The 67527-nt window shown below is 44.4% G+C and overlaps 1 protein-coding gene and 1 non-coding gene across 2 annotated transcripts; both read left to right on the top strand.

The window, feature by feature from the left end:
* Positions 1 to 12620: 12620 nt before the first annotated feature.
* On the top strand, positions 12621 to 26670 carry LOC140210859 (myelin and lymphocyte protein-like). Its single transcript, XM_072280122.1, has 3 exons — positions 12621 to 12815; positions 16904 to 17077; positions 26593 to 26670. The coding sequence occupies exons 1-3, from the start codon at positions 12621 to 12623 to the stop codon at positions 26668 to 26670; spliced, it is 447 nt and encodes a 148-aa protein (XP_072136223.1).
* A 16812-nt stretch (positions 26671 to 43482) lies between these two features.
* On the top strand, positions 43483 to 43585 carry LOC140194327 (U6 spliceosomal RNA). The gene has a single exon (XR_011885176.1). It is a non-coding gene; the product is annotated as a U6 spliceosomal RNA (small nuclear RNA).
* The last annotated feature ends 23942 nt before the right edge of the window (positions 43586 to 67527 follow it).

Raw genomic sequence — 67527 nt, 5'->3', positions numbered from 1 at the left:
GGGTTAAGATACTCGACCAGCATGCAAACGCTGAAGCAATTAAAATGCTGAAAAATGAAAAAAAGTCTTGCATCAGTAATGGCTGGGCATTGTTAGATTAACCAGAAAGCACCATGACATTCAGTAGGCCAGGCAACATCAGTGGACAGAGAAACAGAGTAACTATCTCGGGTCATCGGAATGGGCTGCAATCCTATTTGGTTCACTGGTATCCTTCATAGAAACAGGCTCACTATCTTTATCTGTTTTTTTTAGCGTGTCGCACCAGACAGCCGGCCATTCTTGTCTGGCGCGTGGTGTCAGGATTGGTCTCCTTTCGGATTAACCGGGTCACGATATGAATGTTCCTGACTCAACCCTTGTTTTTTCACAAGGCCGAGTGGCCAGCTCGACGCTCAACCCGGCACAGATGGAAAGCGTGCTCGGGGGGGTGGCCCGACCTGGATTCGAACTCGGGAGCCTTCGCTCCGGAGTCCGGCGCTGATGCCATTGAGCCACCAGTTTTACCTGGCACAACTATAACTGCAGCCTATGGACACATACCACTGAAATATTCTAGCTGCCTTGAAGTGTTGAAGGCAACTAGGAACAGGCGACTAATGCTGACCTTACCATCGATGCCTATATCCTATGAAAACACGTTTTAAAGAAGCATGATATAATTCATTTCTAGTGCTTGGATATAGTGTTATATTGAACTGAACTGAACTACATTGAACATTCTTAGACTATTTCGATGACTTTGTCGTTCGGTGTTTTATATTCTGTGTTTTTCGCTCGTCTTTTGCCATTTGAATGATTTGTTCCTTCTTTTTTGCTTGCTGGTTTTTTGATGTTTTCTTTGAAAGGGTTCCGTTGTGTTCCTTTGTTTTGTTGCTGTCTGTGGGAAGAGGAATCTCAACGTTGTATTCTGCATACGTACTTTGATAATAAATGTACTTGGAATCTTTGAACATGAATGTTGTTGCTGGAGGAATTTTGGTCAGGACAGATTGCACTCTCTTAAAAGTTCGATTTGTCAGATTTTCCACCCTTTGATCTTAACTGGATGGTGAGGCAGGGTTTGCCCTGGAGTATATAGAGACTTGTCTTCCTTATTACCCTACCTACACAGAGGAATCTGTCATCCAGGGGTAAAGGGGGAGGAACCTCAAATGAATGGTATCTGAGGCCCAACACAAGCCTGAAGGACAGCTCCTCATCTTTAACGCAGAATAATTCAAATAATAAGCATATTTTCCAGTTTCTGATAATGCACTATTTTTCTCTGTCCTTGGCTTTCGCCATTGCCAAGGTGAGACCAAACACAAACTAGAACATCGCCTTATAGTCCGCATTGATAGCCTACACCCAGTTTCTGGTAGCCCATGTCTCCTTTGTTCCCTTCTTACTCCCAGTGGTCCACCTGGATTCACCCTCCCCTCACCCAAGCCCCCTGATCTAGGTTCAGTATCCTCTTCCATCTAGTTCCGTCTGCCCTTCACCCATACACCTATCCACCTGCTGTCCTTCAATCTGGGACCAGTCTTTTATCCCTTCCCAATCTAGCACCATCTGCCTCTCATCCCTCACCTCACCCGTTCTCATCACCTCCTTCCTGTATGCTCTCAGTTCCGATGTAGGGTCTTGACAGATTCTGCCTGACCCACTGAGTTAATACAGTGGTTTGTTTCTCTTTGCTCCCAATTTCAGACTCTCTTGTGTCTCCAGCTGGCAAATCTCTGATTATCTCATATCACCCCATCTCCCAACCACTATCATAAGTCTCACAATCCCAGACTCTCGCGTTCCTCCCTCAAAATTCAGGCTCCTTGTCACCTTCCCAAAGTTTCTGCTACCCACCGTCCCTATGTACATCCCTCATATACCCCAAAATTACTTGGATGGGGATACATGCTGGGAATTTTCCTCACAGAAACATTGATGAGACAGTTATTTTGACCTCCAGAAGAAAACCCTGAATTGGATGCCTGGACCATGCCATGAGGTGTCCAGGTGACCTAACACTCACAAATAAAACTCTTCTCATTTACAATGGTGCTGGTGAATCTCAGTGACTTCTGGTGGGTGGCTAACGAAACAAGGAAAATAACTAAATACTTTGTTAATCACTATTTATGGCAAACGATAATCAAAAGCAATAGCCTGTAACCTCTCTTTGGATTTAGAGGCAGAACTGAGGCGAGGTGAGGCTGAGAGCGAGGAAGATCCGAGGTTCAATCAATGTAAGCACCAGGCTGAATTGGAAAGGTCAGGTGCAAATCGAATCGAGGCGATGGGGTCCATGCTTCACAGCGTATCGAAACGACTGAACCTGATGTTTGGACGGCGCTGATTTAAGTCACAAGCCGGATCAGAAAGTCGGTTACAATCCGATTCGAGGCACGGGGGTTCGCGCCCCGGAGTACATCGAAGAGACCGAACCCGATGTTTGGACAATGACTTAAGCGCCGGGCCAAATTGGAAAGGTCGGGCCCAGGCCAAATTGAAGCGGCAGGTCCAGGCCTAAGACTGTAGCAAAACGACAGAATCTGATGTTCGGACGATGTTTTAGACGCCAGGCCAGATTGAAAAGGTCAGGGTGTCGGGGCTTGAGGTGAGGGATGGGCTCTGTGCTGAACTAAGTTTCTGGGAATGGACTCTCTTTGTGGACTTCAGTTCTGAAAGCTATTTGCTCGTGTTTATTGTTTGCATGATTTGCTTTGATCTCTCTGCATGCTGGGTGTTTGATGGTCTTCTATTAATGGATTCTTTTGGGTTTCTTTGTTTTGTGACTGCCTGTAAAGAGACAAATCTCAAGGTTGTATAATGTATACATACTTTGATAATAAATGAACTTTGAATTTTTGAATTTTGAAATCCAAGGTAGGGATTGAAATAGGTAGCTAGCCTTTATTACTGAGAAAATCAAAACAGTTTGGGAGAAGGAAGGGCAGAAGTCAGATGCTAGAGAGTACCCCTGTGGCTATCCTCCTTAACAATAAGTACTCCTGTTTGAGTACCGTTGGGGGAGATGGCCTACCTGGGGGAAGCAACAGTGGTCATGCCTCTGGCACAGAGTCTGGCCCTGTGGCTCAGAAGGGCAGGGAAAGGAAGAAGATGGCAGCAGTGATAGGGGACTCTATAGATAGGGAGTCAGATGGATGATTCTGTGTTCGCAGGAAAGAAACATGGATGGTAGTTTGCCTCCCAGGTGCTAGAGTCTGGGATGTTTCTGATTGCATCCATGATATCCTGAAGTGGGAGGGTGAACAGTCAGAGGTCGTGGTACATATTGGTACCAACAACATAGGTAGGAAAAGGGAGGAGGTCCTGAAAGCAGACTACAGGGAGTTAGGAAGGAAGTTGAGAAACAGGACCTCAAAGGTAGTATTCTCGGGATTACTGCCTGTGCCATGCGACAGTGAGTATAGGAAAAGAGTGAAGTGGTGGATAAGTGCCTGGCTGAGGGATTGGAGCAGGGGGCAGGGATTCAGATTTCTGGATCATTGGGACCTCTTTGGGGCAAGTGTGACCTGTACAAAAAAGACTGGTTGCACTTGAATCCAAGGGGGAACCAATATCCTGGCGGGGAGGTTTGCTAAGGCTATTGGGGAGAGTTTAAACTAGAATTGTTGGTGGCTGGGAACCGACCTGAAGAGACGGAGGAAGGGGCTGTTGGCTACAAATAGAGAAAGCTTGGAGACAGTGTGAGATAAAGATAGGCAGTTGATAGAGAACGGATACGCTCAGACTGATGGTTTGAGATGTGTCTATTTTAGCACAAGAAGCATCATGAAAAAAGCAGATGAGCTTAGAGCATGGAATAGTACTTGGAGCTATGACATTGTGGCTATTACAGAGACTTGGATGGCTCAGGGGCAGGAATGGTTACTTCGAGTGCCAGGCTTTAGATGGTTCAGAAAGGACAGGGAGGGAGGCAAAAGAGGTGGGGGCGTGGCACTGCTGATCAGAGATAGTGTCCCGGCTGCAGAAAAGGAGGAAGTCATGGAGGGGTTGTCTATGGAGTCTCTATGGGTGGAAGTTAGGAACAGGAAGGGGCCAATAACTCTATTGGATGTTCTTTATAGACCACCCAATAGTAACAGGGACATCGAGGAGCAGATAGGCAGACAGATTCTAGAAAGATGTAATAATAACAGGGTTGTCATGGTGGGAAACTTTAATTTCCCAAATATTGATTGGCATCTCCCTAGAGCAAGGGGTTTAGATGGGGTGAAGTTTGTTAAGTGTGTTCAGGAAGGATTCCTGACACAATATTTAGATAAGCCTACAAGAGGAGAGGTATTGGGAAATGAATCTGGTCAAGTGTCAGGTCTCTCTGTGGGAGAGCATTTTGGAGATAGTGATCACAATTCTATCTCCTTTACCATAGCATTGGACAAGTTAGGGAAATGTTTTATTGGAGTAGGGGGAAATATAAAGCTATCAGGCAGGAACTTGGAGGCATAAATTGTGAAGGGATGTTCTCAGGGAAATGTACAGCAGAAATGTGGCAAATGTTCAGGCGTACACTCCAATGAGATGGGGAGAGGATGGTAGGGTACAGGAACCATGGTGTACAAAGGCTGTTGAAAATCTACTCAAGAAAAAAAGAAAAGCTTATGAAAGTTTCAATAACTAGGTAATGATAGAGATCTAGAAAATTATAAGGCTAGTAGGAAGGACCTTAAAAATGAAATTAGGAGAGTCAGAAGGGGCCATGAGAAGGCCTTGGCAAGCAGGATTAAATAAAACCCCAAGGCATTCTACAAATATGTGAAGAGCAAGAGGATAAGACATGAGAGAATAGGACCAATCAAGTGTGACAGTGGAAAAGTGTGTATGGAACCGGAGGAGAAAGCAGAGTTACTTAATGAATATTTTGCTTCAGTATTCACTATGGAAAAAGATCTTGGTGATTGTAGGGATGATTTACAGTGGATTGAAAGGTTCAGTATATAGACATTAAGAAAAAGGATGTGCTGAAGCTTTTGGAAAGCATCAAGTTGGATAAGTCTCCGGGACTGGATGAGATGTACCCCAGACTACTGTGGCAAGCGAAGGAGGAGATTGCTGAGCCTCTTACAAGGATCTTTGCATCATCGATGGGGATGGCAGAGGTTCGAAAGGATTGTAGGGTTGCAGATGTAGTTCCCTTATTCAAGAATGATAGTAGAGATAGCCCAGGAAATTATAGACCAGTGAGTCTTGCTTCAGTGGTTGATAAGCTGATGGAAAAGATCCTGAGGTGCAGGATTTATGAACGTTTAGAGAGGCATAATATGATTAGGAATAGTCAACATGGCTTAATTTTTTTAGGATGTGACTAAACATGTTGATGAAGGTAGAGCAGTAGATGTAGTGTATATGGATTTCAGCAAGGCATTTGATAAGATACCCTGTGTAAGGAGGCATGGGATGCAAAGGGACCCAGCTTTGTGGATCAAGAATTGCTTTGCCCACAGAAGGCAAAGAATGGTTGTAGATGGGTCATATTCTGTATGGAGTTCAGTGACCAGTGGTGTGCCTCAGGGATCTGTTCTGGGACCCCTTCTCTTCGTGATGGAGGGATGAGTTAGTAAATTTGCTGATGGCACAAAAGTTGGGGGTATTGTAGATAGTGTGAAGGGCTGTTAGAGGTTACAATGGGACATTGATCGGATGCAAAACTGGGCTGAGAAGTGGCAGATGGAGTTCAACCCAGGTAAGTGTGAGGTGGTTCATTTTGGTCGGTCAAATTTGATGGCAGAATATATATTACACCTTTCTCAGAAAGGTGTAATAGCAATTGTATATAATATAATTATGAATTTATGTCCTGATGCCTCTAATAAAATTAAAGCTGACTGGGAAAGAGGACTTGAGATTAATATACCGACTGAAAAATGGAAAAAAATTCTTCAGCTGGTGAATTCATCCTCTGTATGTGCTAAGCATAGGTTGATACAGTTTAAAGTAGTTCACAGGGCTCATATGTCCAAAGATAAACTATTTCGTTATTACTCTTATATTAATCCAATATGTGACAGATGCCAGTCTGAGGTTGCTTCTTTAACTCACATGTTTTGGTCATGTCCCTTGTTGGAGAAATATTGGAAAGATATTTTTGATATTATTTCAACGGTCCTAAATCTAGACTTACAACCTCATCCAATTCCTGCTATCTTTGGATTACCAATGATAGACTCAAATAATTTAACCTCTTCATCACGAAGGATGATTGCATTTCTTACTTTAATAGCTAAAAGGTCCATCTTGTTGAATTGGAAAGGGATCAACCCTCCTACAGTATTTCATTGGTTTTCACAAACTATGGTGTGTCTGAATTTGGAGAAAATTAGAAGTGCAGTTTATGACCCTTCTATTAAGTTTGAAAAAATTTGGAGGCCATTTATTCAGCATTTTCATTTGATGTAATTTGATCATTTCCAAACTGGTTTTATTTCTCTGTACTGTTGTTGGAGGGGAGTGGAGGCGTCGACGCTGAGGTTTTCTTCCTTTCCATTTTTAAGTTGCTAGTTTTGCCCAAGTCTTTTAGTTTAGTATAGTTTTTTTTTTCTTTTGGGATGGGTTTTTTCTTCTTTTTTTTGTCTTTTTCCTTTTTTTTGCTTTATATTATCCGTGATCAGTTCTACATGTATGGGAGTTTTGGTAATTTCCACTATTTGGTTTTGCAATTACTCTTTTTTTAAATGTAATAATACATCTCATATTATCTGTATTATTGCTATGTTTTGTTTCTATATTTTGAAATTAATAAAAAGATTGAAAAAGAAAGAAATTTGATGGCAGAATATAGTATTAATGGTAAGACTCTTGGCAGTGTGGAGGACCAGAGGGATCTTAGAGTCTGAGTCCATAGGACACTCAAAGCTGCTGCATAGGTTGACTTTGTGGTTAAGAAAGCATACGGTGTATTGGCTTTCATCAACCATGGGATTGAGTTTAAGAGCTGAGAGGTAATGTTACAACTATATAGGACCCTGGTCAGACCCCACTTGGAGTACTGTGCTCAGTTCTGGCCGCCTCACTACAGGAAAGATGTGGAAACCATAGAAAGGGTGCAGAGGAGATTTACAAGGATGTTGCCTGGATTGAGGAGCATGCCTTATGAGAACAGGTTGAGTGAACTCGGCCTTTTCTCCTTGGAGCAATGGAGGATGAGAGGTGACCTGATAGAGGTGTACAAGATGATGAGAGGCATTGATCATGTCGACAGTCAGAGACCTTTTCCCAGGGCTGAGATGGCTAACATGAGAGGGCACAGTTTTATGCTTGGAAGCAGGTACAGAGGAGATGTCAGGGGTAAGTTTTTTACACAGAGAGTAGTGAGTGCATGGAATGGGCTGCCGGTGATGGTGGTGGAGGTGAATGCGATAGGGCCTTTTAAGAGACTCCTGGACAGGTACATGGAGCTTAGAAAAATAGAGAACTATGGGCTACCCTACGTAATTTCTAAGGTAAGGACATGTTTGGCACAGCATTGTGGGCCGAAGGGCCTGAATTATGCTGTAGGCTTTCTAAATTACTATGCTTCTAAAATCATAATAAAATTAAGTAGAATTAACATAGCTTTAATTTGTGTTAGTACTCTTTGAGGATGTAATGAGCAGGGTGGAATTACAAATACTCAGAACCATGAGTGTATTTTGAGTTTATACACGTTGTAGACAATTGCCCCATAACTATTCTCTGCAAGTGAACACTGCAAGTGATGTTAAGACTCATAGCACAAACAATCGAAATCACTTCTAAAGTTTATAACAACTAAGTAAATGCTCTAAATTAAAAAATTAAGAGAAGGCTCTACAAATAATACAAGCATGAGAATAATACAGACATTGCCAAGATCTATAATTTACAAAATACAGTGTAATCTTGTACCCTCTGTTCTCCAAGGCTGTCATGCCTACTTAACTCTGAACTGTAACTCTTGAATTTAACAAGATTATTTCCACAGGTGGAAGATTTTACGGTTGTGCTTCCACGATGAATTCCATTAAGCCCTAGAAGCAGAGATAACAACTCCAAAGCAACACACACACACACAATGCGGGAGGAACTCAGCAGGTCTGACAGCAAATGAATAAACAGTCGATACTTCAGGTCAAGACCCTCCTTCAGGACTCTTAGCAACTCTGTATCTGTCTGATATCGATTGCTCTGTACAATCTTCCCATTCCCTGGAGAATTCCCCACATTCCCCTCTGTTGAGCGAAGTGGCTAAGCTGAAATTCTACTTTCCATCAAGTGTTGATGTGCCACCAGAGCCATAGTAAGTGACCTATCTACAGAGATACCATAAGCAACATGATGTGCATTATATCAATATTTCATTATTATTTGTATTCTAATTACTCAACATTTATCATCTTCTACTCTGAGCAGGGGTTATCAGTGATGATTCAGAATATGAATAAATATTGCAATACTACTTCTAACATTGCACCTTCAGCAGAATCATCACATATGTGATTGTTTTGAGCTCTAAATAATCATAATAATCTACATAAACTTACAACAGGTGATACGTGTGAATGTATTTCATTTCAGATGCAATTCATTTTTGTCTGAAGCATACAAATACTATTACCAAATTTTAAAAAAACACTATGGAAATAACTTTGTCCTTAATCAATCGTTCTTTCAGCTTTCTTGAATAAAATTAAAAACCTACACCAGCATCAAAATCAGAATTAGGCTTAATATCAGTGGCATATGTCATGAAATTTTTTGTTTCTGTGGCAGAAGTATAATGCAATACATAATAATAGAGAAAAAATGTAAAATGCAGTAAGTAAATATATATTAAATAGTTAAATTAGGTACAGAGTGCAAAAATAAAAGGAAGTAGTGAGGTAGTGTTCTTGGGTTCAGTGTCCATTCAGAGATCTGGTGGCAGAGGGGAAGAAGCTGTTCCTGAGTCATTCAGTGTGTGTTTTCAGGCTTCTGTACCTCCTTCCTGATGGTGGCAATGAGAGGAGGGCATGTCCTGGGTGATGGGAGTCCTTAATGGTGGATGACGCCTTTTTGAGGCATCACTCCTTGAAGATGTCCTGGATACGACGGAGGCTAGTGCCCATAAAGGAGTGGACTCAGTTTACAACTCTCTGTAGCTTGTTTCAATCTTGTGCAGGCACCCCGCCACCCCCCGACCCCCAGCCTTCCTTAACAGATGGTGATTCAGCCAGTTCGAATGCTCTCCACGGTACATCTGTAGAAATTTGTAATTGTCTTTGGTGACAAACCAAACTCTAATGAAATACAGCCGCTGTCGTGCCTTCTTTGTAGCTGTGTTGATGTGTTGGGCTCAGGATAGATCCTCAGAGATATTGACACCCAGGAACTTGAAATTGTTCACTCTTTCCACTTCTGATCCCTCTATGAGGACTGGTGTGTGTTCCCTCATTTTACCCTTTCTGAAGTCCACAATCAGTTCTTTGGTCTTACTGATGTTGAGTGCTAGGTTGTTACTGCAATGCCTCTCAACCAGCTGGTATAGCTCTCTCCTGTATGCCCTCTCATCACCAACTGAAATTCAGCCAACTAGAGTTGTGTCATCACAAACTGGCCACACAGTCATGGGCATAGAGAGAGTAGAGCAGTGGGCTAAGCACACATCGGTCAGCAAAGTGAAGGTGTTACTTCCCATCTGCTCAGATTGTGGTCTTCCTGTTAGGAAGTCAAGGATCCAGTTGCAGTTGGAGGTACGGAAGCCCAGGTTCTAGAGCTTTTCGATCAGAACCTGTAGGAATGATGGTGTTAAATGCTGAGCTGCAGTCAGTAAGCAACATCCTGACATAGATGTTTGTACTGTCTAGGTGATCTCAGGCTGCATGAAGAGACAATGTGATTGCACTTGCCATTGACCTATTGTGGTGGTAGAAAAATTGCAGAGGGTCCAAGTCCTTGCTGAGACAAGAGTTAATTCTAGCCATGACCAACCTCTCAAAGCACTTCAACACCATAGACGTGAATGCTAAGAGGTGTTGAGCTCATCTGGGAATGAAGCATCACTGCTATTCATGATGTAGGAAGTAATGGCCTGCAAACCCTGCCAGAGATGATGTCTATCTGATACCACTTCCAGGCTCACTCAGAGTTATTCCTTTGTTCTTGAGATAGCCCTCCTTAAGTTGTACCTGGTTTCCTTATACAAGTGTCCCCCGCTTTTCGAATGTTGGCTTTATGACACCTCGCTGTTACGAAAGACCTACATTGGTTACCTGTTTTCACTAACAGAAGGTGTCTTCCTGTTATGAAAAAAGGCAGTGCATGCCCTGAGCAGCCAAGCTCCTCCCCCGGAACTGCATTCTAGCCGGCATTGCTTAAACACGTGCCTGTGAGCATCTGTGTTTTATTGCTGAGCCCAATGGCAGGAAATTGTTGGCTAAAAGGTAAAGAAAAAACAAGTGAGAAAACACTCATCTCAAGAACAATTAACCCAGTTACATTCCTCCCCTTCTCTATTCTCACAAGTGAAATTGTGCTATTGCAAACAGAAAGAAGTTGGAGTGCAAAGAGTTAACTGATGCATCTTCAAATGCCTCCTAGTTGTGAGGCTGACGTCACACAAGTTGCACTATAAATTCAGTGATGAATCTAACCGTGCTGGCAATAGGCAGTAAGATTCATGTCAACTTTCTGTGCACTGTGTTTAACACCATGTCAGCTTCAGACACATCTAGCCCCATCCCATCTGGGTGCAAGGTACTTTCATCATTCCCAGATGCCCTGATGGTTGGTGAAATCATAAGTAGCGTTATTATATGATTACTGTATTTGTGTATTTGCCTTTGGATGTTTTAATGCTGCTGCCTTCGTATCGGTGCGGGTATTCAGTGTATAGGTAATGAACACCTGGTATACATGAAGCAGAGGTCCTCCCTCCAATCAAAGAGACAGTTATCGGGTCCCATTTACCTGTGTTTGGTTCCTATCCCTTTAAACATTGCCAATCTATGTACCTGTTTAAATCTGTTTCAAGCATCTTCGTCTTCACTGGCAGCTCATTTCATATATGACCATTCTTTTGTGAAAAAGTTTGCCCTCGGGACAGTTCTGAATCTTTTCCCTCTCAACTTCAATCTAAACCCTTTAGTTTTAGGCTTTCCTACCCTGGGAAAGAAAGACTCTGCACATTCACCTCAACGATGCTCTCATAATTTTATCCAGATCTGTCAGTCACTCCTCTGCCTCTTACCCTCGAGGGAAAAGCTCCCAACCTACCCATCGTCTCCTTATAACGCCAACACTCCAATCCTGCAGATTCTTTAACGAAATAACAGGCAGGATAGACAAAAGAGAGTCATTGTATGTTGGGTACTTGGAAGTTTAGAAGGCATTTTACAAGGTGCCACACATGAGGCTGCTCAACAAGATATATTACAGGAGAGATACTCGCATGGATGAAAGATTGGCTGACTGGCAGGTGGCCAAGAGTGGGAACAAAGATGGACTTTTCTTGTTGGCTGCCTGTGACTAGTGGTCTTTTGCACGAGTCGGAATTGGGACCACTTCTTTTCTCGTTATCTGTCAATGATTTGGAAGATGGAATTGATGGCTTTGTGGCCAAGCTTTTGGAAGATACTAAGATAAGTGGAGGGGCAGTAGTGTTGAGGAAGTGGGGAGTCTGCAGACGGACTTAAAATGATTAGGAAAATGGGCAAAGAAGTGGCAGATGGAGTACAGTGTAGGGAAGTGTATGGTCATGCACTTTGGTAGAAGAAATAAAGGTGTAGACTACTTTCTAAGCAAGGAGCAAATTCAGAAAGCGGAAGTGCAAAGGGACATGGGAGTCCTCGTGCATGATTCCCTAAAGGTTGAGTTGGTGTAAGGAAGGCAAATGCAATGTTCACATTCGTTTTGAGAGGATTAGAATATAAAAGCAAGGCTGTAATGCTGCGGCTTTAATAAGGTATTGGTCAGACCGCATCTGGAGTATTGTGAACAGTCTAGTGCCCCTCATCTGAGAAAGGATGTGGTGGCTTTGGGGAGGGTCCAGAGAACATTCACGAGAATTATCTTGTGAATGAAAGGGTTAACATATGAGGCATGTTTGATGACTCTGGGCCTGTACTCGCTGGAGCTTGGAAGAATGAAGGGGGATGGGGATCTCATTGAAACCTATCAAATATTGAAAGGCCCAGATAGAGTTGCCGTGAAGAGGATGTTTCCTATCGTGGACTTCAGAGGGCACAGCCTCAGGATATGAGGATATCCCTGAAGAACAGTGATGAGGAGGATTTTCTTTAGCCAGAAGGTGGTGAATCAGTAGAAGTCATTGCCACAGACGACTGTGGCGGTCAAGTCATTGGGTATATTTAAATGGGAGGTTGTTAAGTTCTTTATTAGTGAGGGCATCACAAGTCATGGGTAGAAGACAGGAGAATGAGGTTGAGAGGAAAAATGGATCAGCCATGATGAAACGGCGGAGCAGACTCAATGGACCAAATGATCTAATTCTGCTCCTATGCCTTATGGTTCTGGATAATGTGATGTCCAACACCTGTACTCAGTGCCCTGAGTGATGATGGCATGTGTGCTAAAGGCCCTCTGCACCACTATATCTACCTCTGCCTCATTATTTTCAGTGAACTTACCTCTGCAAAGCTCTCTAGGGCCCTACCATTTACTGTATGTGTCCGTTCAACTGGGCAAAATGCAATACTGTGATCTTGCCTGAATTACATTCCAGAGGAGGAGCAAAGAGGCATCCAGAGAAAGGGACAGCTAAACGTGAGGAGAGTGGAGGAGGCCAAGAGAAAGTAAACATCAAAAAGGAGGAGGCAGGGAAACAGAGGCTGCTGGAAGGGGGAGGTGGAGGGAGCCAGGTAGAAAGAGAAGTTTGAGGTGGGTATTTTTTGGAGGAGAGGAAGAGAGAAACAGTAAGGAAGGGGGAAATGGTGGAGCAGTGGAAAAGGAATCTGAGTTATTTGTGTGATGAGGAACGGGTGGGGCAACGTGACTGAATGAATTGCACATATTTCATGATAACTAGAAGCCAAGGTCACCGCACAGTTAGAGAAGTGACATTAAGATTGCGCTGGTGAATCATGGTCATGTGTAGTGGGCAGCTTGCAAAACTTCTGAATATACTTCCGAACTTCTCTCACTGCAATCTGCAGCTTATAATTGCCCTTTAAGTAATATAATTTTGAACTATCTTAATGAACTAGGGATTTCACAATCATCTGAAGGACTCTTTGAACTTAATTCTCAAGCATGCAGGGACGCCACCTGTAAGTGCAAAAATGTACATTGTCACGGCCAAGAGAAAGGGAGAGCTCCAACACAGGCTAAAGTGCTAGGGTATGAAAATTTCTTTACCCAGCAACTTGTCAACAAATAAACAGTCTCTGGAAAAAAAGACTGAACATCTAAGGGCAAGATTGTTGTATCAGAGGGAAATAGGCCATTTGGCCCATCAGGACTCCTCTGTCATTTCATCATGTCTGATCCAAATTTCCTCTCGGCCCCAGTCTCCTGCCTTCTCCCCGTATCCTATCATGCCCTGACCAATCAAGAATTTATCAACCTCTGCCTTAAAACATATGTATATTCATCAGCAGGATGGCTGAGGGTGGGCTGGGAGTGGTCAGATAGACGGAATATTTATGATAACATGGAGATCAATATTGTTCAGTTAGCAATTGCTACCGGTGCTGCCCAGTTCAAAGTTAAAAGATCAAAGTAAGTTTATTATCAAAGTACATATATGTCATCATGTACAGTACAGCCCTGAGATTCGTTTTCTTGTGGGCAGACAGAGTAAATCCAAGAAACACAATAGAATCAATGAAAGACTGCACCCAACAGGACAGACAAATAACCAGTGTGTAAGGGGCAACTAGCTGTGCAAATACAAAGGGAAAAAAATAATAGTAGTAAATAAATAAGCAATAAATATCAAGAGCATGAGATGAAGAGTCCTTGAAAATGAGTCCATAGCTTGTGAAAACATCTCAGTGATGGGGCAAGTGAGGTTATCCTCACTCCTTCAAGAGCTGATGGTTGAGGGGAAATAACAGGTTCTGAACTTGGTGGTGTGAGTCCTGAGGCTCCTGTACCTTCTTCCTGATTGCAGCAGTGAGAAGAGAGCATGGTCTGGGTGGTGGTTGTCCTTGGTGATGGGTTCTGCCTTCCTGTGACAGTGCTACTTGTAGATGTTTTTAATGGTGGAGAAAGCTTTACCCTTGATAGACAAGGCTGTATCCACTACTTTATGTAGGTTATTCCTTCCGAGGACATTTGTGTTTCCATACGAGGCTGTGAAGTAACCAGTCAAAATGCCTCCCATTACACATCTATACAAGTTTGTCAAAGTTGTAGAATCATGGACTGGCTCACTGTCCTCCAGTTTCCTCCTCCTGAGGTAAAAAATCATCTCCTTGGTCTTACCGACATTGAGTTATGGCAATATTCAGCCAGATTTTCAGTCTCCCATCCTATAAGCTTATTCTTCACCACATTTGACTTGTCCAACGACAGCAAACTTAAAAATGGCATTGGAGTGGGATTAGCCTCACAGTCATAGGTGTAAAGTGAGTAGACCAGGGGGGTAAGCGCATAGCCTTGTGGTGCACCTGTGCTGATGGAGATTGTGGAGGAGATGTTGTTGCTAATCCGAACTGAATGGGGTCTGCAAGTGTGGAAATCAAGGATCCAATTGCAAAAGGATAAGTTTTGATGGGATGATAGTATTGAAAGACTCTGGGTAGTGACCACCAAATGCAATACAATAGGAAGAAGTGAACTGCGCTTCACCTAGAAGGACTCTGTAGGCAATTGGTACTGGGAAGAGATGAAATAAAAGGGCAGGATTTGCATGTGTTTAGTGATAAGGTGTGCAGCTGTTGGAACTGAAGAACAATGTGTTTGATTGTAAAATTTGATTGAATATACTGGGACAGATAGTGAGGATAAGCGAAAATGCAATCCTTATTCTGACTGGAAGGAGAAGAGGAAGGAGACCTGTTCAACTCGTCTGCCATTTCCTTGTTCCCCATAATAAATTCACCCATTTCTGTCTTCAAGGACCCAATTTTGGTCTTAACTATTTTTTTCCTCTTCACATACCTAAAGAAGCTTTTACTATCCTCCTTTATATTCTTGGCTAGTTTATCTTCGTACCTCATTTTTTCTCCGCGTATTGCCTTTTTAGTTACCTTCTGCTGCTCTTTAAAAGTTTCCCAGTCCTCCGGCTTCCCACTCGTCTTTGCTATGTTATACTTCTTCTCTTTTATTTCTATACTGTCCATTACTTCCCTAGTCAGCCATGGCCTCCCCTTACTCCCCTTAGGATCTTTCTTCCTCTTTGGAATGAACTGATCCTGCACCTTCCGCATTATTCCCAGAAACACTTGCCATTGCTGTTCCACTGTCATCCCTGCTAGGGTATTGTTCCATTGAACTTTGGCCAGCTCCTCCCTCATAGCATCATAGTTCCCTTTGTTCAACTGTAATACTGACACTTCCGAGTTTCCCTTCTCCCTCTCAAATTGTAGATTAAAACTTATCATATTATGGTCACTACCTCCTAATGGCTCCTTTATCTCGAGGTCCCTGATCAAATCCGGTTCATTGCAGAAGACTAAATCTAGAATTGCGTTCTCTCTGGTAGGCTCCAGTACAAGCTGTTCTAAGAATCCATCTCAGAGGGTCTCCACAAACTCCCTTTCTTGGGGTCCAGTACCAGCCTGATTCCTCCAGTCTACCTGCATGTTGAAGTCCCCCATAACAACTGTAGCATTATCTTTGCGACATGCCAATTTTAACTCTTGATTCAACTTACACCCTACATCCAGACTACTGTTTGGGGACCTGTAGATAACTCCCATTAGGGTCTTTCTACCCTTAGAATTTCTCATTTCTATCCTTACTGACTCTACGTCTCCTGATTCTATGTCCCCCCTTGCAAGGGACTGAATATCATTCCTCACCAACAGAGCCACCCCACCCCCTCTGCCCATCAGTCTGTCCTTTCGATAGGACATATACCCTTGAATATTCATTTCCCAGGTCCTGTCCACTTGAAGCCATGTCTCCGTTATTCCCATAACAATAATCTGCTGGAGGAGGAATTCATTGGCCTGAGCAGCATCTATCTCAGGGAAGGATTGTTGTTCTGGGACTTGATACGGAGTTTTGGTCTGAAATGTCAACAATTCCTTGCCCCCCGCAGATGCTGCTTGACCTACTGAGTTCCTCCACCACATTTCTTGCTGCACTGGAATATCATTTGTTCATTATGTTCTGTGTCATGATGTAGCCATCATGGTCTTTCCATGACCATGATTGTCCTTAGCAATTTTTTCTACAGCAGTGGCTTGCCATGGCTTTCTTCTGGGCAGTGTCTTCACAAGACAGGTGACTCCAGCCATTATCGTTACTCTTCAGAGATTGTCTGTCCGGCGTCAGTGGTCACATGACCAGGACTTGAGTTATGCACCGGCTACTGATACGACCATCCACCACCTGTTCCCGTGGCTTCACATGCTCCCGATTTGGTAGATGCATCTTTACCAAAGGATATATAAGACACTCCTTCTCTCCGCTAGCTTGCAGGTCACACCTTGTGTAGGGGATAGGCAAGTGATACACCTTGCACAAGGGTGAACTGCAGGCGAGTGGAGAGAAGGAGTGCCCTCGACCTCCTTTGGTAGAGGTGTATCTCCACCCTGCCACTCCAACTGGAATACCATTTCTGCTAATAAGCTTTGAACCTGCTCCTCCACCTGCAGGCACCTGCTTTGGAAAATGTGAGCTCTGATCTACTCCAGCCCTTGAGGGGATGAATTGCCTTCTGTGACCCCACTGTTAATACTGAGTCTCGGTCCTTGATAATAACTGAGGTCACGTGTGTGCTACTCTGGACAGAAGTTCCATGTCTAAATGTTTTGATTTGTTTTTAACTTCATAGGTTTTTGGTAGTCTGGTTTGGATCCTTGTGGCTTCTACTGATCTTTCACAACCAGCTGCAGAACTTCAAAGCTGGTTAATGTTTGTCTCGGTCACCTGCCACGTTGTGACCACATTGTTGCTGATAATTTACATGTGTGGAGTTCAGAACCATTCATCAGTGTGGATTACGTTGGTATGTTTTATGCATTCTGTATCACACAGAAAAAACCTTGCTCAAATGTTATTTCCATAATCGGGATAGATAAATAAAAAACAATGTTAAACTTGCTGGATGTAGTTTTATACGACTGCAAAGGACCTGTGTTACTGCAAAATGGTTGATCTTAACTCCCAAGCTGTTTCCCTAAGAGAACAGAAACCTAGTCAAAAAGCCCTGGTAACTTGGGAGTGTTACCAGTGGTTGGAACTGATCGGAGGCTTGGGTTTCCTCTGTTGAGATCGCAAGATGTTACTTTTTATACCATTTAGCTGTGGACCATCTTGGCTAATGAGGGGAAGAACAGAGAAAACAAATGTCTTGGTTGACAGCAGGGGATAAGTTTCAAAGTGGGATAACGGAGTGAATAAGGACAGTAAAAGAATTAGTGAACAGCAGAAAGTACCAAAGACCCACAATTGCTGATTAACTTAATGGTTACTTCCAGCATTTTCTCTTTCATTTCAGGTTCCCAGAAACTGTTATTCGCCTTTCTCCTCAATCCAGGGTTAAATATTGATCCCATATTATGGAACTTTTTCAATGGGCAGAACAAATACTAACCGAGGCTTTGAGGAAGTTAAATTTAAATGATTAGACTGATTTATTTCTCATTCTGTGCCATTTTTTATTTTCCAGGATGCTTTCTACCACTGTGCAGCAACTGCGCTTTACTTCAGTATTGCTGTTATGGAGGCTAGAGACACAAAGCACTTTTTCATATCTTTTCCCGGTGCTCCCCTTCAAGTTCAAACAAGAAACAAACTCAACATTTCTGCCTCAGTAAGTAACCTTATACTTATTGAAATAATCTTACATGTGGAGCACCTACTCTGTGTGGACAATCAGTATAATTTTTAACAAATAGACATAAATATCTGGAATTTGGAGTTCACATGTGAATCAAATGATCACTGGATGAGGCAGCTCTGTCCAGCCAGGAGATCTGCAAAAAAAAAAAATTAAATTTAATTAGGAAATTTAGTTAGAATCCAAAGCAAAAAATATCTCAGGAGATTTTCAACCGCGTGTATTACCTAAATATTAGTAGCCTTCTGCACCATTGCCGTATGGACTGCGGGTAGAGAGTCAGTGCCTTGCTGTTGACTCTCTACGTTAGCAATGCTACAGTTGTCTAACTCTGCCAGCAAAGCGATTGAAGGGGGCTGGGGGTGGGGCAGGACCATGTGCGCATTTGGAATATTGTGTTCAGTTTTGATTGTCCTGCTGTGAGAAAGGTGTCACTAAGTCGGAAAGAGTGGAGAAGAGATTTACAAGAATGTTGCCAGGACTCAAGGGACTGAGTTACAAGAGGCTGAGCAGGCTGGGACTTAATTCATTGAGTGTAAGAAAATAAGGGGTGATCTTATACAGGTGTATAAAATTATCAAGGGCACAGATAGGGTGAATGCACAGTCTTTTCCTCAGGGTTAGGGAATTACGAACCGAAAGGCACAGGGTGAGGGTGAGAATAAGAATCTGAAGGGCAACTTCTTCACCCAGCAGGTGATCCCAATATGGAATGAGCTGCATGAAAAAAATATTGACATGGGATACACTAAGAATATTTAAAAGATACTTGTAGATGGAAGGAAATGTTTGGATGGATATGAAAAGCAGCATCCATCATCCGGGATCCCCCACCAATCAGGTCATGCTCACTTCTCACTGCTACCATCATGAAGTAAGTACTGGAGCCTCAGGACCCACCACAAGGTTCAGGAACAGTTAGTGCCCCTCAATCACCGGACTCTTGAACCAAAGAGGATAACTTCACTAAACTTCACTTGCCCCATCATTGAAATATTCCTACGACCTATGGACTCACTTTCAAGGACTCCTCATCTCATGATCTCGATACTTGATGCTTATTTATTTTTATTATTATTATTTATTGTTTCTTTTGTATTTGCACAGTTGTCTTTTGCATACGGGGATTTTTGTCTGCCCTTTGGTGACATATGTGTATGTACTTTGATAATAAATTAACTTTGAACTTTGAAATGTGGACCAATGGGATTAGTTGAGACTTGGGTGGAAACATGTTCAGTACAAACAATGTGATCAAAGGCATGTTTCCATACTGGATGATTCTATGACTGGTTGTGCACGGAAACCCTCACTGACTCTCAGGACAAGCCTATTCAACTCCCATTCTGCAAATGGCCTTCTGAAAAGATGAGCTCTGAGCTGGTCTGCAACATAAAAGTAATCTTCCAACTGAGAGTTGGAATCAATGAAGGGAGCGGCAGATAATTATCTAACTTGCAGTGGCTATTGATAATTGGGACTTGTGGCCAGCCATCATACCTCAACGTGAAAGTGGAACCTCTTTAATTTACATCTTGTTCCTGAATCCTGCACTCGGTGCTGATGGGTTTCTACGAGTGGATAACAGAAGATTCCCCCAACAGCTCTATTGCTGCTGGCAGTGGAGGAAATGTGGGCTACATAATAAATGACTGACAGCTGAATCACAAGAGCCACGTTAAAATGGAACAAGCTTGGAATTAGCCAGTCTAGTTTCCCATTGAAGTGGAATTTCTATCAGAAATGGACACCATCAGGTTAAATTTGCAGCACGTGGTTTACTTCTTCTCTATTTGTCCAATTTCTTTTAAATAAATACTGGGTGAAGATGACCAAATATTAACAAGCAATTCACAATTATTTGAAAACTTAAAGTGAAATGATTATATGGTTGTGGTTCCCACCAGACCTGATTGAATCCCTGTCATTTCTCCACCATGTTGAGAGTATCTGCAAAATGACTATTTCATTTCAGTAGCTTTGCCTGACTTGTTGTTTGCCTCAGTTTGTCTGATGCCATTATCAGCAGCAGAGTATTCCAGTGTAATCCTCACAAGACCTCCTCTTCCACGCACCGTAAATTCAATTATATCTAAATCTTGGCTGTGCTTATCCTGTCTCCCACCATCTCATTTGCCATTAACCCTGTGCTTGCTGACATATACTCTAGTTCTTAGTCCAACAGCACTTAAATTAACAATGTAGATTTTCAGAATCCTCTGTGAAATATAGCATCCAACCTGATGGTATGAATATTGGTTTCTCTTTCCTGTAAAAAAAAATTCCCTCCCTCCTCTCCTCTTCAATTCCCCTCTCTGGCCTCTTACTTCCTCTCACCTGCCTCTATCCTTCCCCTGGGTCCCCTCCTCCTTCTCTTTTGCCTTTGGTCCACTCTCCTCTCCTACCAGACTCCTTCCTCTCCAGCCCTTTACCCTTCCTACCCTCCTGGCTTCACCTATCACTTTCTATCTATCCTCCTTTTCCTCCCCACACCTTTTTATTCTGGTGTCTTCCCCATTTTCCAGTCCTAAAGAAGCGTCTCTGCCTGAAATGTTGACTGTTCATTCATTCCCAGAGAATATGCTGACCTGCTGAGTTCCTCCAGCATTTTGTGTATTCTCAATTGCAGATTTGATTTTAAGGAATGTTGCAAATTGCTCTGATGATTAAAATCAATGTTTTATTCACAAACACAAATATAGCGGTTTATAAAATTATGACAGACATAGATGGAGTAAATAGTCAAAATCTTCTTCCCAGCTGGAAATGTGAAATACTGGAGGACTTAACCTTCAGGTGAGAGGGGGAAGGTTTAAAAGAAATGTACATGTAAGGTTTTTATACATTTTGGTAGGTGCCAAGGGTGCTAATGAAAGCGGACACAATAGTGGTGTTTAAGAAGCATTTGGGCAGGCACCTGAATATACAGAGAATGGAGGAATATGTATCATATGCAGACATTATGGGCTAAAAGGCCTTTTCCTGTGTTGTACTGTATGAGGCTCTGTTGATCAGGGTTGATCATGGATGTTGCATCTTTGCTGTCTAGGTGTGCAAGCCTGGCAGTACGATATGGAGAGCAAGCTGATACCCATGTAGCAAGCTCCCCCTCTCCATGCACCTGACGAACCCAAAGAAACAGCGGAGATCGATACAGTTTGACACCAGCAGTGTTTCAGCAGTTGCCAGTCAGCATTGAACTCAATATAGGACTGGCTTGGGCACTCAAGCTCCATATTTTTCCCTCAGATTTTACTCCTCAAGCCTTCACCATGAGTGGGTGCAGCCACAAGGCAGTGGAGGTTTGAGATAAGAGTTTTCCTTCTTCTTGATGAGATGCCAGTCATAGATGAGAGCCCCAACTGCCCAGGGCAGCAAGTTTTAATGCTCCAGTAACCAGCCTTTGCCCCTTCTCCTGTCAGTCGAAAAAGTTTTGCTGGGGTCAGTAACAAAGCCACACGTGAAGGTCAAGAGCTGGACTTGGCCATCAGAGGCTATCTGAGGTGCACATCATTGAGAGCATTTAATAGGCAGTGGGAGCTTATCCCAATTACCACCTCCCAGCTATAACAACCTAAAGGAACTGTTATGTTCTGTGCTTCATCAAAATGATTGGACTTATTATGCCTTCTTTGCTCAGACGATTCCCATCAACCTCCCACCTACCACTTCTGAAACTTGTTTCAATACTACAACCCTTCAATCTCTAAAACTTAGAGATACAACATAGTGACTGGCCTAATGAGCCCATGCTGACCAGTTGCACCCATGTGATCAGTAAACCTACTAACTTTGGAATGTGGGAGGAAACCAGAGCATCTGGAGGAAACTTACATGATCATAGGGAGAATGTACCTTCAGTTGGTGGTGGAAATTGAACCGGGCTCACTGGTGCTGTAATAGTGTGGTGCTAGCCACTATGCTACCGTGCCTCCCTCCCCCAGTCTCTGCATTCTTCTGTTGTGACTCTTGAGGTCCTTCTCATTTAGTTGCTCCATCGCGAATAGATTTGTTTTAACTGCTTAGACAGTTAAACAGCAATCTCCTCTTTGACCACCTCCCGCTTTTTAGCTCACCCTGCTTTTTCAGGACGCTATGATTAACCCATGAAGACGTTTTTTTGTTTGTATATTTCTTGATGCAAGTCTGTTCTAAATTTCATCTGGTAAGGCTCCTATAAAATACCTTGCACTGTATTACCACATTTAACATTGTTGTTGTTTCCCTCTGCGTTCTTATGGCACATCGGGCAGAAACTTGGCCGTCTCTTTAGCATTTGTCCGTTTTTTTACGAGGCCGAGGTGCTAGCTCGACGCTCAACCCAGCAACGAATGGAAGTGTGCAAGGTGCTGGCCGGGTACAAACCTGGCACCACTCACCTCGAGGTCCAGTGCGGATGCCACCGCACAACAGGCCAGCACATTTAAAGTGCCTTTTAATGATGATGTTTCTTCAATACACTGTTTACTTTGAATAGTTTAGCACCTGCAGTAAATAACAGGGAAACATGGGAACCCAGTGGATCAGTTCCACCTAATTAGTTAGAGCACAGTAGAACTTTTGGAGGGGCAGATCCGATAGAGGAGTGCTACAGAGCAGATAAAGGAATGTTGCATGAATGTTTTCAATGATTGCCTACTGATACTAGCATGTAGAAATGATAAATCATTGGGAAATGATATCTTTTAAGGGACTGAAATACTTTTTGGACTTTTCACATCAGGATCATGTACTTTGTTGTTTATATTCCTGCTCCCTCTTCTGAAAGTATCTGTTCCAGGCTACAAATCAACAGGTAACTACTGTTTCATATGCCTATTGATCATATATAGAATAGAACTTTATTGTCATTGGTCAAGGCAACAAGATTATAATGTTGCTCCAGTCCATGCAAAGCAGATATTTACAATGCATGTGGTATGGCTTAATTTAAAAAAAAATGCTTATTTACATGCAGCAAATTACTGTGATATTTCGGAACACTTAAAGGCTATTAGCAGGCTGGGGTGTCGCATTATTCAGCTGAACAACAGCCCTCAGGAAGAAGCTGTTTTCAGTCTTACTGTCTTGTCTAAACTCAAAGGTTTCAAAGGTACATTTAATGTCAGAGAAATGTATACAATATACATCCTGAAATTCTTTTTCTTTGCAAACATCCATGAAAACAGAGGAGTGCTCCAAAGAACGAATGACAGTTAAATGTTAGAACCCCTGTTAATCATGGATTAATCATGGGACAATTTACAATGATCAATTAACCTACTAACTAGTACGTCTTTGGATTATGGGAGAAACCTGGGACACCCGGGGAAAACCCATGCATTCCATGGGGAGAACGTATAATCTCTTTACAGAATGGCGCTGGGATAGAACCCCAAACACTGGAACAGTCCGAGCTGTAATAACATCTTGCTAATGGCTCTGCTGCCACGGCGCAGGAATATTTAAGAGATACTTGGATGGGCAGTGAAAGGAGGGAGCTCGACCATGTGCAGGCAGATGGGATTAGGTTAACTTGGCATCTTGGTTTGCACAGTCATTATGGGATGGAGAACCTGATTCTGTGCCTTGTTGTAGAGAACTCTTTACTCAATAACTGATAGAGAAATTCTGTTCCTGCCTTCCTTGTCCGGTTTTGTATTAACAGATCTGGTTAGGATGGTGTTGGTGGTATTCATGCTGATTGCATCATAGATGAGCCCACTCTGCCCTCTGACCTCTGTGCCCACATTGAAAGGTTACTGGATAGCAATGAGTGAAAGTTGGAATTTTGGTTTGGATATTCTCTCCTTCCTTCAGCTGAAATGGTGCTTTCAGTAAAGGGCTGAAGCTTGCACTATGAGGCTTGGCTCCCACCTGGCCACAACTGCCAATCTCTTCTGGGTTCTGCTGTGTTAGCAGATATTTCATGAAATTTTCTGAGACCATAATTTGGTCTGCATACACTTTTGGAGTGACACTGGATAAATTGTTTCATTAACATATTATATTCTGACGAAACGCTTGTGTGTCTGAACTGAAATATGCCTTTTGATTATATGTTTTATACCCTGTGTTTTCACATCTTTTTTTCTGTTGTCATTTTCATGATTTATTGTGCACTGGGGAAGATTAGATTAGATTAGGGGCTAGATTCAACTTTATTGTCATTGTGCCGAGTCCAGATAAAAAGCCAATGGAATGCAGTTAGCATCTGACCAGAAATGCAAAGAACAGTGTTATTTACAAAATAACTGCGAATAAAATGTAAGTGCTACAGCATACAAATATATAAGTACTGAGACAGTACAATACGGATGCAATACTGCTTAGCGCTGTGATGTGAGGTTCAGCAGGGTCACAGCCTCAGGGAAGAAGCTCTTCCTGAGCCTGCTGGTGTGGGAACAGAGGCTCCTGTAGCGCCTACTGGATGGGAGGAGAGTAAAGAGTCCATGGTTAGGGTGAGATGCATCCTTGATGATGCTTTTCGCCCTGCCCAGGCAACATTTATGGTAGATGTTCTCAATGGTGGGCAATTGGGTGAAAAATAATCCGCTGGGCAGTTTTCACCACCCGCTGGAGTGCTTTGCAGTCCGATACGGGACAATTGTCATACCACACTGAGATGCAGTTGGTGAGTATGCTCTCAGTGGTACAGCAGTAAAAGTCCGTCAGTATCCTGGGACAGAGGTGAGCTTTCTTGATGCTCTGCAGGAAATAAGGGCACTGTTGCACCTTTTTGACCAGGATGGAGGAGTTCAGGGACCAGGTGAGATCCTTGGAAATGTGGACACCAAGGAATTTGAAGCTTGATACACGCTTCACTACAGCTCCGTTGATGTGGATAGGGATGTGAATGTGGCTTCTAGCATGCCTGAAGTCCACAATGATCTCCTTGGTCTTCTGGGTGTTAAAGGCCAGGTTGTTGTCAGCACACCACGCGGCCAGATGCTGGACTTTGCCCCTGTAGGCCGTCTCGTCATCCCCTCTGATCAGGCCAACCACCGTGGTGTCGTCTGCGAACTTGATTATGGAGTTAGAACCACGTACAGGGACGCAGTCATAGGTGTAAAGGGAGTACAGAAGAGGGCTCAGCACACAGCCTTAAGGCACGCCGGTGTTCAGGGTGAGAGTGGAGGAGGAGAGGTTGTCTAATTTAACTGATTGGGGTCTGTTAGTCAGAAAGTCCAAAGTCCAATTGCAGAGGGCTGAGCTGATACCAAGCTGACAAAGTTTGGCGATCAGCTTGGAGGAGATCACAGTATTGAATGCCAAACTAAAGTCAATGAACAGTATTCTGGCGTAAGAGTTGGGGCTGTCCAAGCAGGTCAGGGCAGAGTGAAGTGCCGTGGAGATGGCGTCCTCTGTTGACCTGTTGGTGCGATAAGCAAATCGATGGGGATCCAGGGTAGTGGGCAGACAGCATTTCAGATGTGATAGAACCAGTCTCTCAAAGCACTTTGCAATCATGGGGGTGAGTGCAATTGGGCGGAAGTCATTCAGGCCCATGGCAGTGGAATGCTTCGGCACTGGCACGATGGTGGTGATCTTGAAGCTTGTGGGGCCAACTGCCTGGGCCAGGGACAGATTGAAAATATCCGTGAAGACCCTGGCTAACTACCCTGCACAGACTCAGAGCACACCGCCAGGTATTCCATCTGGACCAGCTGCCTTCCGTACATTCACCCTGCTCAGGGTGGCGCAGACATCAGAGGTGGAAAGTGAGAGAGGCAGTTCACCAGGTGGGAGATCTGCTTTGAGGGTGACCTCCTTGTTCTCTCGGTCAAAGCGACCGTAGATGTAATTGAGCTCATCAGGGAGGGAGGCAGAGCTGGAAGGGGGCACAGTACTAGGAGGTTTGAAGTCTGTAATGACCTGTATACCATGCCACATGTGCCGGGGGTCAGAGGAGTTGAAATGCTCCGCGATTCTCTGTTTGTATGTGTGTTTAGCCTGAGAGATTCCCCTCCTCAGGTTGGCCCTGGCTGAGCTGTAATCCTCCCGGTCTCCAGACCTGAAGGCTGAATCTCTGGCTTTGAGCAGGAGGCGAACTTCTCTGTTCATCCATGGTTTCTGCTTGGGGAAGACTTTTATTTGTTTTTGTGATGTCACTCTATCTACACACTTGTTCATGTGCTCAAGGACAGAGTTGGTATATAAATCAATGTTAACCTGAGAGTCTGTGTTGGCATGGGCAGCAAACATGCTCCGGTCTGTGTGCTGGAATTGGTGCTGAAGAGCAGAGTCAGCACCCTCCAGCCAGATCTTAATAGTCTTCATTGTGGCTTTCACACGTTCAATGACCGGGCTGTACTTGGGAAGCAGAAACAATGAAAGATGGTCAGACTGACCCAGGTGGGGGAGGGTAGTGGCTTTGTAAGCGTCAGCCACATTTGTGTAGACATGATCTAAGGTTTTATTTCCCCTTGTGGTGCATGATACATTTTGGTAAAATCTTGGAAGCATGGTACGTAGGTTGCAATGATTAAAGTCCCCAGCGACAATAAAGGCTCTGTCTGGATGCAATGTCTGCAGCTTGCTAACAGCGGCACTGAGGTTTTGCATGGGTGTGGGGGTGGGATTTGATGATTTTTTCCATGGCTTTCTTTGTTTCACGGCTATTTGTGGGGAAGAGGAATCTCAGGGTTGTATACTGCAGACATACTTTGATAATAAATGTACTTTGGATGTTGTTTTTACAGGTGTTTGCATTCATAGCCACCTTATTTTACGCAGTGCACACGATCGGCTCGATGGTGAGATGGAAACGATCGTCCTGAACAAGACAGCAACAACTGTCAATGACTTATTGAAATAAAATTGTCCCCTTCCCAAAGCTGATGAGTACTTCCCTTCACATTGATTTGCATCCTTTGTTAATCAGCCATAATTACATTGAAAAATACCCAATTAGTTAATCAGTGGAACAAAATGTAAATGATGCACAATTAATGTGTAATGGTATGAATGCTTTAGGTTCCATGTCCTATGGACAGCTCATAGCACATTTAAGTACTATCTTAATAAAGCCTGGAAGGAAAACAAGAGATTGTAAGAGTCATTTTAAAGTTGTTGCAGTCATTTCTAGCATTTTTGCATGGATAACCTATTTGAGAATATGAAAAATTAACAGTTTAGCTTCAGCGACTAGAAGGGGGAACTGATAAACTTGATCAATTTTCCAACCAGTGTTCATGCTTAGAAAAAGAACCTGAATTTCAGTCAGTGAAGACCACCTGCCACAGAGCAACCTGGACAACCATTTAAATCTATCACATTTTAGAGATCCCTGAGTGCCAGGGTCAGAGACATCTCGTATCGGGTCCACAATATTCTAAAGGTGGACAGTGAGCAGCCAGAAGTCTTGGTACATTTTGGCACCAATGACATAAGTAGGAAAAGTGAAGAGGTCCTGAAGAAAGAATTTAGGGAGCTAGGTAGAAAGCTGAAAAGCAGGACCCCCAGGGTAGCAATCTCTGGATTGCTGCCTGTGCCACCTGCCAATGAGGATAAGAATCAGATAATTTGGCAGATGAATGTATGGCTGAGAAGATGGTGCAGCGGGTAGGGTTTCAGATTTCTGGATCATTGGGAAGAGTCAAGGTAACGTATGACTTGTACAAAAGGGATGGGTTACACCTGAACCTGAGGGGGACTAGTATCCTTGCAGGCAGGTTTGCTAAAGCTTTTGGGGAGGGTTTAAGCTAGTTTGGCAGGGGAGTGAGAACCAGAGTGAGAGGGCTGAGGATAGGGCTGTTGGTTTACAAGAAGAGATAGTGTGTAGTGAGATTGTCAGGAAGGATAGGCATATGATAGGGCAAAATTGCAATCAATGGGATGAGTTGTAGTGTAAAAGGGAGACAATAAATGAAAAGGGTGATGGATACAGGACTAAAGGTATTATATTGGAATGCACACAGTATAGATCAATGATTTTTTTTTTCAGTGCAGTTAGAGATTGGCAGATATGACATTGTTGGCACCACTGTGATGTGGGAGGTTTCAATATGCACGTAGATTGGGAAAATCAGGTTGGAACTGATTTTGGATCTCAAGAAGGAGAATTTGTAGAATGCCTACAAGATGGCTTTTAGAGCAGTCTGTGATTGAGCCCACTGGGGATCAGCTTTTCTGGATTGGGTGCTGTGTAATGAACTGGATTTGACTTGGGAGCTTAAGGTAAAGGAACCCTTAGGTTCAGAGAATAATAGGATAGCATTCACCCTGCAATCTGACAGGGAGAAGCTAAAGTCAGATATTTCAGTATTACAGTGGAGTAAAGGGAATTACAGAGGCATGAGAGAGGAGCCAACCAAAGTTGTTTGGAAGGGGACTATAGCAGGGATGACAGCACAGCAGCAATGGCTGGAGTTTCTGAGAGCATTTTGGAAGGTGCAGGATAGATACAATCAAAAAGACGAAGAAGTATTATAAATATGAGAAAGTCTTCAGATGCTGAAACTCCAAAGTGACCCACACAAAACGCCAGAGGAACTCGGCAGGTCAGGCAGCATATATGCAAGTGAATAAACAGCAAATGTTTCGAGCCGAGACCCTTCTTCAGGACTGAAATGGAAGGAGGAAGATGTCAGAATAAGAAGTGGGGGGAGGGGAGAAGGTGAGCTAGAAAGTAATAGGTGAAGCCAAGTGTGTGAGAAAGGTAAAGGGCTGGAGAAGAAGAAAACTGATAGGAGAGGAAAGTGGACCACGGGAGAAGGGGAAGGAAGAGGGGACCCAGGGAAAGTGACGAGAAGAGGTAAAAAGCCAGAGTGGGGAATAGAAGAGGATGGGAGGGGGAAGGGAAACATTGCCAGAAGGAGAAATCAAGATTCACAAGAGGAGGCCATGGACTGACATGTTTGAATGGGACTGGGAATCAGAATTGAAATGTTTAACCGCTGGGAAGTTCTGCTTTTGAAAGATGGAGTAGAGGTGCTTGATGAAGCATCTCCCAATTTACAACGGGTCTCACCAATGTAGAGGAGGCCGCATTGGGAGCACCGGACAGAATAGGTGATCCCAGCAGATTTGCAAGTGAGGTATTGCCTCACCTGGAAGGACTGTTTGGAGCCCTGAATGGAGGTGAGGGAGGAGGTGTATGGTCAGATGAAATACTTGGGCTGCTTGCAGGGATAAAGTTTGGGAGGGAGATTAGTGGGGAAGGATGAATGGACAAGGGAATCGTGGAGGGAACGATCCCTGCAGAAAGTGAGGCAAGGAGGTAAAGATATTTTTAGTGGTAGGATCACCTTGGATATGGCAGGAGATGCGGAGGATGAAGTGTTAGATGTGGAGGCTCATGGGGTGGTAGGTAAGGACAAAAGGAAATCTATCACTGCTAAGGTGGCAGGAAGATAGTGTGAGCCAATGTGGCGGGGTCCTGAATTACCCCTATGAACTGTGCTTTTGAAAAGAGAGAGAGAAATTAAGAGAGAGAGAGAGAGAGAGAGAGACGAAGACTAACTTTTGGACTGTCATTTTAAGGCATGAGGAGGAACTGAGACTAACTTGTCCGCTGAGTTGGAGAGAGAGAGCCCCGAGCAGCTCGTAAGTTGCTATGGTGACCGAGAGCGGCGTTATTTGATGGACAATCGAGGTTATAGTTTCTCTGGAGGTTGTTTATACTTTCTCCAAGGACATTTGCCTGCTAGTGCATTCTTACACAGACAAAGCAAGGAGGAGTTATTTGAGAGACAGTTGGTACTCAGTACGGTGAGATAGATAGGAGGCCAGATGATAGACCTCAGGCACATGTTTTTGGACACTGAATGAGCTTTGTTGTGCCCACAGAAAAAATGGGTTTTTGGCAGATCGATCAGTCGAATCGATCAGTGGCTCTTGCATGAGAAAAGGGAGTGACCGGTGGGGAGTTGTCCATGTGTCCAACCTTTGCCTGGGTTGATAGGTCCACCACAGAAGAATGGTCCCCTTTGTTGTGGTCACAGTCGGTGACTTTTAAAAGATTTTGGAGGACAACGAGAAGATCGACGGCATCAGCTCATCTGAAGACTCAAATTTCTCCCTCTCGCTCTCTCCATCACTACTCAACTCAATACCACGAACTGAACTGAACTTTACTCCTAATCGTAAGACTATCTATTTACCCCTAGACTTGAAGAAGCTTGGTTTTTATATATATTTTCCACACTTGCTTATATATAATCATTGCTAACCTGTTTGATTTATCTGCATTTATATCACTGTATTGCGTAGTTACTAATAAATATTATTGGTTAATAGCAATACTGGACTCCAAAGTGTTTTCCATTTCGGCTGTTTCTTTAACCCGTCACGGGATATGTGCCAGCCAAGATGTTCAGGACATGGAGGAGATGCAGCTGAGGGTAGCATCAGTAGTGGAGGAAGGGAAATCCCGTTCTTTGGAGAAGGAAGACATCTCTGATGATCTGGAAAGGAGGGCCACATCCAGGGAGCAGATGTGGTGGAGGTCAAGTATTCTAAAGGCAGGATGATGCCAACATGGCTGACAAGGGCAGTCAAAGCTACCACAAAAGCAAAACAGACAGCATATAATAGAGGAAAAAATAGTGGGAAGTTAGAGGATTGGGTAACTTTTAAAAGTAACAGAATCAAATCAAATCAAGTTTAATTATCATTCAAACCATACATGGATACAGTTGAATGAGACAGCTTTCCTCTGGGCTAAGGTGTATAACATACATTCAGATAAAGAAGGTAACTAAAAAAGCCATGGGAGGGGGGAACGAAATATAAAGGTAAGTTTGCCAATAATATCAAAGTGGATGTCAAAAGTTTTTTCAGATATATAAAGAGTGAAAAGAGAGGCAAGAGTAGATATCGGACTGCTGGAAAATGATGCTGGAGAGGTAGTAATGAGGAACAAGGAAATGGCGGATGAACTGAATAAGTATCTTGCATCAGCCTTCACTGGAAGACACTAGTGGTATGCCTGAAGTTCAAGAGTGTCAGGAGGCAGAAATGAGTATTATTGCTATTACTAAGGAAACGGTACTTGAAAACGTGAGTGTTCTGAAGGTAGAAGGTAGAATACATATATTCTAGCATGGCTACGAAGGACTGGAAAATTGCAAATGTCTCTACACTCTTCAAGAAGAGAAGGAGGCAGAAGAAAGGAAATTATAAGCCAGTTAGCCTGACCTCAGTGGCTGGGAAGAAGGTCAAGTCGATTGTTGGTAATGTGGTTTCAGGGTACTTGGAGCACATGATAAAATAGGCACAAGTCAGAAATGTTTCTTTAAGGGAAAACCTTAGCTGACAAATCCGTTGGAATTGTCTGAGGAAATAATAAACAAGATAGGCAAAGGAGAATCAGTGGATGTTGTTTAGTTGAATTTACAGAATGCCTTTGATAAGGAGACACATATGAGGTTGTTTATCAGGAAGGATACTAATATGGGTAGAGCACTGGCTGATTGCCAGGTGACAAAGAGCAGGAATAAATGGAGCCTCTTTGATCAGCCGCTGGTGATTAACAGTGTTCTGCAGGGTCAGAGCTGGGACTGCATCCTTTTATGTTGTATGTCAATGATTTGTATGATGAAATTGGTGGCTTTGTGGCCAATTTTGCGGACGGTACAAAGATAGGTGGAGAGACAGGTAGTGGTGAAGAAGCAGGAAGGCTGCAGAAGGGCTTGGACAGATGAGGAGAATGGGCAAAGGAGTTGCAGTTGGAATACAGTGTCAGAAATATACGGTCATGCACTTTGGTAGAAGGAATGAAAGCACAGACTATTTTCTAAACGGGTGCAAAGGGACTTGAGAGTCCTTGTGCAGGAGTCCGTAAGGGTTAGCATTCATTCCAAGAGGTTTGGAATATAAAAAGCAGGGATGTAATGCTGAGGCTGCTTCAGGCACTGGTGAGGTCTCTCTTGGAGCATTGTGAGCAGTTTTGGGCCCCTTATGTAAGAAAGGATGTGCTGACATTGGAGAGGGTTCAGAGGAGGTTCATGAGAATGATTCTAGGAATTAAAGGCATATCATATGAAGAGTGTTTGATGACTCTGGCCCTTACTCAGCTGAATTTAGAAGAATGAGGGGTGACCTAATTGAAACCTATCGCATTTTCAAAGGCCTAGAAAGAGCAGATGTGAAGAGGTTGTTTCCCTTCATGGGGATGTCTCAGTCCAGAGGGCACAGCCTGAAAATAGAGGGACGTCCACTTAGAATGGAGATGAGGAGGAACTTCTTTAGCCGGAAAGTGGTGAATCTATGTAATTCATTGTCGCAGACAGCTGTGGAGGTCAGGTCATTGGGTGTATTTAAGGCAGAGGTCGATACGTTCTTGATTAGTCAGGGCATGAAAAGTTATGGGGAGAATGCAGTTGAGAGGGAAATAAATCAACCATGATGAAATGGCAGAGACTTAATGGGCCGAATGGCCTAATTCTGCTCCTATCTCTGAGAGTCTTATTATGGTCTGAACTCCGGCTCAAAACCTATTTATTTAACTGTAGCTCATGCTTTGGCTAGCAGCTTAATTTAGGGGGTGATAGCTCCCTGGCCTGGCCAAACTTAAGAAATCTCGTTTGGGTGGATGCTGCACGATGTGTCCCCTGTTGCAAATCAGTACTCCAAATAACAAACAGTACACAATATGAGATTAAACGATTGAGCTTTATAATTCTTACTTTGACTATATGATTAGTCAAAACAAAAAAAAAAGGAAAAGAGCCCATTCCCATGAAACAGTCTGTTGCACAATGTTGGAGCTCACTGATAAGCCGGTCGTCCAGCATCAACCTCCACCGATCGTTGCTGACCTTCGGACCCTCACTCCAAGTCCACTCCATCTGGCGGTCTACCAACTCCCCCCATTCATGTCTTCTTTCCTCATCTCTCCCCTGGCAAAAGACCGCGAAAATCTCTCTTCCAGACTCACAGGAAAGAACAACATTTCTCTCATTGGATAGCCCCAGCTTTCCAAACCCCGTTATCTCCAGTCATAACCAAACATTGCTGCTACAGAGAAACCATTACATTAGCAGTGAAACCTTACAGCATGTTACATAACCTTGCTTTTAACTAAAATCATGTCGTCCTTTATATTTATGTTTGCACTTTATCGCATTGTAAAGCATTTTGAACTATATTGTTTGTATGAAAATTAATCAATAAATAAGTTATTACTATTATGATTATTATTATTTTTATCTGCCAAGTGTGTTTTCTGCCTCATCTTGCTCACAATGTACATTCCACCCCTGGCCAACATTAGGCAGTCATTGGACATTATCAGCTGTCAGAAACAGTGTACTATGATGCCTTCCCTATTATTGTGGGGGATTTCAACTGGGCCAGCTTGAAGAAGTCTCTGACCAAATACCACCAATTTATCACCTGTGGAAGCAGAGGAGCCAACACATTTGACCATCATCAAGAACATTTATTACGCCAGCCCACGCCCACATTTTGGGAAAGTCCAGTGACCTGGCTGAACTTCTATTTCCGGTGTACAGGCAGAGTCTGAGGACTACAGCACCAGTGGTGAGAAGCAAGATGGTATGGTCAAGGGAGTGGAAGAGTGCTTAGGACTGCTTTGAGTTGATACACTGGACAATATTCAGGGAATCATCTTCGAGACCCATTGTTCCATAGACACCATAGATGTCATCGAATTCATCCTGGCTTGAGTGGATGAGTGCGTCCCTTTAACAACATTCCAGACACACTCTAATCAAAAGCTGTGAATGACCAGGAGATTCACAGTCAGCTGAGGGCTACATCTTGGCATTCAAGACTGGTAATCCAGAACTATATAAGAGGCTAATTTAAGAGCAAGAAACTACTATAATTGACGTTGGAGACAAAATTGGATGCACATCAGTTCTGGCATGGTTTGCAGGCCACTACTTTCGACAGGGTGAAACCTAACATCACGAACGGCTGTGTTGAGCTCCCAGATGAGCTCAATGCATTTTATGCTTGCTTTGAAAGGGAGAATAAAACTGTATCTGCGTGAATCCCTCCAGCATCTGGTGACCCTATGATCTCTGTCTCAGAGGTCAACATCAGAACATCTTTCAAGAGGATGAACTCTCGCAGGGTCCCTGATGATGTACCTGTTAGGGCGCTGAAAATCTGTGCCAACCATCCGGAGGGAAAGTTCAAGGACATTTTCAATCTCTCCCTGTTGCAGTTGGAGATTCCCACCTGCTTCAAAAGATCGACAATCATACCAGTGCCCAAGAAGAGCAGAGTGAGCTGCCTCAATGTTTCACCCAGTTGCACTCACATCTACTGTGATGAGGTGCTTTGAGAAGTTAGTCATGGCCAGAATCAACTCCTGCCTAAGCAAAGACCAGCACCTGCTGCAATTTGCCTTTTGCCACAATAGGTCTAAGGTGGATGCAATCTCACTGGCTCTCCACTCGGCTTTGGATCACCTAGACAATAGCAATACCTGCGTCAGGCTGCTGTTTACTGTTATCAACTTAGCATTCAACACCATTGTCCCCTCAGTACTAATCAACAAGCTCCAAATCCTGGGCCTCTGTACCTCCCTCTGCAACTGGATCCTTGACTTCCTCACTATGTGACTGCAGTCACTGCAGATGGGAAATAACATGTCCTCACTCTCAATCAACACTGGCGCACCTCAAGGATGGATGTTTCACCCCCACTGCTCTACTCTCTCTATATCCATGACTGGGTGGCTATTACAGCTCAAACACCATCTATAAATTTGCCAACGACACAACTATTGTTGGCAGAATTTCAGACGGTGACGAGGAGGCATACAGGAGCAAGGTAGATCAGCTGGTTGAGTGGTGTCGCGACAACAACATTGAAACATCAGTAAGACTAAGATATTTATTGTGGACTTCAGGAAGGAGAAGTCGAGGGAAAATACACCAGTCCTCATCCAGGGAGCAGCAGTGGAAAGGGTGAGCAGGTTCAAATTCCTGAGTGTCAACATCTCTGCAGATCAATCCTGGGCCCAACATGTTGATGCAATTACAAAAAAGGCACAACAGTGGCTTTATTTCAGTAGAGGTTTGAGCCAATTTAGCATGTTAACAAAGACCCAAGCAAATTTCTACAGATGTACCATGGAGAGCATTCTAACTGGTTACACATCATCTGGTACGGAGGGGCCACTGCACAGGATCGGAAAAAGCTGCAGGAAGATGCAAGCACAGCCAGCTCCATCATGGGCACTAGCCTCCCCAGCATCAAGTGCATAGTCGGTGGGGTGGTGACTCCAGCGAGGAGGTGCTTGGTTGCTTAGTGTTAATGGGGTCTGTCCCCATTTTGATTGGGGTGTTTTCTGTTGAGAGATGTCGTTAGTGTTAAGGGATGGCATTGATGGGCTGGTGGGGAAAGGGGGCAGGAGGACGAAAGGGGTTATGGTTAAGGTTAGGGGCTGGAGGAGGGAGAGGGGGTAGGAGGACGAAAGGGGTTATGGTTAAGGTTAGGGGCTGGAGGAGGGAGAGGGGGTAGGAGGACGAAAGGGGATATGGTTAGGGTTAGGGCTGGAGGAGGGAGAAGGTGGTGGAGAGGGCTGCATAGTCAACAGCTTGCTCTCCATATCATACTACCTGGCTTGCGTATCAGGTAGACAGCTGGAGCACGACATTGATGGTCAACCTCGACCGGTGAAGGGCCTCAATGGTTATGTACGGTATGGTCTGTCTGGATGGCACACAAGCACCTCGGTGCACCTGACAAGAATGATTAAAATGATTGGATGCAGCAATGGCCAGGTCCTGAAGCCCAACCCGGCACAGACCTCAAATCACGGAGGGAAACAGGGTTGAGTCTCAACCAAACGCCTAGCCAATGGGGGTGCCTGAAGCTGAGGCTCGGAGCTGGGCCCCTCCGGATCAGAAACCTGATTCTATAGAGCAGCTGGTGATGAGTCTTAATGCTGAGGCTCTTCTAGGGGGAAAGACCATTCCTCTTCAGGACCTGCAGACCAGAATGGGAATAACGACTTACCCTATAAATCCACTCTAGGTTTTCCACATCTATTCTGGAAGGTCTGTCTAACAGTTATAAACATAAAAGATTCTGTAGATGCTGGAAATCCAGAGCAACACACACAATATGCTGGATCATTAAGAGCTGATTGTGGAATACAGGAGGAATGGAGACAGGCTAACCCCTATTGACATCAATGGATCTGGGGTTGAGAGGGTAAACTGCTTTAAGTTCCTTGGTATACACATCATTGAGGACCTCTCTTGGTCTGTACATACTGAGTGTGGTGAAAAAGGCACAACAACACCTCTTTCACCTCAGACGGTTGAAGAAGTTTGGTGTGGAACCCCAAGTCCTAAGAACTTTCTACAGGGGCACAATTAAGAGCATCCTGACTGGCTGCATCACTGCCTGGTATGGGAACTGTACTTCCCTCAATCACAGAACTCTACAGAGAGTGGTGCGGACAGCCCAGCACATCTGTAAGTGTGAACTTCCCACTATTCAGGACATTTACAAAGACAGGTGTGTAAAAAGGGCCCGAAGGATCATTGGGGACCTGAGTCACCCCAACCACAAACTGTTACAGCTGCTACCATCTGGGAAATGGTACCATAGCATAAAAGCCAGGACCAACAGGCTCTGGGACAGCTTCTTCCACCAGACCATCAGACTGATTAATTCACACTGATACAATTGTATTTCTAAGCTATAGTGACTGTTCTGTTGTACATACTATTTATTACAAATTACTATAAATTGCACATTGCACATTTAGACGGAGAAGTAACATAGAGATTTTTGCTCTGCATGTATATGAAGGATGTAAGTAATAAAGTCAATTCAATTCAATATCTATGTTAGACTATTGTTTATTGACCATAGTTCTACCTTCAATACTAAAGATCCAAGCAAACTTGTCACTAAAGTCCTAAACCTGGGACTTAACACCTTCCTTTACAATTGGATCCTTGACGCGACATCCTCTGCTATGATTCTTCTCAACATTGATGCCCCACAAGACCGTGTCCCCAGCACTCTATTCTACTCCCTCAACTGCGTAATCAGATTTTGCTCTGCCCATCTACAAATTTGCTGATGACACCACTGTGGTGGGCTGTATCTCAAATAATGATGATTTGGAATACAGGAAGGAGATGCATTGCCTTGTCACATGGCATCAGGGCAGTGACCTTTCCCTGAGTGTCAACAAAATAAAAATGCTGGCCATTGACTTCAGGAAGAGGAACAGTTCACATGCTTCTGATGATATCAACAGTGCTGAAGTTCAGACAGTTGTGAGCTACATGTTCCTAGGAGTGAACATCACCAAAAGCCCGTCCGGGTCCATTCATACTGACGTCATAGCCAAAAAAACTCACCAGTGTCTCTACTTCTTCAGACGCTAAATAAATTTGGCATGACTCCTTTGATATCACCAATTTTTATTGATGCGCCCTACAACTCATCATGGCAACTGCTCTGTACTGTTCATGACGTCATTTGCAGGGGGGATGGGACCCGGAGTGATAGAGCAATGAAAGAAGTGCATGGAGTAAAGCCAGACCTAACATATAGAGAGGCTTTGAGGAAAGAGAAGCAGAATATACGGTGTAAAGGTAGTAAGGTAGAAGGGCTGAAATGTGTGTACCTCAATGCAAGAAGCATCAGGAACAAAGGTGATGAACTGAGAACTTGGGTACATACATGGAATTATGATGTAGTGTGACACTAATTTCCCTAATATTGATTGGCACCTGATTAGTTCCAAGGGTTTAGACGGGGCAGAGTTTGTTAAGTGTGTCCAGGACGGATTCCTGTCACAGTATGTGGACAGGCCGACTAGGGGGAATTCCATACTAGATCTAGTACTAGGTTATGAACCAGGTTAGGTCACAGATCTCTCAGTGGGTGAGTATCTGGGGGACAGTGACCACCGCTCCCTGGCCTTTAGCATTATCATGAAAAAGGATAGAATCAGAGAGGACAGGAAAATTTTTAATTGGGGAAGGGCAAATTATGAGGCTATAAGGCTAGAACTTGCGGGTGTGAACTGGGATGAAGTTTTTGCAGGGAAATGTACTATGGACATGTGGTCGATGTTTAGAGATCTCTTGCAGGACATTAGGGATAAATTTGTCCCGGTGAGGAAGATAAAGAATGGTAGGGTGAAGGAACCATGGGTGACAAGTGAGGTGGAAAATCTAGTCAGGTGGAAGGAGGCAGCATACATGAGGTTTAGGAAGCAAGGATCAGATGGGTCTATTGAGGAATATAGGGAAGCAAGAAAGAAGCTTAAGAAGGGGCTGAGAAGAGCAAGAAGGGGGCATGAGAAGGCCTTGGCGAGTAGGGTAAAGGAAAACCCCAAGGCATTCTTCAACTATGTGAAGAAAAAAAAGGATGACAGGAGTGAAGGTAGGACAAATTAGAGATAAAGGTGGGAAGAGTGCCTGGAGGCTGTGGAAGTGAGCGAGGTCCTCAATGAATGCTTCTCTTCGGTATTCACCAATGAGAGGGAACTTGATGATGGTGAGGACAATATAAGTGAGGTTGATGTTCTGGAGCATGTTGATATTAAGGGAGAGGAGGCGTTGGAGTTGTTAAAATACATTAGGACGGGTAAGTCCCCGGGACCTGACAGAATATTCCCCAGGCTGCTCCACGAGGCAAGGGAAGAGATTGCTGAGCCTCTGGCTAGGATCTTTATGTCTTCATTGTCCATGAGAATAGTACTGGAGGATTGGAGGGAGGCGAATGTTGTCCCCTTGTTCAAAAAAGGTAGTCGGGATAGTCCGGGTAATTATAGACCAGTGAGCCTCACGTCTGTGGTAGGAAAGCTGTTGGAAAAGATTCTTAGAGATAGGATCTATAGGCACTTAGAGAATCATGGTCTGATCAGGGACAGTCAGCATGGCTTTGTGAAGGGCAGATCATGTCTAACAAGCCTGATGGAGTTCTTTGAGGAGGTGACCAGGCATATAGGTGAGGGTAGTGCAGTGGATGTGATCTATATGGATTTTAGTAAGGCATTTGACAAGGTTCCACACGGTAGGCTTATTCAGAAAGTTAGAAGGCATGGGATCCAGGGAAGTTGAGCCAGGTGGATTCAGAATTGTCTTGCCTGCAGAAGGCAGAGGGTGGTGGTGGAGGGAGTACATTCAGATTGGAGGATTGTGACTAGTGCTGTCCCACAAGGATCTGTTCTGGGACCTCTACTTTTCGTGATTTTTATTAACAACGTGGATGTGGGGGTAGAAGGGTGGGTTGGCAAGTTTGCAGACGACACAAAGGTTGGTGGTGTTGTAGATAGTGTAGAGGATTGTCGAAGATTGCAGAGGGACATTGATAGGATGCAGAAGTGGGCTGAGAGGTGGCAGATAGAGTTCAATCCGGAGAAGAGTGAGGTGGTACACTTTGGAAGGACAAACTCCAAGGCAGAGTACAAAGTAAATGGCAGGATACTTGGTAGTGTGGAGGAGCAGAGGGATCTGTGGGTACATGTCCATAGATCCCTGAAAGTTGCCTCACAGGTAGATAGGGTAGTAAAGAAAGCTTATGGGGTGTTAGCTTTCATAAGTCGAGGGATAGAGTTTAAGAGTCGCGATGTAATGATGCAGCTCTATAAAACTCTGGTTAGGCCACACTTGGAGTACTGTGTCCAGTTCTGGTTGCCTCACTATAGGAAGGATGTGGAAGCTTTGGAAAGGGTACAGAGGAGATTTATCAGGATGTTGCCTGGTTTAGAGAGTATGCATTATGATCAGAGATTAAGGGAGCTAGGGCTTTACTCTTTGGAGAGAAGGAGGATGAGAGGAGACATGATAGAGTTGTACAAGATAATAAGAGGAATAGATAGAGTGGATAGCCAGTGCCTCTTCCCCAGGGCACCACTGCTCAATACAAGAGGACATGGCTTTAAGGTAAGGGGTGGGAAGTTCAATGGGGATATTAGAGGAAGGTTTTTTACTCAGAGAGTGCTTGGTGCGTGGAATGCACTGCCTGAGTCAGTGGTGGAGGCAGATACACTAGTGAAAATTAAGAGACTACTAGACAGGTATATGGAGGAATTTAAGATTGGGGGTTATATGGGAGGCAAGGTTTGAGGGTCGGCACAACATTGTGGGCTGAAGGGCCTGTACCATGCTGTACTATTCTATGTTCTACGTTCTATGTTCTATGACCATATGAAACTGCAGAGAGTTGTGGACACGGCTCAGCACATCACGGAAACCGGCAACACACACGTTAGCTGGAGGAACTCAGCAGGCCAGGCAGCATCTATGGAAAAAAGCGCAGTCGATGTTTCGGGCCGAGACTAGCCTGACTTCCTTGGATACTTCTCGCTGCCTCAGTTAACGTAATCAATGTTCTTTCTTCTCCCCCTGTCATTGTACAGAAGTTTGAAACATCTGAGAACACGTGCCACAGGCTGAAGGTCAACTTCTCTTCTGCTGTTATAAATCTATACAATTGTCCTTTACTACAATAAGTTGGACTTTGGACTTCACATTGTCACCTTACACTTTACCATCTGCTTGTGCTACATTTTCTCTGTAATTTTAAAGTTTAGTTCTGTGCTGTTATTATTTTACCTTCTACAATCTAATGAACTGTTGTAATAAATTGATCTGCATAGTCGGTATGGAAGTCAAGTTTTTCATTGCATCATGTAACTATAATAAACCGACTTACCAACAAACGATTTTGAAAACGAGAGCAGAGCGGCCTCATATTGTTCTGTTTCTGAGTTTCTAACCTTCATGGTTTGGAAATTAAATGAAAGATGAAAAAACAAAAATTGAGGCAAAAGAGAAAAATTTCTCTGTTAACCAAGCAGATAAAAATCCAAAGCAAAGCACACAAACCACTAGAGGAACTCAGCAGGTCAGGCAGAATCCATGGAAATGAACCATCTGTCCGCCTTAGGGATGAGACCCTTCTTCAAGACTGGAAAGGAAGGGAGAGGGCTCCAGAATAAAAAGGTGGAGTGGGGAGGGGAAAGTGGATAACTAGAGGGTGAAAGGTGAAACCAGCTAGGTAGGAGAGGTACAGGGCTGGAGAGGAAGAAATCTGACAGGAGAGGCGAGTGGACCATGGGAAAGAGGGAAGGAGGAGGGCACCAGGGGGAATGATAGGCAGGTGAGAAGAGATAAAAGGCCAGAGCAGGGCATAGAAGAAGAGGGAAGGAGGAGGGAAAATTTACTTTAATAGAAGGAGTAATGGATGTTGAAGCCATCAGTTTGGAGGCTACCCAGTTGAAGTATGAGTTATTGCTCCTCCACCCTGAGGGTGGCCTTGTCAGGCTACTTTTGGCGGATAGAGAGGAGGTTCTCGATGAAGCAGTCCCCCAATTTATGACTGGTCTCACCAATGTAGGGGAAGCCACATTGGGTTCACCGGATACAAAAGCACCAGATAAAAATCTAAAAGCCTGCACTAAGAATTTACGAATTATATACCCAAGTTTTCAGATCACACTGGAAGCCTTAAAGTGATTTTGGCAGATGAATTAAATGGGCAAAATTGCACTGAAAGAGCTCAGTGTGGGAACTGTGGGATGGACATCATGTGGGAAAGAGACATAAAAGTTTACAGATTTGACTAGTATAATGGAGATACCTTGGATCTGCCCCATCCTGTCGTCCTGTGCCCTGCCCAGTGACGGGGAGACAGGGAACCCGAGGTGAAAGGGCCCACTGACCGGTGATGGAGGGCAGGGCAGGGCAAGGCTCGCAGGTCGAATGGGCTAACTAACCATTGACAAGGGCGAAGTTCGAATGGTTGGCGGTTTACCTGACCAATGACGGAGAGCATCCAGTCAGGGTGTGAGGGGGAGAGGGTGAGTGCCGAGGAGGCTCAGAAGTGTGGAGGGGTCCCGGCTGTGTTGGCAGCAGGTCAGCCGGAGTTCCTCATCGGGCCCCAAGGGTTCCACATAAAGAGAGCCGCCTTGCCACAATGCCCACCGTTCCTCTCCGTGACGGGCTGAGGCGGCGCTTGTACGGGCTGCTCCTGTACACCTCTCTCTTCGTCTACCAACCAGACTCCCCGTGGCAGTCTGTTTTACATCCAGAGGCAGGGGAGAAATCTCTTCATGCTGGGGTCTTTCCCTAGGAGACCTGGTGTGGAAGGTGTTGCATAGGGTATCGCTGGGTGTTCACTGACACCCCGCCAGCTGTCCATTCTATGGCCAGGAGGAGTCAGTGTACCACGTGTTTATGGGGTATGAGAGATTGGAGCCCCTTTTTTTAAAATACCTTAAGGGGCTATTCCTCAGGCTTTGGTGGCGTTTCAGCCCAGCGTTCCTATAGATGGGCACCCAGTTCGGTTCGCTCTACTGGTTGGCTTGCTCCTGGGCCTGGCCAAGAAGGTCATTCACGGGCCCAGGCAGCGGGCAAGTGAGGGCTTTGCCCAGGACGACTGTCTGCCCGCCCCTCTTCTAGGAATTTGTATGTGCCCCAGTGTCCTTGGAGAGGGAGCATGTGATCACCATGGGTACAGTGGGGAAATTTCTGGGAATGATGTCCCCTCCCCCCCCAGGGAATTGACTGTTTTATAGACAATAATAACCTTACTTATTTTGAATTTGTTCACTGTCTTGTAAATACTTGATGTTTGTATTTCGTCTATTTTCTGTGAATAAGTGCCATGCCTGCACCTATACTTCCTCCCAGTATCATTCAGGGCCCCAAACAGCCCTTCGAGATGAAGCAACGCATCACCTGTGAGCCTGTTGGGGTCACCTACTGTATCCGGTGTTCCCAGTGTGGCCTCTTGTACCTAATATCAGTGAAACCCGAGGTAGATTGGGAGATCGCTTAGCCGAGCACCTACGCTCCAACTGCCAGAAAAATTAAGATCTCCCAGTAACCACCCGTTTCAATTCTACTTTCCATCTCCATTCCGACATGCCAATCTATGGCCTACTCCACAGCCATGATGAGGCCACAATCAGGCTGGAGGAGCAACACCTTATATTCCATCAGGTAGCCTCCAACCTGATGGCATGGACATTGATTTCTCAAACTTCCAGTAATTGCACCCACCCCTCACCATTCCCATTCCCGTTTCCCGCTCTCATCTTATCTCCTTACCTGCCCATCCCCCATCTGGTGCTCCTCCCCCTTCCCTTTCTTCCATGGACTTCTATCCTCTCCCTTCAGATTCCCTCTTCTCCAGCCTTTTATCACTTTCACCAAGCAACTTCCCAGCTCTTTACCTCACCCCCCCCACCCCAGTTTCACCTATCACTTGCCACCTTGTACTTCTTCCTCTTTCCCCATCTTCTTCTCATCTTTTTTTCCAGTCCTGATGAAGGGTCTCGGCCCGAGGCATCAACTGTTTGCTCTTTTCCACAGATGCTGTCTGGCCCGCTGACTTCTTCCAGCATATTGTGTGTGTGTTGCGTGAATAAATTTTTGTAGTTACAAACAGGGCAAGCTTCGAGGGCTTTGTAGTTTTCCTGACCAGCGATGAATGGCGGGACTCGCAGGGCCAGTGGGCTGACTGACCAATGACAGAGGGCGGGACTCCCCTGTCGGGCAGGCTGACTGACCACTCGGGGCGGGCCGGGCTCACCCAGCGGGTGGGCTGACTGACCAATGACGGAGGGCAGGGCTCGCCTGACAGCTGGGCTAACTGATCACTGATGAGGGCGAGGTTTGTGCTTGCTTCAGGAGCACATACTGCTATATTAAGATTGGAAGAATACAGAGAAGATTAACAAGGCACCTGCACGGCAATGAGATGTAAATTTGTAAATCGTTCCGTTAATTTACAAGACATTATGTATGAGATAATGCAAACCTTACTTAGACTTAAACCAATGGGAATCTGTCTATGCTTTATGTGAATTCCAGCACATGTTGGTACTAGAAGGAATGAACCAATAGGTGGGACTACAACCCGAGGTCATAGGTGAAAGGTGAAACGTTCAAGGGAACTCGGAGAGTAGTGAGAGTGTGGAGTGAGCTGCCAGCACAAGTGGTGCATGCGAGCTTGATTTCAATGTCAGAGCGAAGTTTGGATAGGTACATGGATGGTAGGGGTATGGAGGGCAGCGGTCCCGGGGCAGTTCGATGGGAGTAGGCAGTTCAAGTGGTTCGGTACAGATTAGACTGGCCGAAGGGCCTGATGACTTTAAATTAGTAAAAGGAGGCAACTGAACGTGCAGAAGTGGGCATACAAATAAATTACAGAGAAGGAGAAGTGAAAAACATTATTAGAAGTGAAATCAAAAAATGTGGAGAAAACAAGGGAATGAAGAATGAACAGGAAGACATCTATAATAATAAAAAAAACAAGGAAGTCTGCAGATGTTGGAAATCCAAAGCAATGCACACAAAATGCTAAGGGAACTCGGTATGGTTGGACAGCGTCTGTGGAAGAGAGTGGACAGTTGATGTTTCGGGCCAAGACAAGAAAGAAATGAATGCAGAAGAGAGCAAAAAGGTGGAGGTAATAATATTGAGATTGTGGTTTGGACACACAGGGTTAAATATTACATTGTTCTTAATGAATAAACACCATAATCAGAGGTTGTGAGTATTCTAATCAGCAAGAAATGGTTGAGCAAGTACTGGTGAGGTGTTCATGATGTAATCAAGAGAGGAGATGGTTGATTTTAAAGTTATCATGGAATAAAATACAATTTAACATTAATAATAGAAATTGTAGAAAGGGTTCAGAGGAGATTTACAAGGATGTTGCCTGGATTGGGGAGCATGCCTTACAAGAATAGGTTGAGTGTACTTGGCCTTTTCTCCTTGGAGCGACAGAGGATGAGAGGTGACCTGATAGAGGTGTACAAGATGATGAGAGGCATTGATCATGTGGATAGTCGGAGGCTTTTTCCCAGGGCTGAAATGGTTAGGACGAGAGGGCATAGCTTTAAGGTGCTTGGAACTAAGTGCTGAGGAGATGTCAGGGGTATGTTTTTAACGCAGAGAGTGGTGAGTGCGTGGAATGGGCTGCCAGTGACTGTGGTGCAGGCGGATACAATAGGGTCTTTTAAGACGCTCCTGGATAGGTACATGGAGTTTAGAAAAATAGAGGGTTATAGGTAACTTGAGGTAATTTCTAAAGTAAGTACATGTTCGGCACGGCATTGTGGGCCGAAGGGCCTGTATTGTGCTGTAGGTGTTCTACGTTTCTAAATCAGAATTGCGCAGAAATGGTAACAGTAAATGTTCTACATTATAACTGTTGTGTACTTTATCGCATTCCAAAATTCAAAGATTCAAAGTACATTTATTATGCATACAGAATACAGCTCTGAGATTCATCTTCCCACAGGCAGCCACAAAACAAAGCAACACCATGGAACCCGTTCAAGAAAACATTAAGCACCCACTGTGTGAAAAAAAGAAGACAAATCGTGCAAATAGCAAAAAGCGAGCGAGCCATCATCATTAGTGATCACTCATAGTCGAGTATGGTTCTTTTCCTGGTGGTTGATCTGGTCACTTATGGGTCTTGAGATGAATGAAGAGGCCAATCCGTGATCCACTAGTTGCAGTGTTGGCAGGTGTAGGTCATTGAAGTGGTGGTGGATGTCGCTGGTTGGGCCTTTCCCAATCTCTCCTTATGTTGAAGCCTTACATCTCAGTGACATGGTGGAGATATTCTTTGAGTTGTGTGGTCCCCTCATAGACAGTCCTTCTCCAGCTTTCCCTACCCTGTGCTAATTTCTCCCATCCATTCAGGTTGATGCGGCGCTTCCTTTAGTGGGTCTTGATATTGTCCTTGAACCACTTTTTCTGTCCTCCAGGAGTGCGCTTTGCATCCTTGGGTTGGCCGAACAGGAGCTGTTTAGGGAGGTGGGAGTCAGGTGTACAGATGATGTGCCTGGCCCCTTACAACCGGTGTTGAGTCATGACTGTGGCTATGGAGTTAACGTTAACTTCCTCCAGGATGCTGGAGTTAGTACACCTGTTCTTCCAGGTAACTCTCAGAATCTTCCGGAGGCATCTTTGATGGTAAGTTTCTAGGGATTTTATGTGCCTGCTGTATGTTGTCCATGACTCTGCTCCATATAACAGGTGCACTGGTGTTGGTCTTGATATCACGATCTTCAAAAACCCCCTTTCTCCGCCTGGCAAAAGCTCCACTTGCACAGATTATCCTGCCACTTATTTCACGGTCACTGTTGGCTCTCAAAGAAAGAAGGCTGCCAAGGTATGGGAAATGATCAGTGTTCTCCAGAGGGACGTTGTCAACTTGGATGGTTGCAGGTTTAGGAGTTTGATCTGGAGTAGGTTGGTGCCGGACTCAGGTTTTCTTGATATTTAGATCAAGTCCCAGGTGCTTGTATGCTCTGGCAAAAGCATCCATTACGCACTGCAGATCCTCCTCAGAGTGAGCTATGATGGCATTGTCATCTGCAGTAATTGGAACTCCATGGTGGAAGTAGTTGACACCTTGCTCTTTGCCTTGAACCTGAGCACCCCCCTCCATCTGTTCTTTAGAGAATCTGGGCTATTTGTATGAGGTCTTGGCCTATGAGGTGAAGAATGGTTGCAATGAAAACAGCGAACAGTGTTGGGGTGATGATGGACTCCTGTTTGACCCCGGTCTCAAACTTAAAGGGTGCTCTTTTTGAGCTGCCATTGCTGATGACTGTTGCACTCATATCATTGTGTAAGAGCAGAAGAAACTTGCACAGGTATTTCTCCGGGCACCCGATTTTGAACAGTACATACCAAAGGCAGGACGATTTACAAAGTCAAAGTAAGGTCTATGAAAGCCATATAAAGAGGGAGATTTTGTTCCCAGGCTTTCTCCTGCGATTGAAGTTCTGTAAGAATCATGCCAGATGTTCCTCTGGGGCATCCCTAAGCTCAGCTGGAATCTTCTCCTGGTCCCAGATCCTGACAAGCAGGTCATGAACATGACTTAAAAGTTCTGGGCCACCTTCTTTGAGGATTTCTGCTGGAATGCCATTAGGCTGAGTGGCCCCATTGTTCCTCAATTTCTTGTAAGCCACCTGCACCTCTTTGATACTAGAAGACCTACTCATGTCCTCCTTCATGGCTCGTTGTGGGAGCTGGTTGGTGACCTCAGTGTCAACAGTGGTATTATGATTAAAGCACTGTTGACTTTGAAGTCATCAACCAGCGAGCTAACAAAACAGAATATCAAACATCAATCCAGGAGTCCAGTAGCATTCAGTTTAGTTTGGTTCAGCATCACGCTGCTAGCTCACTGTGGCCTGCAAGGCAAAGTATTCTTTGCTAAGATGCCCCAGACCCCATCAATCAAACCGCTCAAAAACGGCAAAAAAAAGAGTAGCCAGAATTCAGGAACACATGCAACCTCAAGCTCAAAGTCCCCCTAAAAGAGTCCACAGCCTCTTCAATCGGTTCTTACAACCTGGATCCCAAGATTCCTGCACTTTCCTCCACAGCTAGTAGGAGAGAGGAGACCAGTCAAACGCTGGCAGACGCCGCCAAATACCCACCCGTCCTCTGCCCTTGTCCTCGTCGACCTCTACCTTGTTTGATGCCTCAATCAGAGGAAAACAATCGAGTTGATCACGGGCTCGTACCCTCGAAGCCTCATTTGGGGGTAAGCAGTGGTGAAGATCATAGGCTTGCATCCCGTCTCTAGGCTTCCAGGCCCCTCAGGCTGCACACTCCACTCCAAACCTCACCGAACTCCCTCAAAGCCAACAGAACGCCAGATCACTCGATTGGTCCAAAAACACACTTTCAAAATGTAAATGATGGGTTCCAATTGCACTCAGCTTAGTAGTAGAATCACATTTGAAAGAAGAAGGGGTAAAAGAAGTAGTTTTGTGAACTGTCTGAAGGACGTCACCTTTGGTTGTGTTGAGCACCAGCTCCAACTTGTTTGGATTCCAGTAACAGTTGATGATTCAGATTCAGCTCAGTTTACTGTCAAATACTTTATACTTTATTGTCGCCAAGCAATTGGTACTAGAATGTACAATCATCACAGCGATATTTGGTTCTGCGCTTCACACTCCCTGGATTACAAATATTAAATATTAAAAATAGTTAAAATTAGTAAATATTAACAATTTAAATTATAAATCATAAATAGAAAATAGAAAAATGGGAAGTAAGGTAGTGCAAAAAAACGAAGAGGCAGGTCCGGAGATTTGGAGGGTTCGGCCCAGATCCGGGTCAGGATCCGTTCAGCAGTCTTATCACAGTTGGAAAGAAGCTGTTCCCAAATCTGGCCATACGAGTCTTCAAGCTCCTGAACCTTCTCCCGGAGGGAAGAGGGACGAAAAGTGTGTTGGCTGGGTGGGTCGTGTCCTTGGTTATCCTGGCCGCATGGCTCCGACAGCGTGCGGTGTAAAGTGAGTCCACGGATGGAAGATTGGTTTGTGTGATGTGCTGCGCTGTGTTCACGATCTTCTGCAGCTTCTTTCGGTCTTGGACAGGACAACTTCCATACCAGGTTGTGATGCACCCTAGAAGAATGCTTTCTGCGGTGCGTCTATAAAAATTAGTGAGGGCTTTAGGGGACAGGCCAAGTTTCTTTAGTTTTCTCAGGAAGTAAAGGTGCTGGTGGGCCTTCTTGGCAGTGAACTCTGCTTGGTTGGACCAAGTCAGGTCATTTGTGATATTGACCCCGAGGAACTTAAAGCTTTTGACCTGTTCCACTTGCGCACCACCAATGTAAATTGGGTCGTGTGGTCCACTACTCCTTCTGAAGTCAACAACCAATTCCTTCATCTTGTTGCCGTTGAGGGATAGGTTATTGTCTTTGCACCATGCCACCAGGTTCTTAATTTCTTCTCTGTACTCAAACTCATCATTACCCGAGATACGGCCTACGATTGTTGTGTCATCAGCAAACTTATATATGTTTGATGGAAACTTGGCTACACAATCATGGGTGTACAGTGAGTATAGCAGGGGGCTGAGTACACAGCCTTGTGGGGCACCGGTGCTCAGAGTGATTGTAGAGGAGAGCTTGTCCCCTGTTTTTACAGCCTGGGCCCTGTCTGTGAGGAAGTTGAAGATCCAGCTGCAGATCTGAGTGCCAAGGCCCAGGTTCCGGAGCTTAGGAATCAGTTTATTTGGAATGATGGTGTTAAAGGCAGAGCTGTAGTCAATGAAAAGGAGCCTTACGTATGCGTCTTTATTTTCCAGGTGTTCTAAGGAGGAATGTAGGGCCAGAGAGATGGTATCTGCCGTTGTCCTGTTGATCTGGTAGGCGAACTGCAAAGGGTCGAGGTTGACCAGTAGGCTGTGGTTGACGTGTGCCATAACCAAACCCTCGAAGCACTTCATAGCATTTGATGTCAGAGCCACAGGTCGTTAGTCATTCAGGTATGCCACCTTTCTCTTCTTTGGCACTGGGATTATCGTTACCTTCTTAAAACACGAGGGGATCTTAGACTGAAGCAAGGAGCAGTTGACGATGTCAACAAACACTCCAGCTAGCTCGTTTGCACAGGCCCAGAGAACCTGTCCTGGGACGTCATCTGGGCCTGTCGCCTTCCTTGGATTTATCTTCAGGAAGGCCCTTCTAACGTCCTCCTCGGTGACGATGAATCTCGATGCCACCAGGTTCAGTTCATCCGGAGGGAGCGGGATGTTGCTCTTCTGTTCGAATCTTGCGTAGAATACGTTAAGTTCGTCAGGAAGAGAAGCGCCACAGTTATTGATATTCCCAGCCTTTTCTCTGTGACCAGTGATCTCATTTAGACCCTGCCATAGTCTACTGGCATCCCTTCGGTTAGCCTGGGCTTCCAACTTGGCTCGATATTGCATCTTGGCGCCCTTAATGGCTTTCTGGAGTTCACGCCTGGATTCCGTGTAGCGACTGGTATCCCCGGACCTAAAAGCCGCAGCTCCAGCCTTTAAAAGGGACTTGACCTCATAATTCATCCAAGGTTTCCGGTTAGGGAATACGCGGATCGTCTTGCGAGACACACAGTCCTCCGTGCATTTCCAAATAAAGTCCGTGACAGCTGAGGCATACTCATCCAGGTTAGCTGCCGAGTCCTTGAATACTAACCAGTCCACCGATTCAAAGCAGTCACGGAGGACCTCATCTGTTTCCTCCGTCCAATGCGACACTACAAATACACCACGGTGCAATGAAATTCTTTGCTTATGTGAAGCTCACAGAGTAAAGGGCGTACATGGCAGTAAGAAATACAAAAATAAATGCAGCAACATGCTCGAAACCACAGAATTATTAATATTCAGTAGGGCAAATCTAAAGTAGTGCACAAAGAAATGCTAAAGTGGCAATTACAGAAAAATAGAATTAAGGCACAATAATGTGGGAAGGAGGTATGAGAGAAGTGTCTGATGCAGAAGCCTTGCAGCTGTGGGGAAGAAACTGTTCTTAAGTCTAGATGTTCTGGCTTTCAAGCTCTTGAATCTTCTCCCAGAAGATAGAAAGAAACCATGGGTGACAAGAGGTGTGGAACACTTAGTCAAGAGGAGGGAAGAAGCTTACTTAAGGTTTAGGAAGCAAGGATGAGACAGGGCTCGAGATAGTTACAAGATAGCCAGGAAGGAGCTGAAGAAAGGACTTAGGAGAGCTAGAAGGGGGCATGAGGAGGCCTTGGCAAATAGGGTTAAAGAAAGAACAAGATATTCTTCACATATGTGAAGAACAGGTAGATGGTAGGACCGATCAGGGATAGTAAAAGAAACATATGTCTGGAGTCAGTGGAGGTAAGAGAGGTCCTTAGTTAATATCTTGCTTCAGTATTCATCAGTGAGAGAGACCTTGGCATCAGTGAGGATCGTGTAAAACAGACTGAAATGCTTGAACATATTGATGCTAAGAAAGGGAATATGCTAGAACTTTTGAAAAAATATTAGCGTAGATAAGTGCCCAGGGTGTGACAGGATATACCCAAGATTACTATGGGAATTGAGGGAGAAGATTGCTGTACACTTGGTGATGATATTTGCTTCATCATTGGCCACAGAAGTAGTAGCTGAAGATTGGAGGGTGGCAAATATAACATATCTGTGTATGGAGTCAAAAGAGATGAATGGGATCTTAAATGGATAGTTTCCATCTATATTTACTTGAGAGATGGACACCGAGTCTATAGAACTGAGGTAAAACAGTAGTGAGGTCATGAACCATATCCAAATTACTGAAGAGGAGGTGTTTGCTGCCCTGAGAGAAACTTCAGTGTTTAAGTCCTCAGAGCCTACGGATCTTGTGTGGATGGGTGCGGGCGGGGGGGGGGGGGGGGGGTAGGGTGCTAGTGCAGAAATTGCAGGTGTCCTGGCAGAGGTATTTTTTAAAATCCTTAACCATGGGTGAGGTGCCAGAGGACTAGAGGATAGCTAATGTGATTCTGATGTTCAAGGAAGTCTGTATGAATGACCTGGGATATTATAGACCAGTGAACCTGACATCAGTAGCAGGTAAATTATTGGAGGATATTCTAAGAGACCAGATATATAAGGGTTTGGATAGACAGGGACTGGGTAAGGATAGTCAACATGGCTTTGGGTGTGCTGGATCATGCCTATGCACTCTTATATAACTCTTCGAGGGAAGTTGATGGTGGAAAGGTGGTGGACATTGTCTATGCGGACTTCAACAAGTCCTTTGACGAGGTTCAGTCACTTAGCATTCAGTATGAAATAGTAAATTGGATTTGACATTGGCTTAGTGGGAAAAGCCAGAGAGTCGTAGTAGATGGCTGCCTCTCTATTGGAGGCCTGCGACTAGAGTGTGGGGCAGTAATCATGCTGCTTGTTATCTATATTAATAATTAGGATGACAATATGATAAACTTGATCAGCATGTTAAGGGTATAGTAAAGACTGGTAAAGACCATCAAAGCTTGCAGCAGGATCTGAGCTAGTTGGAAAAATAGGTTGAAAATAGCAGATGTAATTTAATCCAGAGAACTATGAAGTCGTGGCTATCCCTCGAGGTCAGGGATGATGGTCTTCATTCTGTTGATCTACTTATGGGCTCTCAAGTGGCTTATGAGTCCAATCTTGGCTTTGAAAGTTCTTCCGCATTCAGGACAGGTGGTTCCAGGTGGCAGATCGGGCTTTGGTTGTTGCTGCCTCTCTTTCCATTTTCTTCTCTTTTCTTCTAATTCTGCACATCTGTTGGCTTCAAAAGTTGCTGTTCCTTCTCGGGTGATGGCTTCCCAGAGTTTCCTGTCCTTGGCATTGGTTTCCCAATTGTTGATGTCGATGTTACATTTCTTCATGTTGGCTTTTAAGACGTCTTTGAATCTCTTCTGTTGTCCACCCCTTTCACGTTTGCCTTCTTTAAGCTGGGCGTAGAAGATTTGTTTCAGCAGTCATTCGTCTTTCATCCAAACAACATAACTGCTCCATCTTAGTTGGTTCTTGATGACGTAGGCTTCAATGGTTGTTGTTTTTGCTTCATTTAGCACACTGACATTGGTTCTTCTATCTTCCCAGCTGATATTTAAGATGTTTCGAAGACAGCGTTGATGGAACTTTTCAAGTGCCCTCAGATGTCGCCGGTATGTTGTCCAGGTTTCTGATGCATACAGGAGCGTTGGGATTACCACAGCTTTGTACACTAACATTTTGGTGTCTGTTCGGATGTCACGATCATGAAGGACTCTTGTTCGGAGACATCCAAAAGCTGTTCCAGCGCATTTAAGACGATGTTGGATCTCGTCATTAAGGCCGACATTGGAAAAATAGCAGATGTAATTTAATCCAGAGAACTATGAAGTGCTGCACTTTAGGAGGACAAAGCAGAGTAAGACTTATGCAGTCAACGGGAGAGTGCTGAGAAAAGCAGTAAAAGAAAGGGATCTGGGAATACAGATCCATAATTCCTTGAATATGGTGTCACAGGTAGTTAGGACCATCAAGAAAATTTTTGGCAAATTGGTCTTTATCAATTAGCGTATTCAGCACAGGAATTGAGTTGTCATACTGAAGTTTTATAAGATGTTGGTGAGGCCTAATTTGGAGTATTTTGTGGATTTCTGGTCACCTACCTACAGAAAATACATCAATAAAATTGAAATAATACAGAGAAATTTTACCAGAATGTTGAGGGCCTGAATTATACGGAAAGGTTAGGACTTCATTCCCTGGAGCGTAGAGAATGAGGGTAGATTTGATATTGGTATACAAAATTATGAGGGTTTAGATAGGGTTAATGCAAGCAGGATTTTACTGCTAAGGTTGGGTGAGACCAGAACTGGAGGTCAAGGAGTAAGGGTGAAAGTGAAATATTTAAGGGGAACTTGAAGAGGAACTTCTTTACTCAGAGAGTGATGTGATTGTAGATCGAGCTGCCAGCAGATGTTGTGGATGTGGATTTGATGACAACATTTAAGGTAAATTTAGGTAAGTACATGGATGGAAGAGTTATGAAGGGCTATGGTCCAGGTGTGGGTCAATGGGAATAACAGTTTGGCATGGACAAGATGGGCTGAATGTACTACTTTTATGCTGTGGTGCTCCAGAACTCTGTGACAATGCCTTGCTGACTACCACCATTGTTTTTCCAAACGTGAGTAAATCTTCTGCTTAAGAATCTTGTCCATTGATTTCCCTGGATATTTCATACAATGGTTTTAATTTTCTAAAATTTGGGGAAGGTCCCATTGAATTGGAAAAAAGTGCAAATATAATTCCTTTATTCAAAATGGAAAGGAAACAGAAATTAGCAAGCTGCAAGTCAGTTAGCTTCACATCTGTCAGTTGGAATACATTAGAGGTTGTTATTAAAGATGTTATGGCAGGGCACTTACTAAATTCCCTCAAGGTCTGATTGGTAAGGCTCTGGGTATTTATCCACCTTAATGCACTTTAAAGCCTTCAATACCTCTTCCCTACTAATCCATATGTGGTTCAATATATCACCACTTATTTCCCCCATTTACTTAGCTTCCATTATTTCCACGCACAAATGGTTATGCTGATCTTTAATGGGACATGTTCTCTCTGTAGCAACCCTCTTGCTCCTAATATACCTATGTAATCTCTTAGGAATATGCCTCATCTCGCCTTCTAGTTCCTTCAAGATGCATATCCAGTCAAGATGGCACCAAACTGTGGTCTCTATTGAGGATGTGGTTCAGACGTAGTTGCCTTTTGGGTGACAGAAACGGAGTTAAGGGTTAGGTTAGGGTTTAGGGACAGGGATGTGGGGAGTTGGACGGCAGGCTGGAGTCTAGGCCTCCACTCTGTGCTTCGCTTCCCAAAGCCAGCCACGTGGAAGTTCGATGAAGGACATTCATGGTCAGATTTTGGGCCTATAGACCAGTGAGGAGGAGGGCCAGTCAATGGGTCAGTAAGTTGTCAGCAGTTCCGGGAGTGAAGTTCCATGTGGGCAGGAGGCACGAGGGCTCATGACCCCCAGGTACACAAGTCAGTGAGACTGGAATTCAAGGTCTAATGTTCAGGGTCCGGGTGACTGGAGAGTCTGAAATTCAATGCCTGGAGTTCAGAGTGCAAAATCTGCGAATCCACTGGAGGCTAGGCCGGAGATGGCCTGTCCTAGGTTTGGAGGATTGTCTGTGTGTTAATGAAGGAGTGAGGGAGAGGGTGGGAGGAATGGGTTTGTTTTGCTGTTATTATTTGTTACTGTTGTTCTCTTGTTGTTGTTGCTTGCATTGTTCTGTGAAGATGGTAGGGATGCTATCTTGGTGTTGGAATATATAGTGATATTTATGGGCTGTACTACGCCCCAGCACAGCCTTAGGTTGGGTTGGTTGTTAACACCAATGACACATTTCACTGTATGTTTCGATGTGCACGTAATAACAAATGATTCTGATTCTGAAGCTGAAAGTCCAAGGTACACAGGAAAAGCCAACCTTGATTTGTCAACATGAAGTGATTTTTGACTAATTTAGTGCAGTTTCTTGAAGAACATATGAAGTGAATATTGGGAAAATCACTTGAAGTGAATTTATAGAAAGCATTTGATAAAGTGTCACATCAAGGTGTATGCAGGTAATAAAGCCACACAGTGTAGGAGGGAATACATTGCTACTGTTAGATGTTGTGGTTGCTGGGAATCAGAAAGTAGGCTTTAATGGGTCTATACAGACACAAAATGCTGGAGGAACTCAGCAGGCCAGGCAGCATCGATGGAAAAAAGTACTGTCGACATTTTGGGCTGAAACTCTTAATGGGTCTGTTTCTGGTTGGCAAAACGCATGGGTTATTTGTCTCACAGTCTGTGCTTGGATCTCAATATCTTACAAGGTACACAGAGTATATACATATGGAAGGACCAAAGGTATGGTTGCCCGGTTTGCTGCTGACATAGTGATGGGTAGGAAAGTACTGTAAGTTGCGATGTGGATGTAAGGAAACTACAAAGGGATGACTTGCCACCTTTTCTACTCAATCCCAGACTCCTTGCTTGTCCTTGTAGGCACTTTTTGGGATCCATGGACTTGCATCCCCAAGATACCCCTGTACGTTCAATGCTCCTGTGCTGCCATTTACAACACACTTCCCTCCTGTGTCAAACGTACCAACTCCAGACAGGTTAATTTAGCAGAGGAATATTTAGCCAGTGGAGCAAAATATGGGATAGTATGAATTTGTCCAGGTTAAGTATGGCGGGAAAAATAAAAAGTGAGCTCATATTTAATACATGTGAGATTGAGATCTGAGCTGCAAACGGATTAGCATGTTCAACGTTTGTGGTTCACAAAAGACAATTTGCAGGTGCAATAAGTAATAGAGATTGTTAACAGAATGTTATCATTATGATGGGAACTGAAAATGAAAGCAGGGTGATTATGTTTCATTTACAAGGCAATGTCGATACCACATCTAGAGGACTGTTTACTGTCTCGGTCGCCTTAGTTAAGCAATAAAGTAAATTATTAAGGGTTTATTAGAACAACACCAGGAATGGGAGGGTTATCTTATGAGGAGAGCTTGGACAGGCTTGGCTTGTAACCACTACAATTTGCCACAGAGAAAGGTGAATTGATTTAAACACGTAAAAATCTTGAGGATTCTTAACAGAGTGATGCGGCTGGGCTTGCTGAACTCAAACCTATCTGCTTTAGATACTGTAGCTACGGGTACCCTCACTAAAGGGAGGTTATATTATCTTCAAGGCTAGATCACTTCTGTGCCTATCCTCCATGGAGAGTTTAGCTGCTGATTCTCACTATTCGTGTGGTGGGTTCTCCCTCCCTACCAAGGAGGAGATACTTCCAGCTGGTAAAGTGGTTTAAACACAGTTCATTTATTTTTAGAGATACATGTTTAAATTTGGATAAAATTCTCAAAAAACACATATAAAACTCACAGAGGGTTTCCATCTTATAAAAGTGTAAGGGGGTTTCGATTTTTATGTTACTGCGGAGGCTAATTAAAATGGCGTTTTTGTTATGTTAATCTGGGGAATGCGGCTTTGTTGTGCTTTAATGCTGAGAAAGTTTGCGCTAGCAGCTTATTGTGGTTTAGAGTGTGATCAGAGAGTGCTATTAACCAATTGGGATAGTTGTTATGGTTTTGGTGTATTTGAAGATACTGTATGTGCAGGGTTTTGGGGAGAAGGCGGGAGAGCGAGACAGAGGATGGACCAGGTGCTGTGAGTCCGCTAACGGGGTCGGACCCGAGCGGGACGTTCGGCGAGGAGACGGAGACGGACTCGTGTGGAGCGTCTGGTCGACCACCGTTGTTGGTCCCAGGCGGCCGGTTGAGATGGTCCGAGGGGTTGCAGGGTGAAGAAGAAGGTCCTTGAGCTCCAACGGTTTTTGTGCACGAAGAGATTGAACTTTGATAAGAGTGGCACCTTTTATTTTCCTTTTATATTTTATTCTCTTTTAATTATATAGTTCCAGTAATATCTATAAACTGTAAATCATTTAATTGCATCTGGTGTATTGTCTGTTATTTGGGCGGGGTGGGGTACCTCACACAGCATCCACACAAATGAATTACCCAGTTTGCCGGGGCCGAGGCTGTTTCCCTAGACGACAGCGAGCCGAGCGACCCTGAGGGTGGCCAGGGGGGCTACAAAAGATTTCTAAATTACAAATTATTTCTAAAATACAAAGGATTTTCAAAGCACAGGTACAATTCCTATAAGCTAGAAAGACATATGATTGAGTTGTGGATGAACGAGTCGTCTGCCACAGATATTAAAGGCAGAGGAATGGATTCTATTCATCCTGTCTTTTTGTCATTCTGTTTATTGTTCTTTGATGATTCCTAACAAGTCTGGCTGCTCTCTAATCTTTATGCTGTTTTTTATCCCCTGCTTACTTTATGACATCTGATGCATGGTCTAAAAGCTTCTAGGGACAGAGGTCCCAGACATCCAAAATTAACCAGTGAGGGATAACTTTCTGAGTACACAAATCTTCCAACTATTGACAGATCAGTTATCTGACGAACTAAGTGATGTGCAAGCTTCCACGAACTAAATAAACTAGCCAGTGTTGTCTGGTTTGATGCAGGCCCAACTAACATAACTACAACGTTTTATAAGCTCTTAAGTAATCAGCCCGTGCTGTGGGCCAGCAGCCTGTGCTCTATAGGTGGTACTGTTTGTTTGCAAAACTGTCTTTTTAACTTTAGACCGATTATTGGTTCAGTCTCTCCCCATTTACATCCATGACATTTTACATGCTCTACGCTAATGTAACAACTTTCTGTACCCTGGCCCTGACTGACTCATTTTCACTATGGACGTCCAGTCCCTTTACGGCTATATCCCTCATCGGGAAGGCCTTAATGCTGTTTGCTTCTTTCTTGATGAACAGAATCAACCAGTTTTTCTCTACCTTCAGCCTCCTCTATCTGGCAGAAATGGTACACACCCTTAACAACTCTTTTGGCTCCTCCCACTTTCTCCAAACCAAAGGTGTCGCCACTTGCATGGGCCCTGCCTTTTTATTGACTAGGTGGAATATTCCATGTTCCATGCCTGCACCATTAGTGCTTCCTAAAGGCTTCATCCCTTCAAGAAGGCGGCACTGAGGCTTCAGGCCTGGTCCTTGCTATGACGGAGGACTAGAACCCCTCCATCTGCCCCTGGTCTCATCCAATAAATCAGCGAATCGAACTTGCGACATACCAGGTTAACAATGTCCAAAGGGGTCTTATGATCTCAAGGAAAACAATCATGACAGCCACATAGCGCAGCTCTTTCACTATCTCCAACAGTGAGCAACTCGCTAATGGTGCAGACCTGCAGTACTTTAAGTTCTTAATGTATAGCAGGATCTTGTGATCATTAGAAGTGCGTTTCAGTGGAACAGTTGAACCTACTGTTGACCCCGTAGAAGCTGCTGTGCAGTCGTGCCACATCTTGCTGGAAGGATATGTGTTTTTACTGACATCCTATCTGGGTTTGTTGAGCTGTAGGTGAGAGGACTGGGCAACAACCCCTGGGGGGAGGGAGTGTGGTGTGGGCATTGGGACTCTTATTACATGATCGTGATCTTGTGTGTGCTTACTGTGTGTGACTGTTGGTAATGTGTCTTTATACCTTGACCCCATTGTAACACTGTCTCATTTTCGTGACTACAGTCGGCCCTCCTTATCTGCGAGTTCTGCGTGCGCAAATTCAACCAACTGCGAATTGAGAAAACCTAGAAGTGTTCTTCCAGCACTTGTTGTTTGAGCATTACAGACTTTTTTTCTTGTCGTATAGGATTTACATTGTATTAGGTATTATAAGTAATCTAGAGATGATTTAAAGTATACGGGAGGATGTGCATAGGTTATCGTGGATCGGGAGCAAAAAAAAATCTGGAAATTCTCCTACTAAGTATGTCGGAACAGGTACATCCAGTATTATTTAGCATCAGTTAGTCAAACGTTTGTCTTAGTATATAGTAAATAGTTTATCTTTCTATGCATATAAAACACTTAAGAAACATAAGTTTCAGAGCCGGGCTCAGGAACGGAAATTCCTGAGATCGATCCAGTGACAGATCGCTCCTGAGCGCGCTCTCCATCCGTGCCGGGTTGATGTGAAGGATCAAAAACCCAAAACTCCAAAACTCAATAATTAAACCACTGCGTTGCTTAGTAATAATTGTAGCTTTCATCGGGGCAGGGCCTTTCTCATTTTATCCTTTAAAATTGTTCCAATCGTTGACTGACTGTAGCCTAATGCTTTTCCAATGACCGATGGCGTTTCACCTCTTTCCAATTGCTTTATTATTTCCACTTTATTTTCAATCGTGATCGTGATTATTTTTGTGAACAGAAACACTGCGGATTCAGAGCTCTGCCGCCGGGTCCTAAAGTCCACCGCACTAAGACAGGTTAAATAAGGTCCAGGGTTCCGCTGGGTCCTAAGATCCACCGCATTGAGACAGGTTGAATAAGGGACTTGAGCATCCGTGTTTTTTGGTATCCGCGAGGGGTTCCGGAACCAATCCCTCGCTGATAAGTAGGGCCGACTGTATTCATACACTATGTGGTTGAATGACAATTAAACTTGAATTGAATTGAACTTCATTGGAGCTGCTTCCTGCATCTGTGCAGAGCTTGTCAATAACTTTACCACCAACTTCCACTTTGCCCTTAAATTCACTAGGTCCATCTCCGACACCTTCCTACACTTTCCTGATTTTTGGTGTCTCCATCTCTAGAGACAGATTATCCACTGCCGACATCTCTTAAAAACCCACTGACTTCTACAGATACCTTGACACTCATCTTTCCACCTTGTCACTTGCAAGGATGCTATTTACTCACTTCTCTCAGTTCCCCTATTTCCACAGCATCTGATCTCATGATGAGGCTTTCCATTCCAGGACATCTGAGATGTCCTCCTTTTTTCAGAAAACGGGGTTTCCCCTCCACTGTTACGAATGCAACCCTCATCCACATCTCCTTCATTTCCTGTACATCTCCCCTTACCCCATTCTCTCCACACAACTGTGATAGAGTTTCCCTTGCCGTCACCTACCATCCCATGAGCCTCTGCATCCACAACTTCCACCTCTCCAACAGGATCCCACCGCTAGGATCAACTACACTTCTCCTGCCCTTTCCATTTTCCACAGGGATCATTCTCTCCACGACCCAATTGTCCACTCATCCCTTCCCACGGATCCCTGTCCTAGTCTTATCCCTGCAAGCTTGTTAAATGTTATAACTGCCCTTACACATCCTCCCTTGTCACTAAATGCTAAACTGTCCTTCCAGATGTGGAAGCTCTTCACACGTGAATCATTTGGGTCTGTTTATTGTTTCTGGTGCTCCCAGTGTGGCCTCCCCCTACATCAATGACGCCCAATGCCCATTAGAAGATCTCCTGCAGCACTGCAATGATGCCAGATACAAATCGGAGGAGCAGCACCTCTTATTCCACCTTGACAATCTCCAGCCTGACTGCATAAACGTCGATTTCTCTAACATCACTCTGCTTCTGTTCACCTTTCCACCTTATGTCTTCCCTTATTGCTCTGGCCCTGTTTTACCCCTTCTCTTTCCTCTCCCCTCCTCTCAGGACCTGCCGATCTTCTTTGCCTTCCTCCCCTTGGTTCCCCATCTCCTTCTCTTTATTCCATGGTCTCTTGCCTTCTCCTATCAGATTTCTTCTTGTTCAGCCCTTTGCCTCTTCCACCAATCACCTTCCAGCTTCACCTACCACTCATCAGCTCGCTCTTCATACTTTCTTCCCTCCTCCCTTTCCCCCCAGCTATACATTTTTTATATTACTGTGAATGTATCCTTACTGCAAATATTTGCACATTGCTCAGGGAACGCCTTTGAAGCTGATTTAATGATTGTGATATTTCATTCAAATTTTCTTGAAGAATAAGCTAGAAATTCTTGGCCATGCTTTTTTTTCTATTCAACACTGATCTTGGCACCAATTCAGTTTAAATCTGCTTTAAGTAACGTTAAGGTTTCTATGTGTAGATAGCATCCATCAAATGTGTCGAGGGAATTTATGTTAGAAAGACCTAGTTTGGAAATTCTAGTGCCCAGGACTCAGATCAATTCCATCGTGGTCCCCACCATTGAGGACATCTACAAGAGGCAATGTGCCAGGAAAACGACATCCAACATTAAGAACCATCACCATCTGGGTCACAGTATTTTCTCGATGCTGCCATCAGGGATGAGGTTCTGGAGCTTGAAGACCCACACTTCAAGGTTCAACAACAGCCTCTTCCTCACTTCCATCCAACTCTTGAACAGGCCTGAGAAGCCCTCGTATAACCTTAGACTATACACTAGTTCCTTTTCTCCCTCTCTACTTGCATCACTGTTGTTCTATTTATTTTGTCATGTAAGTTTTGTACAATTTATATTAATTTAAGACTATATTTTCTTCTGATTATCGTATTTGTAATGTACTGTCCTGCTGTTGAAGAAAGTTAATTTTCTTCACATCTATGCCTTGGGTAAGAACACATATGACGATAAGCCTGAACTTGAGACCTCAACTTGAACTTCTTGCTGTGCTGGAAATACTGTGCAAAAGCTGACGTAGTATTCTGAGGAGTTTTTAAAAATTCCAATGATAATTCATGTCTCAACTTCATCCACAAAACAAGACAATATAACTGAAGAGGGTTCTTCAGCAATCCTAGCATGTGTTATGCCTTATCTTTAAATAATGCTCCTCAGACTTTGCTGATCTTCAATATCTATACACTATTCAACTTTGAAAGTGTTTGACGTGCATTTGGGAAACTGGAATTCTCAATTTTGCCTTGTCTTAACATCACTAGGCAAGGTATGTTGATTGTTTACTCTACATGACTAACCACCCCACCCTAAATCCATAAAAAATAATCTCAATTTGTGTTTTATTTTGAAGTTTCAAAATTGCTGAACACTTATCAAAGGGTAAAGTTCATTTTCACTCCCTGATATAAACCTGAAACTGTACCTTGGCATTGCTAATAGGTAATGCAGGGTTACCACTTAAAAAGACAATGTAATCTTCTTTCCTTTCAGCTTTTCTTTGTAGTTATGGACCTCGTAGTAGTGATGGACAGAAAGGAAGGAGAGGGTGGATATTGATTGAGAGTGGACCATAGGAGAGAGGGAAGGAGGAGGGGACCCAGGGCAAGTGATAGGTAGGTGAGGAGAGGTAAAAGGCAGAGGGCAGACTAGAAGAAGAGGGGAGGGGGAAGGAAAAAGCTTTTTACCGGAAGGAGAAATCAATATTCATGCTGCATGAATAGTTTGGAAGCTACCCAGACAGATTACTAGGGGATGCTCCTCCACCCTGAGGGTGGCCTTATCTTGGCACAAGGGAAGCCATGGAGTGACATGTTGGTACGGGATGGGATTCAGAATTAAAATGTTTTTCTCCTGGGAAATTCTGCTCTTGGTGGATGGAGTGGAGGTGCTGCTCAATATGGTGCCCCAATGTACTGGGGTTCTCACCAATGTGGAGGAGGCTGTATTGGAAGCACCAGACACAATCGACGACCTCAGCAGATTCACAGACGCAGTGTTGCCTCACCTGGAGGGACTGGGCGGTCCTGAATGGAGGTGAGGAAGAAAGCGAATGGGCAGGTGTAACACTTGGGCTACTTGCAGGGATAAGACCCAGGAGGGAGATTAGTGTGGAGGGACAAATGGACAAGGGAATCACGGAAGGAATGAGCCTTGCGGAAAATGGGGGAGGGGTGGTAAAGATATGTTTAGGTTAGGATCCCTTTGGAGGCGGAGGAAGTTGCAGAGGATGATGTGTTGGATGCCGAGGCTCATGGGGTGGTAGGTAAGGACAAGAAGAACTCTATCACTGTCATGGTGGTGGAAAGATGGGGTGAATACAGATGTTTGGGAAATGGAGGAGATGCAGGTGAGGGCAGCATCAATATGGAGGAAGAAAAACCTGTTCTTTGAAGCAGGAAGACATCTCTGATGTGCTGAAAAGGAAGGTCACATCCTGGGAACAGATGCAACAGAAGCAAAGGAACTGCGAAAAAGGAACAACCGTTTTACAGGAGACAGGGTGGGAAGAGGTATAGCCTAGATAACAGTGGGAATTGGCAGGTTTATATAAGATGTCAGCTGACAGTTGGTCTCTCCAGAAATGGAGACAGAGAGATCGAGAAATGAGAGGGAGGTGTCAGAAATGGACCAAGTGAATTTAAGGACAGGGTGGAAGTTAGAGGCAAAGTTGATGGAATTGGCGAGCTCCGCATGTCATGGTCCGGATCGGGGTCCCTTTAAATTTAGCTTGTTTATGTTACGATCCGGACCGTTGATTCCCTGTTTTCCTGTGTCCCTCGACTTTGGTGAATAGAGGCAATTAACACTCCGCTGAACCGGTAGCTTACAGTCTCCGGCTTTCAGCCATTCGGTGCGGGAGCGTCTGCAAAGTCACGGCATGCCAATGTCATCTGGCTGGAGCAAGCCTTGTCTCTGCCCAAAGCGAGTGCCGGTAATTCGCCTTTCCTCACCGGAGCAACCCTGTCCAGTTACTTCGCCGAAGCAAGCCTGCAAAGTTTCCTCATCAAGTTGGGTCTGTCAGTTAACTCGCTGGAGAGAATCGAGAGCCGCTGTCCACTGTTCCCGGGCCGAGTCGAGAACTCGGCACTACCCGGAGGCTCCAAGCACCACGTCCTGGCTCTGGCGGCATCCAAGTACCACGTCCATGTCCTGGCTCTGGCGGCATCCAAGTACCACGTCAAGTCCTGTCCCTGGTGGCATTCAAGTACCATGTCAAGTCCTGGCCCTGGCGGCGTTCGAGTACCATGTCAAGTCCTGGCCCTGGCAGCTTCCCAGTTCTGAGTCTAGTCCTGGCCCTGGCGGTCTGTGATTCCTGTCCTACCCCCTTGTCTGAATCCCTTCTCTGCCCCTCTCGCCTCTAGCCCTCATCTGCAGCCCCCACCTGCACTTCGGTCTAGTTCCATCACCAGAGCTAGATAGGTACTGTCTGGTGTTCATTCGTGTTGGTCTTGTCTTGTCCTGTCCCGCCTCCGTGGGTAAGTCAGGCCATCTTGCCATTGCCCCGCGGGGAGTCGTGTCTTGTCTTGTCCTTGCCTCCGTGGGGTAAGTCAGGCCGCCTTGCCGTTGCCCCGAGGAGGGTGATGAGTCCCGGCCCTATGTCCTGTACCCAAGTAAGGGTCCCGGCTCCCTGTTCTGTGTGCGAGTCCCGGCCCTATGTCCTGTACCCAAGGAGAGGTCCCGGCTCTCTGTTCTGTGTATGTGTCCATGGTTCCATGTACCTGCTCTCCTGAGACCGAGGCTCTGTGTTCCCATGTTCCTCCTCTCCCTAGCCCATGTCATGTCCTTGCCTGGTTCTGGGGTCCGAGCCCGAGGCAAGACCCAGGTACTGGGTCCTTGCCTAGTCTCGGGCTCGGAGTCCATACCCTAGCCTCTTCATGTATCCTCTGGTTCTGGGAGCCGATTCCAAGTCCTAGCCCAGACCCTTGGTCCCAGCCTAATCATAGTCCTCAGTCCTTGTCCAGTTCGCTACTCCTGCTCCTGCCTAGCTCTCCTGATATCAAACAATAAACTATATCTAAGTAACCTCACAAGATGTGTCTTGCATTTGGGTCCACTCTTGCTCCCAATGCCCCGCCATTGTGACACCGCATGGGTGCACAAGGCAACTCCAAGGCAGTTGTCAAAGAAGCGGAGGAAGAGTTGTGGAGCATTAGCAGGTAAGGCTTGGAACATGGACTGTTCTACATAGCTGACAAAGATTCAGGCACGTCTGGGGCCCACGTGGGTGGCCATGGCTACACCTTGGGTTTGGAGATAAAGGAATGAGCTGAAGGCTGGAGAATGTGGGGAGGAGGATGGTCAAAGAAGTTGAGTCCATAGGTTGCGAGAACATTTCAATAATGCGGCAAGTGAGGTTGGGTGAAGATATCTCCTTTGATTCAAGAGCCTGATGGTTGCGGTGTAATAACCGTTCCTGAACCTGGTGGTGTGAGCGCTGAGGTCCCTGTACCTTCTTCCAGGTGTCAGCAGCGAGAGGAGATCATTTCCTGGGTGTGGGTGCCCCTGATGATGGATGTTGCTCCTCTGCAATAACACTGTGCTCGGCGGGGAGGGTGTTACCCGTAATGGACTGTAGAATTTTCCAATTGAGGGCATTAGTGTTTAGACAGCGGCTTTTTCCAAAGCACCAGTCAATCCTTGCTCTATTGTCAAAATCATGGAATGAGTACTGTCTGCTCATAAACTACTGATGATCAGCACCTTCTCAAAGGTAAACTAATGACAGGCAATAAATACCAGCTTTATCAGCAACTTCCACACCTCCAAGACTTTTTAAACTGGTGTACAGAGACTCTACGTGATTGAATAGATATTCCTGGAACCCTATCAATGATAATGAAACTAACTTCAAACCTCAGATAACAGAAATGAACAGTTGGCAGCGCCTTGCAATGAATTTAAAGTCTATTGTAGTTCAGAACACATTTAAAGAAAAACACCAACACATTCATCTAGATAAAAATTAGGGAAAATTGTGGCAAGATATGATGGTGTTCCCAAATCTTATCTTTTAATTAAGTGACGGAATCTAACTGAAATAATGGCTGATTCTGCATTGCCCTGGATTTCAGTATCCTTCTTAGATTTCTGTATCATGAATTGCTTTAAACGTATAACTGTTACGTAGAAAATGCTAGCCAATTCGATGCTTGTTAGTTTCCTAAAATATTTTGAGATGCATAGATTACTTCTAGATTTTGTACTCTTCACTACTTTATGTTAAGCATCTCATAACTAGAACTTTTTCATAAAAGATACCATCCCTTTGCACTTTTGCTGATGGTTAAAAATTTGTTAATTAATCATGAAAATGTTTTTCTTACAGTGTCTTTTCAAAGCACCTCATCATTTTGAAGGCCTCCATTGGACATCCTGTTCACTGTTCCAGAAAAGAGTTCCAAGTTTCTCAGCTGTACCTACATCTCCTCTTGTCTAATACATTTATTGCATGTATATACAGTAAACCCGGAGAATGTGTGATGCAGACAGACAACAAGGTGCAAGGCTGTGATGAGGTAGTTTGTGAGGTCAAGATATCATCCGGATGGGATAATGTCAATGGTGCATCAATAAAAAAAATAGACAAGTGTGAAAGGGAATTTGCTAAATTTCTTCAGCCTTGCTAAAGAAGTAGAGGCACTAGTGCACTTTCTTGGCCATGATTAGACTAGGACAGTACGTTTGCTTCCAGGACCTTGAAACTCCCAACTTTCTTAACCTCAACACCACTGATGTAAACAGGAGCATGTCCAGCATTATCTTCACTGTAATCAATGACCAGCTCTTATTTTCTGACGTCAGGGGAAAGACTGTCGTCATGGCATCACGCCATAATGCTCCCTGTCTTCTGTAATGTGATGCTGTGTCATCCAAAGCACGGCACTAGATTGGATGGTGTAGCCTTTAAATGGATGGACAACTAGGAAGGATTTTGTCTGACGTTTTAACAAAACATAGAGCATCTGGAAAAAGGGCAAAGAAATATATCTCAAAAGAGTGTAAAATGATGCACTTTGGGGAATTAAAACAGAGCAATGTATACATCAAAGGCAGGGCCCTTGCAGCGGGTAAAGGCGGGGACCAGGAGGCGGTTGCTCAGAGTGGGGTTGGAATTGGGGGCGGGGCAGGGCTGAGGGCCGAAAAAAAATTTAGAAGAGAAAAAGGCAGGGCCCTGGGGAGTGTTGTGAAGCAGGAAGACACTGGGGTAAAAGTAAGTATTCCCTGGAAGTGGTAACACGGGTAGTCATGGTGGTGAAGGTGACACGTCCTCATGGGTCAAAGCATATGACACACTTGTCCTGATTGGTCAAAGCACTGAGTACAAGTGTTGGAATGTAATTTTCAGGGTTGGATAAAATATTGGTTTGGCCACAATGGAATATTTTGTCTAGCTCTTTACACTACCATACAGGACATGTGATTAAGCTAGAGAGGCGACAGAAAAGATTCACAAGAACATTGTTTGTATTTGAGGTTCTGAGTTATGAGAAGAGCTTTGATCGGGTGGGCCTATTCTCATTGGAGCAAAGGTGGTTAAGAGGTGGCATGATAGATGTACATCAAATGATGAGGGCATAGACAGGATAGACAGCCGGAATCTGTTTCACATGGTAGGGTTGTCTAAAGTGAAGGTGAGAGGCTTTAAGGGGTTCTGAGGGGTATTTTTTTTCACAGAAACAGCAGTTGATGTTTGAATAGGCTGCCCAGAGAAGGTGGAGATAGCAATTTTAAGAGGCATTGGGACGGTCACTTGATTGAGCAGAGCACAGGGAAATATGGAAGACATGCAGGCAAGTGAGTGGTATAATAGTCAGCATAAGCATGCACCTTTTTGTGATGTACTCATTCTCTAGCTTGTCTGATGTTACAGAAACAGCTCAGATCTGCTGAAAAGTCGGCATTATTGTGAGTTATTGTGAAAGAGGATGGCTGTGACAAAAAGAAACAACTCTTTGGCACCTTTAATAAAATACACACTTTTTGGAAGACCTTCATCTGTTGTAGTGCTTACCAGTTTGCAAAGGCATAGGTGGGTGATGAGACAGGATATGTTACCATTGGGGGCAGCAAGAAGAAACTTAATAGGTCAGTTCTTGAGATGAGGTTATTGACCTTCTACAACTGCCTAAAGAAATTAGAGATCTGTATCTGTTGCCATTTACATAAAAGAACAAGGGATGATCTTGTTGAAACATGATAGATCTTAAGGGTGAATGGCAGATGTTTCCACTAATGGAAAGGCCTCAAAGGAGGGATTTAGTTACAAAATCATTTTAAACTGAGGAAAACTCAGAGAAGGCGGTAAATTGCTGGAATTCTCTACTCCTGATGGTT

The sequence above is a fragment of the Mobula birostris genome, chromosome 2, assembly GCF_030028105.1.
Source record: "Mobula birostris isolate sMobBir1 chromosome 2, sMobBir1.hap1, whole genome shotgun sequence".
Taxonomy (NCBI): domain Eukaryota; kingdom Metazoa; phylum Chordata; class Chondrichthyes; order Myliobatiformes; family Myliobatidae; genus Mobula; species Mobula birostris.
The sequence above is the reverse complement of the archived record's forward strand: the minus strand, read 5'-3'. Positions and strand labels throughout refer to the sequence as shown.

Bases quoted from the DNA above. Each gene is read 5' to 3' on its own strand.
- LOC140210859 (XM_072280122.1), top strand. From the start codon at position 12,621: ATGTGTCCGTTCAACTGGGCAAAATGCAATACTGTGATCTTGCCTGAA. The intron at 12,816-16,903 runs GTAGAAAGAGAA...TTAACTTCATAG, and splicing joins GGGGAGGTGGAGGGAGCCAG to GTTTTTGGTAGTCTGGTTTG. The intron at 17,078-26,592 runs GTATGTTTTATG...TTGTTTTTACAG, and splicing joins CATCAGTGTGGATTACGTTG to GTGTTTGCATTCATAGCCAC.